Genomic DNA, 69,211 nt, shown 5'->3' on the forward strand with positions numbered 1-69,211 from the left:
CTCAGCATGGTGGTGGCTGGTCCTGGAGGTCTCCGGCTGCCGTAGCCCTGGCCGGGGCGGGGAGGAAAGCTCAACCCGCTCCCCTCCAAGGGACTCCGGGAAGGAACACCGAGGCGCGGGGGCAGAGACTGCACTGCTCTCGTCCGGGATCTGGATTTTATAGTCTCTGAGTCTTGGCCGCTGATGGGATTACACGGCGCCAGGGGGCCAGGTGGTGGGTGTGACCCCCGCCTACTGGAATTTGGAGGATCTGGGTGGAAGATGCTCGACTCCAATTCGAGTAGGCTTGGAGGTCTCGGCCCCGGAACCCGCGTGACTTTGTCCCTCTGCCAGTACCTTCAGGTGTGCGGAGAGTGGTCTCAGCATGGTGGTGGCTGGTCCTGGAGGTCTCCGGCTGCCGTAGCCCTGGCCAGGGCGGGGAGGAAAGCTCAACCCGCTCCCCTCCAAGGGACTCCGGGAAGGAACACTGAGGCGCGGGGGCAGAGACTGCACTGCTCTCGTCCGGGATCTGGATTTTATATTATTAACTATATGTGATTGAATAATGCATACAACCGAGGACATACCACGCTGTTCCAAAGACCCAAAGCACAAACAAAAGGACAATAGAGAATATTTTTCAGGTAAAAAACGAAATATAGCAAAACCCGAGAAGTACAAACCTCACCCTTACAAATGCTCTTAGAGATGCTAAAAACGCATGTCCCCCAAGAGCCCCGGTTGAAAGCTAAAAGCCACTGAAAGAATGAGAAGGAGGAGTGTAGGATGGTTAATCACACACAGAGGATGCTATTGCATTTTGGACTTGAAGGTGTATATGATTTTCACAGGGTGGAAAAAATGGTCCATTTTCAGTTATTGGCTAAAGATGAACAGACCTAGGAAAAATTAGACTTACGCTGAACATAGAACAAATATGTTCCTTTGTTATATTTAAAGAGGAATTTGATGACAAATAAAGCATTTACCTGGTAAACTTTTTTTCTCCTCCAAATTTGTCCAAAATATGTTCTAAAAATATCTTGGTAAGTTTGATTTCAGTTCTCTCTCCCTTTGCTTTCTCCCTTCCTCCCTCCTTTTCTCGTCTATCTCTTTCTTCTTTCTCCCTCCCTTTCCCTTCCTCCTTTCCTTTTCTTTTCTCATTTTCTTCCTTTCCTCTTTTTCACATGCAGTTTATTTTTGAATCTGAATTTAAAAGTAGAACCTTGAGGCTTTATTTTTTTTTTCTTGCATCTAGGCAAGATAAGGTAAAGAGACTGATTTTATCTTCTAGACAAAAAGTTTAAAAAGTTTAAAACACTGTAGCACTGTCCTGCCATTGTTCATCGATTTGCTCGAGCGGGCCCACTAACATCTCCATTGTGAGACTTTGTTGTTACTGTGTTTGGCATATCGAATACGCCATGGGGAGTTTGCCTGGCTCTGCCGTGTGGGCGAGATACTCTCGGTAGCTTGCCGGGCTCTCTGAGAGGGGCTGAGGAATCAAACTCGGGTGGGCCGGGTCGGCTGCGTGCAAGGTAAATGCCCTACGTGATGTGCTATCGCTCCAGCCCGTCGTCTCTAACACGCCTTGCTTATTCTTCCACCTGTTGATTAAAGGTGGCTTCCACCTTTGAGATATTGTGAGCAATGCCACTAAGAACATGAGTAGACCAACCAACTTTTTGAGATCATGTTTTCAATAACCGTAGGTACGTAACCAGCAGCAAAATAGCTGGGTCATACTGTAATTCTATTTTTAAGTGTAAGGAACCACTACACTGTTTTGTATAGCCAGAAGCTACAACCTCTTGGGTCAGAGAGGTAGTACAGTGGGGAGGGCTTGCCTTGCATACAGACAACATGGGTTCAATCCCCAACACCCCACAGGTCCCTTAAACCTACCAGAAGTGATTTCTGAGTGCAGGGTGAGGAGTAACCCCTGAGCATCACTGGGCATGGCCCCTCCCCCCCCCAAAAAAACAAAAAGAAATAGTAAAGAAGTTACACCATTTAAGTCTCCCCAACTCTGCATGAGGCTTATGAAACCCACTTGCTGTCCTCCCTATTTATTTTTGCTGCTGCTGCTGTTTTGTGATGCCTGGAAGTGAACCCAGGTCCTCACATATACAAAATAAGGCACCCCCCACCTTTTGGGGGGAGTTGGGGGGCACTGCAGTCATCCAAATGGGTGTAAAGGTATGATAATTCACTGTAGTGTTTATTTTCATTTCCCTAACAATTGGTAATGCTGAACACTTTTTATGTGCTTATTCTCATTCATATAGTTATTCTGGAGAAATGTCTATTCAAATGTTTCCCCGGTTTTTTTCAGTTGAGTTTTTTTGGTTGCTGTTCATACATTTTAAGAATTTTATACAGCCTGAATACCTGAATATTAATCCCTCATCAGATATGACTTCCAAATATTTTCTCCCACATAAAGGTGATCTTTTTCCTAGGGGTATCCTATGAGGCACAGGTCATTATTATTTTTTGCAGCAGCAAAAATAATTTGATCAAAATCCAATAATTTAGCTGATTTAGATTAAAGCAACAACCAGAAAACAAAACTCAATAAATAAATAAATAAATAAAGCAATGTCTTTCTTTAGCCAACACACACTAATTAAGATGTCCAGATGAACCCAGCAAGCTACTGAGAGTATCCTGCCCACATGGCAGAGCCTGGCTAAGACAAAAGTCGAGGAATGTCAGGGTTTTTTTTTTTTATTTCAATTTGCCATTATCTCAAGAGCTCTCTCACAATAGATACTCCTGATTCCCAGAGCCACTGAGCAAGGGCTGCCTGCTGGTGTGAGCAAACCCCTCACTGGGCCCGGCTAACCAGTGGGACAAGCTGAGCTCATCTATGCTGGGTATGGGCCAGATCAATAAGAACATGTTCAGCAAAAAGTTTAAAAAACAAACAAAATGTACGAGACAAAATTTTTGAGGCACAGGCCATTAGGCATTAGTATAATTGATCCCTACGTGATGGGAAAACCTGGCAAGCTCCCCGTGACATATTCGATATGCCAAACACAGTCACAAGTCTCACAATGGAGACGTTACTGGGCCTGCTCGAGCAAATCGATGAACAACGGGAGGACAGTGCTACAGTGCTATGTGATGGGAAACAAATGAGGTGGGACCTGTGAATATTCCAGTTTACTGCCTGGAGAAAGTTCCAGGCCGTGGATTAGGGAGACGCTGATTTAGAGGGCTGGAGCAATAGCACAGTGGTAGGGCGTTTGCGTTGCAGGTGGCCTGCCCGGCCGACCCGGGTTTGATTCCTCTGCCCCTCTCAGAGAGCCCGGCAAGCTACCGAGAGTATCTCACCCTCACGGCAACGTCTGTCAAGCTCCCTGTGGTGTATTTGGTATGCCAATAACAGTGACAACAAGTCTCACAATGGAGACGTTACTGGTGCCTGCTTGAGCAACTCGATGAGCAACAGGAGGACAGTGCTACAGTGCATATTTGCATAGAGTCTCCTGCCCACACACCAGGCTGTCTTCACCAGGGCCTCTTGGAGGTGGACGGGTTAAGTTTCCCTCCCCACCCTGAACAAAGCCCCGGCAGCTGAAGACCTCTGGTACCCAGCCACAGTGACGAGCCCCATGCATGAAGGAACCAGAAGAGGAACCCAGGTGCGTGGGTCCTGGGGCTGAGTTCTCCAAGCCTGCTCGGATCGGGACTGGGCCTCCTCCACCCAGATGCCCCATTTTCCAGTAGCTAGGCAGTTACACCCACAAATTGGCCCCGGCGCCATGAAATCCCATAAACGGCCAAGATCCAGAGACTGTGAAACAAAGCTCCCAGAAGTGTGCAGCCTCATACGCAGCCACGTAACCTCTTATAGTCTAGTTATCCTTCTCGGAGAGCCCAGCAAGCTACCGAGAGTATCCTGCCCACACGGCAGAGCCTGGCAAGCTCCCATGGCGTATTCGATATGCCAAATACAGTAACAATGATGTGTCTCATTACCCTGACCCTGAAAGAGCATCTAATGCGGCACCGTTGGGAAGGATGAGTAAAGAGAGGCTGCTAAAGTTTCAGGGGTAAAATGAATGCAGACCTTACTGGTGCCCACTCAAGCAAATCGACGAATAAGGGGATGACAGTGATACAGTGGGTATGCATACATATATTTTCAGATATATATATATACACATATATATACATATATATATATATTTTGGTCACAGTCCTCCCGTTGTTCATCGATTTGCTCGAGTGGGCCCAGTAACATCTCCATCGTGAGACTTGTTGTTACTGTTTTTGGCATATCAAATACGCCACAGGGAGCTTGCCAGGCTTTGCGGTGTGGGCGAGATACTGTCGGTAGTTTGCCGGGCTCTCCGAGAGGGGCAGAGGAATCGAACTCGGGTCAGCCACATTGGCTGTGTGCAAGGCAAATACCCTACCCGCTGTGCTATCACTCCAGCCCATATATACATATGAAAGTTCACATCACTCAACCTTTTAACAACATGTTAGTCATACTCTAAAGAAGGTCTTAATGGCCTCTGCCAAAATAGAACAATCTTCACACTGTTTCCTTTATGGATACTTTTTTATAGCATTTTTCAGCTGTTTTTCATAACAAACAATACAAAATATATTATTTCGGTTGTGCTTTGGGACAGGGAGCAGGGCTTGGGATGGAAACGTCTCAAATATGGTGGTGGGAAGGTGTCATAGTGGTGGGATGGGTGTTTGAATATTAAATGTAATCAAATATTGTGAACTACCTTATAAAATAAAATATTTGAAAAAATAAAAAAGTGATAGCTTTTCACAAAAGGAAGTGCCTAGGTGTTTTTCAGAAAATGTCTGGATACATCCTAAATACCCATGCGTGGATTTTCTCTCTGTGCTGAGTTTTGCCTTGTCCCTGGGGGGTGGAAGTTCTGCTTTTCCCATGATGAGGGGCCTGATGTGGGAAGGGTCCTTCCTCCTTCCTCCCTGGGCCTGACCCTTGACCTTCCCTTTCACTTCTGTTTTATTTTGTTTTGCTTTTTGGGTCACACCTGGCGATGCACAAGGTTTACTCCTGGCTCTGCACTCAGGAATTACTCCTGGCGGTGCTCGGGGGGACCCTATGGGATCTTGGGAATCGAACCCGGATCAGCCGCGTGCAAGGCAAACACCTTACCCTCTGTGCTATCCCTTCCCTTTCACTTTACATGACACTCAGAGGCACGGGGCTCTGAGAGGCGTTTCCCCAGCGTGAGTGACCTGTGGCTCCTTCCTGTGCCACATATCTAAGTTTCGAAAGACAAGCTGGGCATCGCAAGTGACGGATGATGGGAAGGTTGTATGCTGTGTCAGAAAACAGGAGGCAGAACCAAGGCCGACACCTGCTGCGGACGGCAAGCAGATGAACGCTGAGTGTGCCCATGAATCTCCCATTTACCCTCCTCAGGGTTCTACAAAGGTGCTTCCTGCTCAAAAGGTGCTTCCTGCTTCAGAGAGGTGGACTTACCTGCCTCAGGGCACACAGCTCCAAAGTGATGGAGCTAGGATGCCTTTCAATCTATTCTTTAGGGCCAACAGGGCTCAAGTATGACTCTATGGGGCTGGAGAAATGGTCCAGCGTGCCTTGCACACAGCAGACCCGGGTTTGATCATCCCACAAGGTCGCCCGAGTGCTGCCAGGAGTGGTAGAAGCAGGAGTCAGCCCTGAGCATCGCTGGGTGTGACCCCAAGACAAAACAACAATGACGACAAAAGAACAACTCTATTTGGCGACTGGAGTGAGTGTGCAAGGTGTTCACCTGGCAAGTGGTCAGCCCAGGCTCGGTTCTCTGAGCATTGCTGGGTGCAGCAGCCCTGGGGGTCCCTGAATACCACTGGGGTGGCTCAGGTGGTCCCCAGCACTGCAGAGCCCAAGCAACATCTATCCTTGGGCCTGAGCATTCAGGTCTGCCTGGCTAGTAAGGATGGCTGGACTGGGTCCTCAGTGAGGGCAGCCTCCTCCAGGAGAGCCTCCCCCCTTCAAAGAAAAGGAATAACCATTTAATTCAGCGTCACTCGGGGTGAAAAATATGATCGGAAGTGTTGGCTGGCTCCATGCCCCAACAGATTTGCATTTCATTACAAAACAAAAAACAAAAAACCGACCACCATAGCGAGAGGAAAGAATATACAATGAAGTATGTGCTAGCTGAGTGACTCAAGAAGTGGGGTGGGCGCAAGGCAGAGTTCAAGGCCTGCGTGTCCAGGTCCTCGCTCTCCACCTTCCCGCTTAGGTTTTCCTTCCAGCCTTGTTTGCTCCCACCGGAAAGGGGATTAACCCAAACAGGAGGGACTTGGCAGCTCCAAAATCCCAATCTGAGTGGTTCATTTCCTTCCTTCCTTCCTTCCTTCCTTCCTTCCTTCCTTCCTTCCGTCCTCTTTTTCCCTCCTTTCTTCCCTCCTTTCTTCCCTCATTCCCTCCCTCCTTCCCTCCCTCCCTCAGTCCCTCCCTCCCTCCCTCCCTCCCTCCCTCTCTCCCTTCCTCCCTCCCTTCCTTCCTTCCTTTGAATCACTGTGAGATATAGTTACAAGCTTTCATGTTTGAGTTTCAGTCATACAATGATCGAATACCCACCCCTCCACCAGTGCACATTCCCCACCACCAATGTCCCTAGTATCCCTCCCTTCCCAATCCTCCCCCATACTCTCTCTCTCTCTCCTTTTGGGCCTTATGGTTTGCAATACAGATACTGAGACGCTATCACGTTTGGTCTTTTGTCTACTTTCAGCACACATCCCCCATCCCGAGAGATCCCTCCAATCATCATTTACTTTGTGATCCCTTCTCTATCCCAGCTGCCTTCTCCCCCAGCTCATGAGGCAGGCTGCCAATCACGGAGCAATCTTCCTGGCCCTTCTGTCTACTCTCCTTGGGTGTCAGTCTCATATTATGTCATTTTATATTGAGGGGCTCATTTTCTAGGAATGTGCAAAGCTGTCCCACAGGGTCAAGAGCAGGTCCCCAGGGCAGACTCTGCCACTGTCCAGGGTCCTGCGTGACTGCCCACACCTGAACCAAGGAACTGCCAAAAATTCCCAGGGCAGCAGGTGGGGCCGTCACAGGTGGGGCCGTCACAGGTTTAGAGGGGACCCCAATGAGGTGGGGACAGGGGGAGTCATAAAAGCAAAGACTGTCCAGAAAGGAGTGGGTACCCTGTGGCCAGCAGGGATACAAATGCCACGTGATCTGCTCATCCTCCTTCCTTCATAGTGTGGCCTCAAGGACACCTTGAGCAGCCTGCCAGGCCTCATGGCTCAGGGCTCAGGTGCCAGGGGCACCAAGACCCACCATGCCACTTCTTTCCAGTCTGTGGGAGGATGCCCTTCAAACCTGCTACCGAGTGTCACGGAGAGAAACGGCCAGATCCAGTGTGGAAGAGACTTGCTCGTCTGAGGTTGTCATCGGATCACTTATGACCTCTGCCTCCAGTTCTATGATGCAGGCGTGTGATGGAAAGCTATAGAATTTTGTCCCTTTGTTCAAGGGCCACACCCGGCGATGCTCGGGGCTGAGTCCTGGCTCTGTACTCACGGATCACTCCTGTCAGTGCTCGGGGACCTTATGAGTTGCTGGGGATCGAACCCAGCTTGGCTACGTGTAAGGCAAGTGCTCTCCCAGCTGTGCTATCACTCCGTCCCAGCCTGTTTCTGATGGGAGTCGCTGTAAAAGCAGTTTCGCCCCTCATGGCTGCCCCCGCCCCCCGCCCCGGGGTCTGTCAGTAAATGGGACAGCTGGTCCCTCTCCACCCTGCTGTTGCTCAGGGGCCCCTGGCAATGGGCATGGAGACAGAGATGGACAGTTTCCCGAGGGCTTCCCCGTCTGTGTCACCTCCAGGGCACACTCAAAAGCTCCCTAGTGTGAGATCTACCTTTGAAAAAGCTGATTCGTGTGCAGTGTCACGTGCTATCCATTGGGGGGGGGGGAATGTTGAGAGGGAGTCAGAGATGTTAAAGGTAAAGCAAACGGCCCCCATCTTCCTCAGTCGGCTGCAAACAGCCCCCCTGATGGATCCAAGTGATAGGACAGCGGGGAGGGAGTTTGCCTTGCACGCGCCAACCTGGGTTCAATCCCCAGCATCCCAAAGGGTCCCCCGAGCACCGCCAGGAGGGATTCCTGAGTGCAGAGCCAGGAGAAACCCTTGAGCATCTCCAGATGTGACCCAAAACAAATAAAACAAAACAAAACACCAAAAAAAAAAAAAACCATTACTCCCTACCCGTGATGTATTCCATATGCCAGACACAGTAACAACAAGTTTCATGATGGAGACGTTACTGGGCCCGCTTGAACAAATTGATGAACAACGGGAAGACCCGTGACTGTGACTCCCCTGGTAAAAATGTTCTTGAAGACTCATGTGTCAGTCAGCCCAAGGGAGGTGGGGAAAAAGGGACCAGGCGGTTAGAATGCAGATGGTAGAGATAAAGGGTAATTCAGATGAGAGGATATGGGATTTGTCATGAGGTGGAGTTCGGTAGAAAGATCTTCCTCCTACACGTGGTGGGTGAGGCTTTTTGGAATTTTCGGATTCTTGAGCGCTCCAACGTTTATTTAATGCAGAATGCTAAAAGAGGACTTGCCTTAGCAGATTCCCTTCCCACCAGGATGGCAGATTCTTCAGAATTACACAAGCCAAGGAAGCAACTTTCAAATATCACAAGAAGTTCACAGCCGACCCAAAATTTCAGGTGAAAAATCAGTCCCAACAGCTCCTTTCCAAAATAGACTTTGACCTTCCAGTCTACTTTTAGACTGAAAGGATAATCAAATTATTATTATTATTATTATTATCCAGGAATAATCCTCCTGACAACCAGGTTTTACCCAATGAAAAATACTTGTTAGCACACTTGCTCACAATGGAATTATATTTTATTTTAGGTTTTGGGGCCACACCTGGGTAGTGCACAGGTCTTATTTCTGGTGAACTTGGGGGACCATATGGGGTGCTGAAGACCAAATCCGGGTCGGCCATGTGCCAGCAAGCACCCTACCCACTGTACTCTCTCTCCAGCCCCACACTGGAATTCTTGAATACAAGATCAACTTCCACTTAAAAATATTTAAGGGGCAAGAGAGATAGAACAGGAGATAGCAACCTTCAACCTCAACAATCTCAACAATAACAACCTTAACAATCTCAGTTCAAATAAATCCTGACACCACCCATGGCCCCAACTGCTGATCACAGGGTCAGGAGTAACCTCCTGCACATTGCTGGGTCTGACCCCCAAACCAATAAATAAATAAATAACACTATCAATGCAGAAAATTGTATTCAGCTGACGAATGAAAACAAAACAAAACAAAGCCAGTTATAACCGGGTCAGCATTTTCCAAAACGTTTTCTCTAAAAGGTTCGTAGATATTAGGTTAAAAATTTAAAAGCAGTGTGGCTGGAGCGATAGCACAGTGGGTAGGGCATTTGTCTTGCACGTGGCCGACCTGGGTTCGATCCCCAGCATCTCATATGGTCCCCCGAGCACGGCCAGGAGTGATTTCTGAGTGCATGAGACAGGAGTAACCTCTGTGCATCGCCAGGTGTGACCCAAAAAGAAAAAAAAAAGAAGAAAAAGAAATTAAAAGCGGGGTCTAAATGAGCTTGGGTGGTCCTGAGACAAACATGGCTCTTCATTGCTTTGCAGGACACGAAGGAGGGCCAGGGTACAACATGTGTTCCCCAAACTTGCCTGAGCAAATATCATCGGAGTATCTAAAACACATACACAGCTGTGGGTCCCATACACAGCTGTGCGACACCTCCTAATTTCTCCAAACTGAATTTCCAGTCAGAGCACACCAGACGGAAAAGTAACAGATGCCAACTAAACTCAACAAAAACAATACCACAGAAGACACAACTAGAAACAGCTTAGAAGATTCTTAAGACAAGGACTCAACCACCCTGTGATCAGATGTAACAATTTTCACACACACGCACAAAAAAGATTTTTTATTTCTTATACTTAATGATTTTAAGGTTGCTGGAGCTTTTCTAGCTAATCAAGTTCAATTCTAGAATTGTATCAAAGTTGTGGCTTTTGTCCACATTAAAATTTTTAAAAGAGACTGGAGCAATAGTCCAGCAGGGAGGGCATTTGTCTTGTAAGTGGCTAACCTGGGTTCGATCCTCAGCACCCCATGGGGGCCTCTGAGCCCCACCAGGAATCATTCCTGAGTGCAGAGTATCCCCTGAACATTGCTGGGTATGACTCCAAAATGGTAAAAAAAGTAAAATTAAAAAATTTTAAAGTGAAAAAGAAAAAAAGGTCTGGGTCCCAAAAAAACACGCTTAAAAAAAATATTCCCAGGGACAAAATGTAATTTCAGTCTATTTGCAGGGGTGGCATTTTCTGTTTGCAAATAACCAGAACTGCTTTGTCCAAAGCACAGAACCGCCTGAGTGACATTCTCAATATGCTGACATTTCAACGTGCTCCAAAATGAGGCCACGCTCTGGGCAAATATCAACCCTCCCCCCACCCCACTCCCCATTTTATAACAAGGGCAATCAAGGCAACGAGACCAGCTAGAAAGTGCTTGTGGTTTCGGGGTTAAGAATTACCCCGTGAGGACTTGGGAGAGGCAGGTGAGGTTGTGCCAAAGAGGCAGGACTTGGCTTCTCTCCCACCCCGGGTCAGAGTAGGCAGAGATTCTAAGGTGGCACTTTGGCAGACACACACAGAGCTGGGCACGCCAGGCGTTTCTCTGCGGCTCGCCCCTTGGGCTGCCTGGATGGTACTGAGGATGCTCTAAGGCTCTGGAGAGAGGGGAAATCATCTGTGGTTCAGGGGCCATCGAAGAGATGGTTAAGGGAGTGCACTGCAGGGCTGACCTGAAGATCAGAAGGGAGCACTGACTCAGGGAGACACAGTTCCCCCACTTCCTGACAGCACATGCTTAGGAGAATGAGGCCTGTGACCCCGCCCCAGGCTGTGTCCAGGGGGGAAGGCGGGGAGACAAGGGCAACACACACACACACACACACACACACACACACACACACACACACACAGACCCTTCATGGTACACAGATACCAAACGTGCTAACAGATGGTCAAATGCTGCTCCAGTTCCCATGGGTAGTGATCTCCTTGCTTTCTGTCCGTTAAGAAATTCGGAATATTTTCCCCTTGAACCCATGCCTAGAGTCCTAAAGGATAGAAAATAGGAAAAAAATAAATAAGATATTTATCATTAAGTATGGGTTTGATGACATGTTCCATGAAGCACCTTGGCTTAAGGAACCAAGAGGATGAATTTGGTAAAGGAAGAAATTAGCAGCTCAGAAGAGGTTTCCACACAGTTTGCAAGCAATGTCAAGTAGCAAGTGCTCAAGTAGCAGAAGGACACAGATCACTGAGGGGAATGTGGATTTGTTGGTGAGTTTTCTGATCATGGGTTCCCTCTGTGCCTTGTGGAGGTACAGTGGCAACTTCAATGGACCCAATTCTGTTCTAAAAGGAGTTCTCAGGGTCAGAGCAATAGTCCGGCAGGTAAGGTGTTTGCCTTGCACATGGCCGATCCAGGTTCAATCTCCGGCACCCCATAGGGTCCCCCAAGCACCACCAGGAGTAATTCCTGAGTGCAGAATCAGGAGTAACCCCTGAGTATCGCCGGGTGTGACCCTGAAAGCCCCCAAAAAGGGGGGGTTCTCTCCAGTCCTGAGTGGGTATACTTACCAAAAGGTCACAAAGGCACAAGCCAACTTTCAGGGCTCATTCTGAATGAAACGTCATGTGCTCAGGGCCAGAGAATGCTGGTAGAGTTGTTGGAGCACTTCGCTTGCAAGCAGCCGTCCAGGGTTCAATCCCCAACGTCCCGTAGGGTCCCACGAGCCCACCAGAAGTGATTCCTGACTCCTGAACACAGAGCCAGGAGCAAACCCTGAGAACTCCAGGTATGGCCCCAAACCATGCTATTTAATTATCTAAAACCCAGGTGCTCCTCAATGAACTTTGTTGGTTGGGAACACGTCTGCTTCCTGAAACAAATCTGGAAAACTTTTTCCATTTTGGGAGAAGTGCCCAAGCCACATGTATGTGGTTTGGAAATGACATCCAAACATGCACACAACCTCTCTCTGCTGCTATTTTGTCTGTCTTTGGGCCACACCTGGCAGTGCTCAGGGTTTATTACTCCTGACTCTGCACTCAGGAATCACTCCTGGCTGGGCTTGGGCAACCACAGGGAATGCCGGGTCAGTGGTGTGCAAGGTAGGCGCCCTCCCCACTGTCCTATGGCTCTGACCCCTCTCTGCAGATTTCTAGATCTTGTGTCAACACAGTTCTGAAGACTCTGCAGCAGAAATCACTGTCTGTGTGTGGTAGGATATCATGCTGACTTGAGCAACACCTGTATTGCCTCTTTCTGTCACCCAATAGAAAACACCCAACAAGAACACTTTCATCTATATTTATTTAAGTATAACAAAAGTAGAACAAGGCATGCCAAATGGAAAAAGTTATGCAAAAAAAGGGTGATAAAAATATTTAGAACAGAATAATTGAGCTGAGGGAATCAGCCAGGTGCCATTAAAACATTTGCGATATAATTGGTCATGAGTGTAAATTAAATTTAGTCACAATCCCAATCTCGCTACTAAAAATTTATCAAAATATTTTCAAAATGTTACATAGAAACTGACAATATCCACAGTATTACATAAACACACACAAAAAAATGCATCCTGAGATAAAATACAAATCAGACTTGTCATGCCAGATCCATATTCCCCTGGCTCCACACATGCAGTTGTGAGGATTCAGTACTTCGCACGCTCCAAGATAAAAGTAATGATAAGTAAGGTCGATGCAAATTTCAGCCATAAAAATAAACTATTTCATATCTTAAATCATATCCTACGATGACACATCTGGACTCCAGTTTCACTAAGCAAAACTTTATGAAGACAGGAATTGGGTTTGGCGTTTGGCTTTGAACTCCTCAAACTGGCTGAAAACTCCCAGAAAAAGCATTCAGAGCCTTTTTTTTTTCTTTTTCTCTCACACCAACTGACCCAGCCGATATTTTAAGAAATGTTTATTTTCTGTGCATATTTTGTTTTTTTTTTAAATTATAAATTCCTGAGTACTTTTTCTTCTTCCTCCTCATCACTGTCAGTGACGTTGACTTTCTGGATGCTGGAAGGAGCCGCCGTCGGGGCCGTGAAGACGTTATCCAGGGCGCCCATGTCCAGCTGTGGCATGGGGCCCAGGTACTCTTCCCCGCTGTGGCTGTTACTGTTATAGTAAGGGGTCCCGTCCAGGCTCTCACAACTTCGAGAATCTTCGCTGTGCGTGCGTTCCTCAGTGTAGTCTCTAAAAGGATAGTCTCTGTTTAAAGCTGAAAATATAGCCTCGTGCTTTTGGTATCTGTCTTCATAATAACCGAGGCATTCTGGCATGGAGCTGGGGAAATTGCCATAGCCAAAGGGAGGCCGACTATAAGGGCAGGTGCTGCAGCGGAAAGATAAAACAGGCGTTAGATCACCCCCTGCCCACACGTGGGCTGCCAAACGGGCTTCGTGAGCGCCGTGCACTGCATCCTAGCTGGGGCCTGGCGAGCTCCCGGGATTCTCTCCACGCCTGTGTTCCTCTGCTCACTCTCCCACCCTGGGCCGACTCCCAACCACGGCCAAGTGAGCCTGCCCGGAGATACGCAGTGGCACTGTGAACTATTTATCAGCCTCAGGACTCTTACCTCTTGGCAGCCTTTGGGAAGGGGAGGAAAAAAATAGCTTATCTGAGCCTCTCTCTCGAGATGTCCTACATACAGCCTGTAAGGTTCTGGAAATGCAAGGCATGAGACGGGATGCTAAAAATGGGCACTTAGTAATCAGTTAGCAATTGCTCCTACTGGTGTTTCAAAATGGGGCTCAAAGATATGCATATTAGGGTGGAAATCAAGAGCTGAGGGAAGTCTGAAGGGGCCCTGGAAGAGGGGGATAAAAAAAATCTTGGGATGCTGTTTTGTTTTGTTGAGTTTGGGGGCCACACCCAGCGATGCTCAGGGCTCACTCCTGGATTTGCATGCAGGGTTCACTCCCGGTCTCCTGGTGGTGCTCAGGGGACCCTATGGGACACCGGGATCGAACCCAGGTCAGCCGTGTCCAAGGCAAGCACCCGACCTCTGTACTCTCTCCCCAGCCCCCAAAACTTAATTTTTAAAATGACATTCAAAAACAAAGTCATTTCAAACTGATTCCAACACCATGGTTGAAGTGATGCTTCCAAAACAAAGTTTTGAAGGCAGGAATGTTCAGTACTGAAAAGAATCTTTTGGGAAAGGAGAAGCCCTTCTCTTCCCTGCCATGTGGATTTCCCTGCAGTAGGGGTGCTCCCATCAGAATCTAAAGGTGGAGAAACACCCATGGTTGCCCCAACTCCTGCATCCCGCCCAGAGACAGCCCGGAATAGCCACGCTTGTGAGCTGGACCCACTGCAAGTTGGCCCTGTCCTTTCATGCTCTCAGAGTGGGGAAAAAAAAAAGGACCAGCAACTTCATTTATTCACCTGGAAAACAAGTGTGGCTAGGGGCCGGAGAGATAGGAGAGTGGAGAGGGTGCTTGCCTTGCACACAGCTGACCCAGGTTCGATTCCCAACACCCTCTGTGGTCCCTGGAGCCCTTCAGGAGAGATACCTGAGCACAGAAGCCAGGAGTCAGCCCTGAGCACTGTCAGGTGTGCCTGGCCATCTCCCAACCCCCACAAAAAAATAAAAAAATAAACTAATGTGACTGGAATCCTAGACTTTCTGGACTACTCTCTCAGATTCTCTGAAAGTGTGCAGCTGGGTTTCATGTTCTGGTCGCCCAAACCATGGGATGAGGCAGAGTTCGTCACATGTGGTCCAATGCCTCCTCATGGGACCACACCAACACACACAGGAGCATTCCCGCTCCTCCACCTTCTCCTCTTTCCACCCTCTGAGACCCTGTACACTTCACGGGGCGCGCCAAGCTACCCCAAGACCTCACTGCAGCTGGAAATAAGCCACCCATGACCCTTTACGGGATCCCACATGGCAGCGAAACTAAGGCGGGCTAGAGAATTTCTTAAAAATACCGAAACTTAGGGGCTGGGGCAATAGCACAGCGGGTAGGGTGTTTGCCTTGCACGCGGCCGACCCAGGTTCGATTCCCAGCATCCCATAGGGTCCCCTGAGCACCGCCAGGAGTAATTCCTGAGTGCAGAGCCAGGAGTAACCCCTGAGCATAGCTGGGTGCAACCCAAAAAGAAAAAAAATGTATATATGTCGAAACTTAGCGCATTCTAGATACGTCCCGATGGCCAGCAGTGCAGAACATCTTCCCTCAAGCTTACCGTTTCTAAGCGTCACTTCTCTAGAGAAACACTCATTCAGAATTTCTGTCCCTTACTGGGCATATTGGTGGAGGGAAGGTCACACTGATGGTTGCTGGAACCCTAAATGCTTGAAACAACTGTATAATGAACAACTTTGTAAAACACGGTGTTTTTAATAAAAACTAATTTAAAATAAATTTCTGTCCCTATTTTAACTGGGGTACTTGTCTTTATATTGTTGAGTTGTTTACATATTCTATATATAAGGCCCTTACCAGATATATGATCCAGAAATATTTCTTTCCTATTCAATGGATTACTTTGCATTTCCTTGACTACATACATCCCTTTACACACAAAGGCTTTTAATTTTGATGAAAAGTTTTTCATTTTAATTATGTTTTGTGTGTGTGTGTGTGTGTATGTTCCTTTTTACCTACACTGTAACATCTAAGAAACCACCATCAAATGCTGGGTTAGCAGGATTTTTCTATTAGGCTTTGAAGAGCTTTAGTAGTTAGCAGATCTTTTGATCCATCCTGAATTCCTTCACTGCTCAATGCAAGAGTCCAACTTCATCTCAACATGCAAACTTGTGGCTGTCTCAGTACTCTTTGTTGAGGAGACTAACCTTTCCTTCACGAAATGGTCTCATCGTTCTTGTCAAAACCCACAGATCATATATGATCATTATTTCTCAGACTTTAAACTTTCAGTTGGGCTGGAGTGATAGCACAGTGGGTAGGGTGTTTGCCTTGCACGCAGCCGACCCAGGTTCGATTCCTCTGTCCCTCTCTGCGAGCCTGGCAAGCTACCAAGAGTATCCCGCCCACACGGCAGAGCCAGGAGTAACCCCTGAGCATATTCTATATGCTCGTGGCATATTCTATATGCCAAAAACAGTAACAACAAGACTCACAATGAAGACATTACTGGTGCCCGCTCGAGCAAATCAATGAACAACAGGAGGACAGTGCTATGGTGCTAAACTTTCAGTAGGAGTTGGAATATGTGTGTGATTACATACATATGTCTTTTCATGGTGTGATAAGTCCCTTTTTCTTCCTTCCTTCCTTCCTTCCTTCCTTCCTTCCTTCCTTCCTTCCCTCCCTCCCTCCCTCCCTCCCACCCATCAGGTGATGCACTCCTGGCAGACTCGGGGGGACCATATGGGGTGCTGAGGATTGAAACCAGGTCGGCCAGGCCCCAGTAGGTCTCTTCTTTCTAATGCTGAGGGATGTGCCACTATCCAAAGGCACCACAATTTACCGTTGTCCTCACGGAGAGTCATCCTGATTGTGAAATTTTGTGAGATTTTGGGAACTGTGATCAATCCAGGTACGCACAGGTTTCTGTGCAAACACCAGCTTCTCATTCATTGGGCAAACGCCAAGGAGAAAGGCTGCTGCCCACAGAGCAAGGGTATCTTCAGCCTTCTGAGAAAGCATCTGGCTGTGTCCAAAATGGTCCCTACCCTTGTGTCCGTACCCCCAACAGTGAGCACGAGCTCCTTTGTTCCAGCCCCTTGCCAGTTCTGGGTGGGCACTTCTCATGGGGGTGAGCCCACGTCTCATGGTTTCCACCTGCAATTCCTTTAGGATGCCTGATGAGGAGGATCTTTTCCTAGGCTTGATGGTTGAGTGTCTTCTTTGGAGAGCTGTCGGGCCTTTTGTCCCTTGTGACTAGGATCGGTAATTTCCTTCTGGTTGAGTTTTAACAGGTAATGGTCCTTTTGTAAATATTCTCTCATAATCGTGTCTTTTCGTTCTCTTACGATCACACGGATATTACAGTCACGTAGAAAGTTTGAAGTCTTGATGTGTGTCTCCTCCAACGTCATTCTCCTTTTTCCGAGGTTGCTTTAGCTATTCCAATAACTAGTCCCATTGGTTTTTTAGGATTAGTGATTCCATTTTTGTAAGGAGGACACTGGGATTTGAGAGGGGCTGTATTCACCCTCTAATTACTCATGGTAGTAGTACTGTGTTAACAGTCTTCAAAGGTGCAAACGCAGATTCTATTTACTGGGGACTTTAAAAAATTTCTCTTCAGGAAAAAGCTTATAGTCTTCCATTTATAAGTATCTCCTTAGTTGATTCCTGACTATTTCGCTCCTTTTGTTTCTATTGAAAACAAATGTTTTTCACAATTCCCTTCTTGCATTTCTCCTCGCTACTGCATAGAAACATGAGTTCTATTTGTGTGTTGATCTTTCAGTCTGCAACTGTGCTGAATCTATTCATTACTTTGAATTATTTTTGTAGATTCCTTAGATTTTTCTCTAATATTTTCCCTATGTAGAGGTTTCCCTTTACAGGATCAGGAGTAAACAGAAGTAATTTTACTTCTTTTTCCTTTCCTAGATGCTCCAACTATAAGCAGGGGCAAAGGCAGTCATTCTTGTTCCCAATTTTAAGAAGTTTTAAGAAACTTCAATGAGTGAATGCTGGGTTTTTGACGAATGTCCTTCATAAATTTGAGGAAATTACCTTCTACTCCTGTATTTCTGAATTTAGAAATAAGTTTTATTTTTATCATGAAAAAGTATTTGATTTTAGGGGCTGATGAGACAGTACAGTGGGCAGGGTGCTTGCCTTGCATGCATGCATGTCCATCCCGGGTTCAATTCCTAGTACCCTACAGGATTCTCCTCTCCCCAGCCCTTCCAGGAATGATCCCTGAACAACAGGGCCAGGAGTAACCCCTGAGTCAGCACTGCTGAGTGAGGTCCAAAAACCAAATAAAGAAGACGAAAAGTACTGGATTTTACTAAACCTTTCCTCTCCATGAATCGAGAGGACCGCGTAGTTTTGTCCCTTTGTCTTTTTAATGAGATGTCCTATCAACTGGTTTTCAGTATTTCCATAAGGTGAAAAGGAAGGTGGATGGTTTGAGATGTTTCCTTCTTAGGCCACTACAGTTGCAAATAGCCATGTCAGGGCTGCTTTTATGATTGATTCCTGGAGTCTGAATCTGCTGTGGCTGCATTTTCATTCATCTCAAGATAGTTTGTGATTTCCTTTGTCATGTCTTACTGGCCCATTGTTCAAAGGTGTGATGTTTAGTTTTCATATTATTTGGAAGTTGATTTTCTAATGTTCTAGTTTTCTTTGCTATTAACTACTAGTTTTCAGTAACACTATGGGGAAGAAATGCTACTAATTTCAAACTTTAAAAAAAAACAAACCTGAGACCTATCTTGTAGTCTAACATATGGTTTATTCTATAGAATGTAATGTGCGCACTTAAAAAAAATCTATGTTCTGTTGTTTGGAGAAGTATTGTGTGGTTGCGTTTTGTGCATGCGCGCGTGCGTGCGTGTGTGTATGTGTGCGTGCACATTTATCACATGAGTAGTATACAGTGTATGTATTAAACCTAACTTATTCAAACAGTATTATACAGTCTCCTTCAAATATTCATCACTGGATATTTTTGCACGAACTATCAGTTATTTAAAGTCAAATACTTAGAGTAATGAACTTAACTGAATTCTGGTTTTCTTTTCTTTTGGGGGGTGGTTTGGGCCACACTGAATTGTATTCAGAAGCTATTCCTGGCGGAATGCTCAAAGATGACCCCTGGTGGTGCGTGGGGGAACCTATGTGGGATTGGGGGCAGGTCGCTACCTGCAAAGCAAGTAAGTACCATTCCTCCTGTACTATCATCTCTCAGGCCTTGCACATGCTTGGGGGGGCTGGAGAGATAGCACAGCGGGTAGGGCATTTGCCTTGCACGCGGCCGACCCAGGTTCGATTCCCAGCATCCCATAGGGTCCCCCGAGCACCGCCAGGAGTGACTCCTGAGTGCAGAGCCAGGAGTGACCCCTGTGCATTGCCGGGTGTGACCCAAGAAAGCAAAAAATAAATAAATAAATAAAAAATAAAGCGGAAAGGAAGAGGCGGCGAAATTGTTTCTATAAACATTTAAAATGATCACATATACACAGATGTAAACATAAAACCTTAAACACTCCACCAAAAATAGCCAGAACTAATAAATCCATAAAGCTGCAATCAATAGATAAAAGTTAATATACAAAAATAAATTCTATCTTTCCTTTTTTTTTTGGTTTTTGGGCCACATCTGGCAATGCTCAGGAGTTACTCCTGGCTTTGTACTCAGATGTACTCCTGATGGTGCTCAGGGAGCCAAATGGGATGCTGGGGATTGAACCCAGTCGGCTGCATGCAAAGAAATTATCCTACCTGTTGTACTATTACTCCAGCTCCAAGTTTTATTGTTACACTAACTAACTATAAAAAGGAGAGAGCAACTGCATAAAAGGAAAACGTCTATGAACAAAATGAACCATGGAGATGAAAGACCTTTACACTTAACACTGAGACGAGGAGCTTGAGAGAATGGGTAAGGCGCTTGGTGTGGCCCCCAAACAAACACACACACTGTGATAAAAGAAAATTGGAGAGAAACAAATCAAAATACCGTGTTTACGGGGCTGGAGTGATAGCACAGCGGGTAGGGTGTTTGCTTTGCATGCAGATGATCTGGGTTCGATTCCCAGCATCCCATATGGTCCCCCGAGCACCGCCAGGAGTAATTCCTGAGTGCAGAGCCAGGAGTAACCCCTGTGCATTGCCGGGTGTGACCCAAGAAAGCAAAAAATAAATAAATAAATAAATAAATATACTGTGTTCACGAAGTAGAAGAGTTGGATTAATATTATTACAATGTCCCTACAACTCCAGTCAATCTAAAGATTCAGTGAAATCCTTTTAAGATTCCAATGCCTTTTTATTCTCCCCCCCACTCCCCTGCCCACAGAAATAGGATACACAATCCCCAATTTTGTATGAAATCACAAAAGAACCTAAATGGGAAAAACTAACAACAAAACAAAACAAACAAAGTTGGAGGTCTTAAGCTCCCTGATTTCAAACTATATTCCAAACTGACAATAATCAAAACAGTAACATATTGCATAAAAACAGAAGCAATAATGATGGAAAAGAGAGAGCCCGCCCATAAATAAACCCTTACTTGTATGATTAACTAATGAACCACAAAGAAGCCAATGATATACAACAGGGAAAGGAAAGGATTCTGTAAATGCTGTTGGGAAAATTGTACAGGCACATGTGTAAAAGACAACAACGATGTTTTCCTTACACCATTCGCAGAAATCTATTCAAAATCGGTTAAAGACAAATGTACAGTCTTGGTGATTACGATTTGGAGCTGGGAATAAAAACAACAGTAGCAAGCGCAACAGAAGCAAAACCAACCAAACCAGAAAACCAAAGCAAGCAGAGAACACGTCAAACTCAAACGCTTTATACGGTAAAGGGATTCATCCACAAAATACAAAGTCTGGGGGGGAAATACCTGCAAGTGGTTGATATTCAAAACATATATAGAACTATTACAACAATCCCCGAGTAACAACAGTAACAACCCCCTCACCCCCCCCATCAAAGTCTCAAACCTAATGAGAAAGTGGCGAAGCATCTGAATAGACATCTTTCCAGAGATAACATAAAGATGCTAAACATGTACATAAAAAGGGATTCGGCGGCTCTGGGAAGGGCAAATCCAAACCACGCTAATGCCTCCGTGATGTGTGTTTAAAATGGCTACTACCAAGAAGGCAAGGCAGAGCAAGCATTGGCGAGGATGGGAAGAATAGGGAACCCTCTGTGTGCTGTTGGTGGACACGTACACTGGGGTAGCCATGATGAGGAACAGTAGGGAAGGGTCCTCAAAAGCTTAGAACTAGGGGCTGGAGTGATAGCACAGCGGGGAGGGCATTTGCCTTGCACGAGGCCAGCCCAGGTTCGATTGCCAGCCTCCCATATGATCCCCTGAGCACCGCCAGGAGGTAACTCCTGAGTGCAGAGCCAGGAGTAACCTCTGTGCATCGCCAGGTGTGACCCAAAAAGCAAAAAAAATACCCCAACCCCCTCCCCAAAACCCTCAGAACTAGTATGCGGTCCAGTAAGGGCACTTCTGGATATTTAGCTGAAGGAAGGAAAACACTTAACTCAAAACGGTTTCTGCAACCCATATTCCCTACAGCATTATTAACAATGACCAAGACATGATAGTCACTCACACACACACCAGAGATAGGCTCCGAGGGTCTGATGCTAAGTAAGATTAGTCAGACAAAAATAAAAAAAGACAAAAATCTTTGGTGATTTATATGTGGAATCTAAAAATCATATACCCCAAACATACACATCTTAAATTAAAAACTCATAATTTTTTTCTTCTTCTCACAAGAAAGAGTATTGTTTATTCCTGAAACTAATATGGCTTATTTATCATGTTAAAAAGTGTAAATTAAAAAAACATATTTGAAAGCTTTCAACTATTATTCCAGAGGGCTGGAGCGATAGCACAGCGGTAGGGCGTTCGCCTTACAAGCGGCCAACATGGCCGACCTGAGTTCGATTCCTCCGCCCCTCTCGGAGAGCCCGGCAAGCTACTGAGAGTATTCGATATGCCAAACACAGTAACAACAAAGTCTCCAATGGAGACGTTACTGGGCCCGCTCGAGCAAATTATTCTAGAACTGTCCACGCTCCCCTTCGAATCTTTGATCTTGCCCAATATGTTTTTCCGACCCTATGGCCGACCCGAGTTCGATTCCTCCGCCCCTCTCGGAGAGCCCAGCAAGCCACTGAGAGTATCACGCCGGCACGGCAGAGCCTGGCAAGCTCCCCGTGGCGTATTTGATATGCCAAACACAGTAAAAACAAGTCTCAAGATGGAGACGTTACTGGGCCCACTCAAGCAAATTGATGAACAACGGGAGGACCATGACCGTGACCGTGTTTGCGAATGTGTGTGTATCTAGGTATGCTTCTAATTGCTGTATCTTTTTCATGTATCATCTCTTATTAGTATGCAATACCCTTCTTCGGTGTCTGGCAACAATCTTTCAGTCAAGTCCTTTTCTAACAGGATTGTGGCAAACTCAAGTCTTTGGTTACTATTTGCATAAATTATCTTTCTAGTTTTCCTTTCTGTTTTGGCAGGAAGGCCCTGGGGGCGGTGGCTCTCAGTCAACTGGGCCCAGGGTTTGAGGATGTGCTGCTGTCCAGGCCCTATGGTGCCCAGGAGATCCAGGCCAGTGTGGCAGCACAGGGGCCCCCGGGGCTGCCTCAGTCATGCTCAGGGAGTCGCATGGTGCCAGAGATCCAACCTGGGTCAGGACATCCTGGCTGGGCACCTTGAGAATGCTGACGCTCTCCCCTGGCCTCTTGGCATCTTTGTCCCTTAAAATAGGTCTCTTGGAGGCAGGAAATGCTTTGATGTTCTTTATGCATTCTGCCCATGTAACTGCAGATTTCCGTCCATTTCCACATAAAGTCAGCCTGGAAGAAGGACTCACTCCACCCATCATGCTGGCTTTGGTCTGTCTTCCACTTGCAGCGCCTCAAATCCTCTGGGTACTTCCTTTCTTGGGGTTTCCCATTTTTCCAGTATACATTTTTTTTATAATTTTTTCTTTTTTAACTCTCTCACATTCCTTTCAGATACTTTTGAGTTTTCTTAAATGATTATACCATTCGAATTACAAGTAACAGCCTCAGTTGATAACGATCTGGTTTGTCCTGATGCAACTTTGCCTTCTCTTACGTAAAAGTATGTTATTTTACTTTCACGAATATAAAAACTCTACTTTAGTGCTGTTCTCTTCTCTTCGTCATAGCGTATAAGGAGAAACAGATGAACATTTATACATTTTGTATCTTGTAAGAGATTTCTAATGCATTTTCCCTTTAAATTAGAAAAAATAAGAGATGTTGCAATCCTAAGATGCAATAAAACTGGCTTTCACAGTAGCAGCCTTTACTAGTATGATTTCTTCGTGTAGCTTTTTTTTTTGTTTTTTTTTGGTTTTTTTTGCTCTTTGGGTCACACCTGGCGATGCTCAGAGGCTATTCCTGGCTCTGCACTCAGGAATTACTCCTGGCGGTGCTCGGGGGACCATATGGGATACTGGAAATTGAACTTGGGTTGGCCGCGGGCAAGGCAAATGCCCTACCAGCTTTGCTACTGTTCCAGCCAGTGTTGCTTTGAGTTGCTGTTTATCCTCCTTTTATTTCCGTTGCAAGGACTTCCTTTAGCGTGTGAAATAAGACTATGTGTGATGAACATTCTCAATTCTTTTTTTGATGGGCACTGCACATCAGGCAGTGCTCAGTGTGGGCTCCTGGCTCTGTGCTCAGGAGTCACCCCTGGAGGTACTTGGGGGACACGATGTGGTGGCAGCAATTCGAGTCAGGGTCAGTCCCCTGCAAGGCCAGCAGCTTACCCCTGGGACTATTCTCTGTGGCCTAATGCTTAAATCTAGGACTCGCTAAGATTGCTGAAATCACAAGCATATCATATCACATGATGCATGTGAAACACATTTATGCCATATGCATGATGCATGGTGTGTGTGTGTGTGTGTGTGTGTGTGTGTGTGTGTGTGTGTCTCTGTCTGTATCTGTGCACTTGGCCTTACATACGCAAAGCAAATACTCTGCCACTAAGTCATATCCCTGGCACTGCTTTTTACTTTTGCTGGAGCTCTTTGCTCTTTGCTTCTGAGTTTGGATTCCAATTATCATTAGCCTAAAAACATCCTCTATTATTTCTCACAATGCCAATGTGCTAACAAGCTCAGTTTTGGATCAGCTGAGAATGTGCTTTTTTTTTTTTTCAAAAATAGGTTCACTAGATATACGATTCTTATTTGATAGACTTTATTCAACTATTATCTTTGATGCAAATCAGTTAATTTTAGTGAGGTTCCTTTGCATATTAGGATGCCTTGTTGTTTGTTATTTTGACCACAACTGGCTCTACTCAGGGCTTACTTCTGGTTCTGTGCTCAAGGGTTACTCGTGGTGGGGCTCAAGAGAACACATGAGGAGCTGAGGATTGAACCCAGGTCGACTGCACATAAATCAATTACCCTACCCACTATACTATCTCTCTGGCCGCCTGATTAGTCTTCAAAAAATTTATTTATTACTGTGAGGATTTTCTCTCTAGCTTACCCTTTTGGTATTTACTACAGTGTATTTGGTTCTGGATTTCTTTCTGCTTTTCCTACTCAAAATTAATTTGATTTCTTAGGCAAGCAATGTCTTTCCCAACACTAGTGAAATTTTCTGCTATTTCTTCGAATATTATTTCCTGCAACTTTCTACCTCCTTCTCTCCTGAGATCCTACTATGTGTACACTTTTAATGGGGGCTCTGTATTGATCTCTGCTCATTTTTCTACATTCTTTTCCCCCCCTGTTATTTGGTTTATAAACATTAATAAGGGTTAAGGATACCTGATTTCAACCCTTGATCTGTTTCTCTAAATGTTTACAAGTAAGATGTTAGATATTCCTCTGGATCAAGAATTCTGTGAATTTACTTTTCCCTCTCACCTATAATTAGATAACTGACTATATATTTCTATGTATCTCAACCTATTAAATCCCCAGTTGTCTTTCATATCTGTTCTATATACCTCATTAAAATAACTTTTAAACCATTTTTATTTAATCCATGGTCAACAGAATGCGATTCCTTTGCATGTGAAAATATAATACTACAAGAAGGAAATATCTCATTTACCTGAATTTTAAAATAATTCTATCCATATAATTATTGATTAGGTAAGAAATATTCATTATAGAAGAGTCTATCATCATTCGGGAAAAGAGATAGTGGGAATATTGAAAGGAAAAATATTTTGTCTTTAGCCATGCTGGATTTTACTGCAATAGTATATGTAAGATGATACATTTCATTAGGAAAATCATCTTCAGATGTAAATAAGAAGTCAGAAGAGCAACTGGACAATACAATAAATAATAAATTTAGCCAGTTTCACAGACTACATATAGGCAATTTAATGTTTAAAGATGACATATTGCTTGATTTTCTTACTTTTTTTTTGGCGTCACACCCGGTGATGCACAGGGGTTACTCCTGGCTTTTGCAGTCAGGAATTACTCCTGGTGGTGCTCAGGGGACCATCTGGGATGTTGGGAATCCAACCCAGGTTGGCCGTGTGCACGGCAAACACTGTACCCGCTGTGCTATCGCTCCAACCCCTGATTTTCTTCAGTCTTAATATTTCTATATAATACTATAAATTCACTTTCTACCTCAACTAACATTCCTATTGTGTTATTAAAGAAATAGGTATAAATTCCATTTTTTAAGGACTTATTTTCCGGAGTTTTCTTTTAAAATGTTCTCTAAAGGAGCAGATGATTTGTATATTAGCAATCCTATAAGCTGCCTTGTATTGACAAAGTACAAGTGTATCGATGTATTTCAGAAGGAAACATTACCTATTCAAAGAGTCCACTTAACTACCCAAGTTTTCCATTCAAATGTTTTCCATTTGAGTCTCTGTTAACAACTAATATTTGCCAGTCATCAGAAGTCATAATATAGGGAAGGCTTATATAATGAAAAAAAAAAAGACTTCAAAATCAGAGAGGAATACCTGCATTTACTAACCGAAAACCACTGGCTCCACCTTTTCCTGGTTGTGATGCCATAACAAATCTAACCCAGGCCATCCTCTGAAAAAGCAGCTGACTTTTATACCTAGCACAGCAATCCTGAGATTTGCATGTGAAAATGCCCCGCTCTCAAAGCACTAAAGAGAAGAATAGTGGCACACAGCCTACATGCCTCTTTCTCCTTGCCTATGAGTAAACACAGCCGGAGTCCTCCCTGGGTTATAGAACGCATTATGTAGTACAGCATTATGTAGTACAGCATTATGTAGTACAGCATTATGTAGTACATGTCGTAGCTATCACCATTCCAGTTACAGACCTCAACGTTGTAAATAATGCTGATTTTTCTCAAACCTGCATGTATATATTAAATTACAACTATGTCCTTAGCAACCCTTCTTAGAGCTTGGAGAAACATCATCAGCCTCTCCAACATCCCCATAAAAACCCAGATCCTGGAAGACAGCGATGAGATTATCCATTCTATTTCCCACTGAAGAGTTTCAGGAGATAGCGAAAGCTCCTTCTTTTCCTGATCTGACTCTCTTCCTGTCCTGTGCAACACCATACTGAACTGAAACCCCAGATACTTTGTTTCTCTGAGGGGCTGGCAGGCCTAGGTAGGAGGACTTTTACTAAGTAACACCAAGAGCCCCTATTGACACAGTCGCTCTCCAGTCTCCACAGAAATGCTCAGTCTGTACAGTAACAGTGTGAAAGCAACAACGTTGATGCCTCCCCCACCCCACCCCCTATCGGCATACCTGCAAGAGATTCAAATTTTGGCACTCTAAGGAGTGGCAAATCTGTCTCCCATGGAAACCTGCCTGTGAAAACCCACCCTTCACTATTCATTTCTTCAGGAAAGTGGTCCATTTGTTAAGAAGAGTGCGGAGAGGGAGCATAACGAGTCCTTCCCCTCTGACCAATGCTGTTCTCCACCCAGGCTCTTCAAATTTGTGGCCTCTCAGACCGGCCTTGACCCTGCCTGGTGGCCGTCAGCCAAAAATTGCCCCCAAGCAAAGCAGCAACAGGTGCGCCCGCTGAGTCCTCTAGCCCCTTACTCCATATATAAAACACTCTCCACAGGGGTTTTGATTTCGGTCTCAGCCACCCAGTCTACAGAACATGTCGCGTGGGGCTGGAGGGATAGTACAGCTGGTAGGGCATTGGTTTGCCTTTCACAGCCCACCCGAGTTCTATTCCCAGCATCCCATATTGGTCCCCCTGAGCACTGCCAGGCAAAATTCCTGAGCGCAAAGCCAGGAGTAACCCTTGTGCATCACTGGATGTGATGCAAGGAAAAGTGGGGGGGAACCCCAAAGTACAAGATAATCACCACCCCCACCACATGGGAGCGCGCGCGCGCGCGCACACACACACACACACACACACACACACACACACACCACCACTAACTTTCCCAAGCTGTGTGTGTCTACGGGCAAAGGAGAAAAACGAGTCCTCTTACCTTGATGGGAAGTAGTGAGGTCCAGGGAGGAAGTAGGGGTGATGGAAAGAGAACCGCGGTGGTGTCCCAAACAGCGTGGCCGGGTGGCCCAGGGGAGGGGGCTGGTAGACGTGCGAGTGCGGCAGGGGAGGGGCCTGGGGCACGGGTGCGCTCCGGGGACACGTGGAAACGCTGGGGTACTCCTTGGGAGGCTGGACGGTGGAGGCGGCGAATCTGGCGTGGCCGGCGCTGGCGCTGGCGCTGACCGGGATCCTGCTGCTGCTGCTGCTGTCCAGGGAGATGGGGGTGGGTCGCTTCACCGGGCGGCTGGCCCCGGAGTGCGGCCGGTGAGGGTCCGTCGGGGAGGGCCCCGCCAAGCGCTGGGGCTGGGGTGCCGGGCGCAGGGGCAGGCTGGACGGCTGGACGGCCACCGGGGCGGCGCTGGAGACGCTGGGCTGGAAGAGCGTGATGGGGCTGGGACGCTGGACCGTGGGGGTGGGCAGCTGGATGGTCGGGGGTGCGTCACCTTCGGAGAGAGAACGGCACAGGTCAGGCGCCCAGGCACTCCCTGGGCAGCGCTTCCAAAAGGCACCTCAGGAGGCCTCTGCTCGCCCTCACACCCCCCCTCTCTTCCCCACCGCGGCCTCTCTCCACTCCCCTGAGGATTTCTGGACACTCAAGTCACTCCCTCGCTCCACACGACTCCGGAAACCTTCCCACCTGGACGCAAGTAACCTTTCCATTTGGTTCACTGCAAAACTCAGACACAAAACTCTGCCCGGCGCAGAACAGGCCCTCAGTATTGGAGGGGCAGGGACCGTGCACCAGAAATAACCCCTGAATACTTGGGTCACACCCGGTGATGCTCAGGGTTTACTCCTGGCTGACACTCAAGAATCACGCCTGGTTGGGGCTGGAGTGACAGCACAGCGGGAAGGGCGTTTGCCTTGCACGCGGCTGACGTGGGTTCGATTCCCAGCATCCCATATGATGCCCCCGAGCACCAGCCAGGAGTAACTCCTGAGTGCAGAGCTAGGAGTATAATCCCTGAGCATTGCTGGGTATGACCCAAAAGCAAGGGGAAAAAAAAGAATCACACCTAGTAATGCTCATGCAACCATATAGAATGCTGGGGATCAAAGCCGGGCAAGCTGCTCGCAAAGCAAGCGCCCTACCCTTTGCCCTAGTGCTCTGACTCCTCAATAAATATTTTTTTGATGAATAAATGAACTAAATTAAAAAGCTATTGGGGCAGACTGGAGCAACAGTACAGCAGGCATGGTGCTTGCCTTAAAATCGGCTGACCTGGGTTCAATGCCTGGAATCCCCTGTGGTCCCCAGAACACCACCAGGACTAATCTGAGTGCAGAGCCAGGAGGAAGTCCTGAGCATCACCAGATGTGGTCCCAAAACCAAAGATTAAAGTTAGAGGGATTCTATGGCCATACCACCCCTGACTGCACGGAATTCATCTGCTCTTGTACATGTATGAATTCAGAAATTCAAGATGGTTATAGAGTAAAGATATGTAACAATGTAATTTCAAGCTTGAGAAATAAACCAGAAAGAAAGGGGCTGGAGCGCTAGCACAGCGGGCAGGGCATTTGCCTTGCACAAGGCCGATCCTGGTTTGATTCCCAGCATCCCATATGGTCCCCTGAGCACCGCCAGTAGTAACTCCTGAGCATCGGTGGGGTGTGACCCAAAAAGCAGAAAAAAAAAAACTGGAAAGAAAAAAAACTATCTTACCAGGAAATTAATTTCTATAATGGGACACTGAAAAGCCAGCTAAGAGGCCAGAGCAATAATACAGTGGTAGGGCATTTGCCTTGCACTCGGCTGATTCAGGTTCAATCCCTGGTATCCCATTGGGTCCCCCAAGCACCGCCAGGAGTAATTCCTGAGTGCAGAGCCAGGAGTAACCCCTGAGCATCTCTGGGTGTGACCCAAAAAGAGTAAGAAAAAAAAAAGAAAGAAAAGCCAGCTAAAGCCTGGGGGAGCTTGCTCAAAAGGCTAATGCGAGAGCTCAAGCTCGGCTGGGTCCCAGGCACAACACAGGCCCCCACTCCCCGCCCAGTGCCACAGGGTGAGACTCTGAGCACCAAGTTGGGAACAGCCCTCAGCATATCCGGGTGTGGCTCCCCAGACAAAACATTTGTAAAAGCCTGGTCAAATGAAAACTGACCTGGAGATTCTGCTACCCAGGCAGTCTGCTCAAACTAGGGGCGGGGCAAAGTGACCTGGGGAAGGATCACAGCATCCCGGTGCCCCTCACAGGAATGTTAACTCTCATGTGAAATGTGACACCACAAAACAGATCACCATTACGGTGACAAAAACAAAACAAAACAAGACAAACAAAAAACAAAAAACAAAAAACAGTTCAAGTAAATAAAAGTCAGGCTAAAATAAAGATGGCTTCTACCAGAATTCTAGAACTTAAATGATGAGAGAGAGAGAGAGAGAGAGAGAGAGAGAGAGAGAGAGAGAGTATATATAGCAGGTAGGGCATAGGCCTTGTACGCAAACCACCAGGGTTTGATCCCCAGCACCCCAAATGCTCCCTGGAGACCTACCAGGAGTGATCCCTGAATGCAGAGTCAGGAGGAAGCCCTGAACACAGCCTGGTGTGGCCCCAATACAAAATTAACAAAAAGCAAACAAAAAAATCGGAATACTAACTCTGAAACGAAAATGCAGGCAGAATTGGCATCAAAGACAGTATGGATATCTGGTGTGTGTGTGTGTGTGTGTGTGTGGTATTTACAGAGAAATCGAGGCTGTCAGCTATCAGCATTTTCAGAAACAAGAGGAGCAGAACTCAGAAGCCGACAGGCAAGGGTCAGACAAGAAAGGATTACTGAGTCTATCAAGGAAGATGAACGATCAATGGTATGGCATCAATCCTTTCTACAAGGGCCTTAGGAACTCTGACAACTGTGGGAAAATACAGATATTAGCCAGGGAGATGGGGGGAAGGCTGGTGGTTGTCATTAAAATTTTGTGAAAAAAATAGATTTTTTTTTACATGATAAAATGAAACCCCTGGAAAAATATGCCTTAAAAATCAGAGAGTTGGAGCCAGAGAGACAGGACAGCAGGTTGGGGCATTTGCTCTGCATGTGGCGATCCCTGGTATCCTGGGTCCCCTGAGCACTACCAGGAGTTAATTTCCGAGTGCACAGCCAGGAGTAACCCTGAACCTTGGTTAAATAAAAAACCAAAAGCCAAACCAAAACAATAATCATAAAGTTGAGTTTGGGGAGATGGGTCAGAGATGTGGGAGTGCATGTTTGCATGCATGAGCCCTGGTTTCCTTGACAACACTCGGTCCCCTGAGCACCACTTTGCCAGGGCGTGTGTCTCGCCATCCCTGGCAAGCACGAGGGTCAGGTGTGACCCGGTTTACCCCCCACTCCACCCAATCCCCCCCACCAGAAGGACACCAGATGGGATAGGTGGGTTCTGACATAAAAAGTGTGGGTCCCCAGGAAGGTTCCATGGCTAGGAGTGAGGCCATGAGTGTGATCCCTGAAGGGCGCCGACACGCATCAAGGGTAGCCCCAGGGCTTCAGTGCCTCAATGGACCCCAAGAGCTGCAGCAAAGAGCTGAGTCTGTATGAGCGCCGTGGGTAAGCTCCGAGAGGTTTGCAGGCAGGAATGCGGGCCCCAGTGAGGGCACTTGTGAGCACTGCAGTGGCCACTGGCCAGCACCACAACAAGAGCCTGTGTGGGTGAGACCACCCCTGGCAAGCACCAGGTGAATCAACAAAGGGAAGAGGATGAGCCCGGATGCAAATAAAAGGGTAGACAATCCACAGGAAACAGGAAGAATCCCATCCCAGTCACCTCCCATCCCAGTCAACACCCTTTGAAATATTTTCACAAAAGGATGAGAATTGGTGGCAGAAACAATCAAAGACTCTAGGAGAAGGGGGAACAAGGACTCAGTAACTTCGCCCCTCTGCCACACACACACACACACACACACACACACACACACACACACATGAACCCTCAGCTCTCTGCTGGCAGCTCTCAACTGGACCACAGAGATAACCTGGGGTACAGTGGCGCTCAGAGATGCTTTAATCCACATTTACAAGCTATAAATCTGGTCTGAGGGCGCATTCGCCTGAGAACTGCATTAAGAACAAAATAAAGATAAATATAGGTCCCAGGGAACCTTCTTCACCTGAGGGCTGAAGAGACCCTCAAAGTTAGAACTGAGAAAATGCCCCCGATGGAGGAAGCAAACGTTGTCTTTGCCTGAGCGGTGCTGGCCAATCAACAGGAACTCGCAGTTCCTGGAAGGGGAGCCCTCGGGAAGGCAGCAAGGTGAGTCTATTTTCCATCCTGTGAGGCTGAGGGTGTCTATGCCTCATGCAGCTCACAAAGCTGGTGAGAAACCAGAGAGCAGATGGTTTCCCTGAGAGATAATAAATCAAAACCCCCTAGCCTGGCATCATCCTCGCTTTGGGGGAAATCAAAGAAGTCTGAAGAACAAAACTTCTAGAACATAGAGGGAGCACTGCACTGTCGCACTGTCCTCCCGTTGTTCATCGATTTGCTCGAGCGGGCACCAGTGACGTCTCACAACAAATTGTGAGACTTGTTGTTACTGTTTTTGGCAGATCAGATACGTCACGGGGAGCTTGCCAGGCTTTCACAGCTGCAGCTACATAAGAGATTTAAAGTGAGTTTCCTAGGGATGTCGGCTAGAACTGCTTCCTAACAGTTCTCTATATGATGAAGACTACGAAATCATGAAGAGTTCCGTAAGGAACATAATGCCACTCTGGCAAGAACAAATGTAAAGTATTGGGTGGCTAGAGAGATAGCTCAATGGGCTGAGCTCGGTCTTTGCATTTAGAAACCCCGGGTTTGATTCCTGGCACCAGACTGACTCCCAGGCAACCTGAGGAACAAGTTCCAAGCACAGCATCTAGAGTAAGCCCAGAGCTAAGTGTGGTCCGAAAACCAACAAGAAGGGGAGGGAGGGAGTAAAACAGGGAGGAAAGGAAGAAAGGAAGGAAGGGAGGGAGGTATGGATGGAGGGAGGGAGGGAGGGAGGGAGGGCAGAAAGGAAGGAAGGAAGGAAGGAAGGGAGGGAGGGAGGGAGGGAGAAAGGGAGGGAGAAAGGGAGGGAGGGAGGAAGAAAAGGAGGAAGGGAAGGTTGGTTCCAAAACTGTAGGACCAGACAGTTTAACAGCAGATTAATCATCTCATCATTAACAAGATACATCTAGAAAAACAATTCCCAAGCAATGTAAGATAAGGATCTCTGTGATCTGAGATCCAAGGAAAGAATTTTTAATGACACAATATATAATGAGAAATGAGATACTTTTTTTTCTTTGAAAAGCTTTCTGCTTTCAATTTAATTACAGTTGTATATGGCTCTGAAATGGTTCCTGTCATGCTGACAGGCCCGTAGATCATATCTTGCCCCATGGAGGCAGAAACTAGACCAATACTAGAGGGGAAAAAAATTCACTTTCTACTTCTCCCATAAATGCAATCAGATTTTCACAAAATACGTGGTACGAAATGCCAGTCGACTCAAAGAGAACCACTCAGAGCCCGAGTCCTGAGGAACGAAAACATACTCCATCTCCCAGTGGGGAGAGGCAGGAGGAGGAGGGATTGGGAAACAAACGGGGTCACGAGAAGCAGCAACGTTGAACCTCGAGTAACACAGCAGACAAAAAACAACAAAGAACAAGCACGTCGACAGCAGCTGCGTTCAGCCAAGGTTGGAGGCCCAGAGCAGAGGGGACACAGGCAAATGGCCAAGGGGAGCGCTGGCTGAGCTGGGAAAGGAGCTTCTGCAACTTTGTCCTGGGCCCACACATCCCAGCCGGGGGTCGGGTCGCATGGGGGTAGGGAGATGGAGGTTGTTGGGGGGAGGGGATGGCGGTGGAGGCTTTTAAAAAAAAAGAGTGAGACTGGAGCGATAGCGCAGTGGGCAGGGCATTGGCCCTGCACGTGGCCAACCCGGGTTTGACTCCCAGCATCCCATAGGGTCCCCCAGCACTGCCAGGAGTAATTCCTGAGTGCATGAGCCAGGAGTAAACCCCTGTGAATAGTTGGGTGTGACCCAAAAAGAAAAAAAAAAAGAAAAAGAAAAAGGGCTGGACCGATAGCACAGCGGGTAGGGCGTTTGCCTTGCACGTGGCCAACCCACTGGAGTGGCCCCTGTGTGTAGCTATGTGTGACCCAAAAAGGAAAAAAAAAAAGCATCAGTTTGGGGTCCTGTGATAGCTAGACAGCTAATGGCAAATGAATAAACTATTCCTGAGAGATGCCTCTTATTTTTTGCTTTCTGGGTCACAGCTGGCAATGCACAGGGGTTACTCCTGGCTCTGTGCTCAGGAGTTACTCCTGGCGGTGCTCAGGGGACCATATGGGATGCTGGGAATCGAACCCGGGTCGGCCGCGTGCAAGGCAAATGCCCTACCCGCCGTGCTATTGCTCCAGCCCCAGAGATGCTTTTCTAAAAAAAAACAAAACAAACAAACAAACAAAAAAACCCATAGAATGTGTTCTGGGAGAATTAACCAACGACAGTCCTGAAGTAAAGTTATGAGGATAGGAGATTCTCTGTTTGGGGTTCTTTGAGGCAACAGACACGAATAAGCATCATGAAGGGAAAAGTTAGGGCTCTCTGATCCAATCAACCAGTATTTGGCAGGAAAGAAAGGACAGCATCGCCCTCCTCCAGCAGACAGAGATTGGTTTTCCTTCACAGATCAGTCTTCCTCACTACATTCCAGGACATGATGCCTTCCCCCCCATTAGCAAGACATTATTTTCTGCTGACACTAAGAAAGCAGCACTCCGAGTTCCTATTGAATTATCTCAGCCGTTTCCTGCCATTAGCTCCCTCCTGTCATGGGCTCATCCTGACCCACTGCAAAGAGCTGGGGTTTGATGCATGGAAGCTTTGCTGCCTGGACATGCACCATCCAATTTCCATCTCCAGTGCAATGTCTTCTGGTTATTCTTCTTGATTATTATTATTGTTATGATTATGAAAACTCCTTAAGCTAAGAAACACAATCGACTGAAAAGGAGGTGCACGTTTTCAAACAGATCATCATCATCATCATCATCATCATCATCAAAAAAAAAAAAAGTCATCGACGCTACAATGAACTCACCAACAGGATGAGTGATGGTGTTCTGTAGGCTGGGAATTACCACAGAGTAGGTGGGTGAGCGGTAAGGGTAGACTGTTGTAGGATTTGTAGAGATGATATTCTGTGTGGTACCAGAAAACACATTGGAAACACTTAGAGGGAAGCGTTTTCGCTTCCCTGGGCGAGGCTGGTAAACCCATCCTATAGAAGAAGATACGCTATTTTAAATTGGCACATACAGACCCCTAGGTAGTCTTTAGTTCTTATTGCCTTAACATCCTGCATGATTGTAAGTTGAAAAAAAAGTGAGGTCTAGAGAAAGTACAGTAAATAGGCCACTTGCCTTGGGCGTGGCCAAGCTAGGTTTGAGTCCCCAGAACCCTGTAGGTTCCCTTGAACCCTGCTAGGAGTTATCCCTGAGGGCAGAGCCAGGAGCATAGTCGGGTGTGGTCCCTCTCCCCACATCCCCCCCGCAAAAAATAGAGACTGGTTAAAGCAGTGTATCTCAATCTGGGGCCAAATGGTTTTCTGTACACCCCAAAGGATAGTGGGGGGGGAGGGAAGGTGCAAATCCCTAAATGGGGGTGAGGCCAAACCAGTAGGACAAGGGAGGGTCACAGGAAGGAAACAAGATCAGAAGTGTGTAAAAAAGGGAGGAAGACTGAAGTTTCTTTCCCGACTCTCTACCAATTTCTGTATGCTAGCTATACATCCACAGTGTTCCTTAGCTCCTCCCCGGGTTGTAATTCGTAATTCAGAGGAATCATAGGTGAGGTATCTTACATCCAGAGAGACCCACTGAATCTCCCAGAGAATCAACATTGGGGCATTCCATTGGAAGTTCCCAACTTTTTCCTTTGGATACAAATCAGTGGCCCAACAAGCAATAATCTAGTTCTCCCTCTTACAACACTATATTTTACAGTGAAATGGTCAAGGATGATCAGACACTATTTTAATGCCTAAATTGGGGCTACAGACTCCACGTCCACCAATCAATCCCATTTCCGCCCAAACCCGGGAGAGTGGAGTGATGGCAGGTGTGCAGAGCACTCAGAAGAGTGGCTCCCTCTAATCTCTGCCTTTGATCACCCCAGTCCCAGTACCTATCCACTCACACAGCAGAGAAGAATGGGGGGGAGGGGAACATCTCTTCCCATTCTGCACAGTCAAGCTGGTCATTGGCTGCACATTTACCCAAAGTTCATCTCTAGTCTCATTTCTGGGGAAGGCTTGGATTCTCCCCAATTAAATCATGAGGAGAACTGATTGGCCAGCTGCAAGACTGTGTCCTGACATCCACGAGCAATTAAGAAGTGAGAGTGGTGCTAATTCCAGAACTCTCACTGACCTGACATGTGCAAGTATGTACTTTTTTGTGTTTTTTTGTTTTGTTTTGTTTTTTGGCTGCTGCTATGATTTTAAACACTTCAGTGGCAAGTTTATTGGCAAAATTATAGCCTACAATTCTGGATTTTTACTTTTTTTTTAAAAATCTACACATTCAATCACAACCACATTAAAAATTTTCGAGGCCCTAATCTCTGTTAGTTGGTCTGAGACCAGAGAGCTCTCTGCTTAGTTCTACTTAAGGGAACAAATGTCCAGTATCAAATCATTCCTCTATATTAGTCATTATTCTCTTTGTTGTTCACATCGGATGGGGTGGGGTGGGGTGGGAGGGGTGGGGTTGGGGAAATCAATGTTTTTTCTGTCTCTCAATCTCAGCCTAACTTAAACTTTATCTTAGAAAACTTAAATTAGGAAGAGGCTTTGTCCATTTCATTTGATTACCAGGAAACTCCTCTCTGTGCTTTTCTTTAATCTTTTGTGCTTCATCATAATAGGGTTTCTTTTGCTCTTCGCTAAGTTTGTTCCACTCTAGCCCGAGCTGGACACTGATTTCTGCATTGTTGGCGGCTGGGTTAGCTTTGGCTAGTGCTGGCCGGTGGATCCTTGCCCAAACCATAAACGCGTTCATGGGTCGCTTCACGTGACCATTTCTGTCCTTACTGAAGGGAGTATCTGGTATTCCTATGTAGCAAAAATGAAGAAACTAAATTAACGTGTCACATACACAACCACACACACACACAGAGGCACACACACATAACACTTGGATAACGAAGTGCATCTCCATGTCTATTTATTTTTAAAATATCTGGAGAAAATACACACTTCAAAGAACTGCCAGTATCCCAGAACTCCTTGTAAACCTTGACCTTGATATTTTAACCTTAACTTAGAATGACCCTTTTTAACCCCCCCAAAAAAATAGTACTGCAGAAAATGCTAAATTGGTGATAATGTTGAAATCCAGCAAATTGCTGGCTTACTACAACTTTGAGCACTCAGTAATATTTTAATGGCTTATTTTCCATTAAAATTATTTCATTACTAGGGGACAGGAATGATGACTTAATGCTCTGATCCTAACGCCGGGCAGGTGTTTCATAATGTTTAAAGGAACTCATTTACAGACCTCTGTAGCGTCTATTCAAGTACAGATATTCGTATTTTAATACTTCTTCAGCTCCGTATCATTATGAAAGCAGACAGAACTGCAAACTCTAGATCATCAACACGAGTCCCTGATCCTGGGGTAAAAACAATACAAGCGATGCTTCTGAGAGTCACAATGCCAACTAAAATTATAAAAAGGAAATGGGCTACACTCCCATAATTCATCAAAAACAATGCTCTTATACTGATACTATGTCTTGTTTTAGGGTTACTAGACCTAAAAAAATTTTTTTACATGAAAGGATGAAGTCGGTTGAATAAAGCTTTCCTTCCTTAAAAAATAAAGTGGGGGAGAGGGGAGAAGGAAAGAAAAGCAAGCTTCAAAGTTACCAAAAGCAAAAGCAAATGGTGAGGTGGAGACAGGAGACAGAGAATTGATAAAAACACTAAAAAAAAAAAAGCATAAACAGTAAATTGATTTTAAAAAATGTATAAACAGACGTTTACATGGCATTCATTTGTGTACGGTGCTATCTGGATTAAATCTTAAATCTCTGGGGCTGGAGTGATAGAGTTGGGTAGGGCGTTTGCCTTGCACGTGGCCGACCGGGTTCGATTCCCGGCATCCCATATGGTCCCCCCCGAACACCGCCAGGAGTCATTTCTGAGCGCAGAGCCAGGAATGCTCAGAGCCCTGTGCATCGCCGGGTATGACTCAAAAAAGTACTCTTAAATCTCTTTTGGTGGTCTTGGGCGGGGGGGGGGGGGGGGGGGGGGGGGGATAAGTGTTTGTGGTTACAATAAAAATGTTTGTGGTTACTTTTGCTGTAAACTAAAGAGTTATTTGGAAATGCCTTTTCTCACTGGCAGTATTCCTACAAGTTCTTAACGGGTGGAAAGATGTTAACACTCAGGGGGCCCGGCGGCGCGATGGCCCAGCGGATGGGTGTCTGCCGGGCCCCCATCCCGGAGCCGGCCAGTGGGGTCCGGGGTCGGGCGCGGCGGGCTCCGGGGGCAGACCGCGGGCCGGTCCCCCGCCGTCCGTGCCGGGGATACCTGCGTCGGAGGGCAGCACGGTGAGCGGCACGTCTTTGGTCTCGATCTTGACCGACGGCTCCAGCAAGGACTGCATCTTGATGGGCACCGGGGTCAGGGGGACCTTGGTCAGCCGGATCAGCTCGGGGGGCGGCGGCCCCTGGAACTGGATGCGGGCCCCGGGCGGGACGGGATGGAGCGTGAGCGGGAGCCGCAGGTCCGGCGGCTGCGGCGGCGGCGGGGGCGGGGGGGCCGAAGGCGCCGGGCGGCGCGGCCAGCAGCAGCTCCTTGGCGCCGGGCACCAGCCCATTGGCCGCGGGGGGCTCGGCGGGGCCCGGGCGCCCGTCCTCGCGGCCCCGCTCGGGCTCCTCCGTCTTGATGCCGCCGCCTCCGCCTTCCGCCGCGTCGCTCGGGCCGTCGGCCGCCTCCCAGCGGCCCGGCTTCTCGTCCCCGCCGCGGCGGCCGTCGGGGGTCGCCCTGCAGGCCCGCGCCGGCCCCGGCTCGGGATGCTCAGCCTTGACGTGCGGCGCCCGGGCCGCGGCCGGGTGGGCATCGGGCCTGCAGGGGGCGCCGTCGGGCGGCGGCGGCAGCAGCAGCAGCTCGGGTCTCAGCGGCAGCAGCCGCGCCTGCGCGGGGGGTCCCGGCGGGCCCGTCGTCCCGGGCCGACGGCGGCAGCAGCAGCACCTGCTCCGTCTTCAGCTGCAGCAGGCGCCGAGCCGCGGGCTGCACGCCCGGCGCCGCGGCGTCCCCGCACGGCGAGGCCACGGCCGCAAGGGCGGCGGCGGCGCACGGCGCGGGCGGCGACCGGGGGGGCTCGGCCGCGGTCCCCCGAAAGGCGGCGGCGGCGGCGCCGTCGAGCAGCGGCGGGGGCGGCGGAGCTGGGCGCAGCGGGCGCGGCGGGACTGCCCGCGGCAGTTGGCGCGGCGGCTCCGGCCGGGCTCTCTCCATCGGGGGGCGCGGGGGGGGGAGGGGGCTCCGCGGCCCGGTCGAGGCCCGGATTGTGAGCTCAGCCGTTTGTTGGCCACCGTCCCCCCTCCCCCCTTTCGGTTAAGCCCCCTTCCCGGGCTGCGCTTCCCAGAACCCTACGCGGGGCCCCAGCGCGGCGCTTCCCGGCGCGGCCCCGTCCAATCACCGGCGCCGCGGCCTCGCCGGCCCGCCAATCACAGGCGCGTCCGCCTGCCCCGCCCGCCCTCCTCGCCCCGCTCGAGCCCGCGCCCTCGAATCGCCGGCCAAGGCGGGGCGGCGGCCCGTGTAGCCCATGTTCCCCCGCACGCACTCGGCCCTCTCTTCCGGAATTCTCTTCCAGCCGTTGCCCCAGCACCCGACAATGGCATTGCCTAGGAGACGCCGTGGTTCCACGCCCTCCGCCCTCCTGGAGATGGAGCGGTAGGTCGCCTCATCCCTACCTGGGGGGACCCCCAGAAGTCAATTACGTGCGATTTGCTGCACCCGCGGGCAAGATCGACCGGAGTGTTGAAGGTGGAGGACAAAGGGGAAAAGGAGAAAATTCTGCCACTTCATAATCCCTCTAAAGTCGATCTGGTTGGAAAGGGGAAATTAAAATTTTGATCAAACACCGATCCTGTTGCCCTCTCCCCCCCCTTTGCAAACAGCCCTAATCCTTTTCGGGTTCCCCCACGTTCCGAGTGTCCATCTTTCACTTGGATCCTACCATCATTAATAAGTCTCTTGTCTTTTTCACTCCGATTTTGTTTCTTTTGAGGTCACACCGGCGGTGCTCAGGGCTTACTCCTGGCTCTGTGTTCAGGGATCAGCCCTGGAGGTGCTCAAAGGATCCTGAGGGGATGCCAGGGTTTGAACTCAGGTTGACCACGTGCAAGGCAAACCCCCCACGCCTTGTACTATTGCTCCGGCTCTTAAGACATTCAAATCGAGGACTCAAATATTTGCTTGGTAGTCACTGAAGTTACAGTCCCTTGACGTAATGTGGAAGGAAGGATCTATGAACTCAGGGAGATAGGAATGTTAAAACGGATCTCTTATGTTCACATTTAATTATCTCTTTCCTTTTTTTTTTTTTTTTTTTGGATTCTATGGAACATTTTCTTGAAGACATTGCTAAATGCCTGAATGAGGCAGCATGCACATACTTCACAAGCTCTATGATAGCTGTCTCCTCTGGGTCTGAGATGCCAGTGGAAGGGGACACAACGATATTAGGTCCCCTTGAGTTCACCCCAGAGTGGTAATCCAAGGGTTAGGAATAATATCAGGAGATAAGGCTAAAACCATAGTACTGAGCAGCAAACACTTATAATATTGGGTCACTAGGATCGTTTCTTTATTTCCTTTATTTGCGGTGGGGGGGTTCACACCTGGTGATGCTCAGGGATTACTCCTGGGTTTGCACTCAGGAATTACTCCTGGTGGTGTTCAGGGTACCATATGGGATGCCGGGAATCAAACCTGGGTCTGCAGCGTGCAAGGCAAACGCCCTACCCGCTGTACTATAGCTTCAGCCCCGGATTGTTACTATGTTTAATAGTCATGCTTTTAGAAACAAAAACTGATGGGAAGTTTATTAATGTACTAGACTAACCAAAAGTCAAAGAGAAAACTCTTGGCCTGGTAAGCAGAAATCTGCCTTTAGATCTTCTTGAAAAGTCACACTCTTGTACCCAGTTCATACATCTAAGTCAGTCTGTGGTCTGAAGCCCCAGACCTCTGACTGACAGGCAATGATCCCTGGAGGAAGGAACCTTCCAGCCTGGCCACAAAGAAGTGCAGTGCCAGAAGGACAGTGAAGAAAGCCCTGTGCACATTTACTTGCATGAATGGATTCTAATCCCAAAGGTATGAAATGTCACCATGGTCTTGTGATCAGAAGAGGGAAGGGGTTCTTGAATGAAGTCAGGTGATGAATTTTGGTCTGAGTCTCTCTCACCTGGAGTCCAGGGATCAGAAGACCAAATCTATTGACTACTTCCCCCCAGCTCTTGAACTTGAACACTTAGGCCAAAACAGACATATTCAGGGAAGGGCAGAACTGCCTCACTGACAAATTGATACATGAGATGCAGCAAAAGCCTATGGGACCTCTAAGAACCTCTAATATGGGCTCCCCCAAATCATCAACCAGAGGGGCATCACCTCCCCAAAGACTAACGCCTCCACTGAAGACTTGAACTGTCACCACAGTAACTACTAAATGGGCTCCATTGCACACACCTTTTAGCACAGAAACTGGATCTCAAGAGGATAACGGAATGACTCAGCTATTAAGTGATGACTCCAAATGCAGCCATTATATGGGATGGGGCCAGGGTACTGTTCTAGAGTAAGTCAGAGTAGCAGCTGGCATCTTTTACACTATTTCTGATCTCATCCATCTTTGTCCCCGTTCACCATCAACCATGACCATCAAAAGCTGTTTGCTTTTGTCTGGGAGAGAAAGGAAAACATCTTCAGCTTTCCTTTAGGGTTCCACTACTCTCCTGTTCTCTGTCACAATACAGCCTGCAAAGAATTTTTGCATGTGGACATTCCACCTAATAACATGCCAGTTCATGGCCCTGACCGGACCTGGTCGAAGAGGAAGCAGCAAGTGTCCTAATGCTGTAACAAAATGCATGTGTGTGTGTGTGTGGGGGGGGGGTGGCTCACCCGTGGAAACAAACCCATGAAATCTTGAGGATTCATAAACTCAGGGGAAAAGGGCATCTCCCCCACCCCATGGCATAAACCATCCAACGGTCCACTGGTAGAGCACTGTCAGGGAGTGCCCAGGCGGGCTAGCCAGGGTATGGTCCAGTAAGAGACACCGCCCCTGGTCCCCAAAACTAGCCATCACTCTGCGGCTGTCCCCGCTCTTCACAGTGATTTGTGAGCTGGATTCCCTGCACTCCAGAAGCTCTGCAGGTTGCCCAGGGGTGGTTTGGGCTGCCAACGCCCGCTGAGGGGTGAAAGGAGAACTAGTTCTGGGGGGTTCGCAGCTCGGAGCTGGGCCAGAGTCGGAGAAACCTGGACAGAGGTGCTTTCTCTGCGCAGACGAGGCCACCCCATCCGCCGGCCCTAACCCCACCGAGCGACGGGGTCCCCTGAAGGCGGCGCTGCAAGGGGCTCACCTGCTCACTGAAGTCCGGGCTGCCAAGGCCTCCTCCACGCAGCCCAGCGGGGATGATGAACCTCGAGGGCCCCACGGCCCAGGAGCGATGCAAGCTGCTCCGTTGTCTCCATGCAATGGAAGTCCCAGGCCCCTCAAAGTCGAATCATCCCGGGTCTTCGAGAGCCGGAAGTCCGAGGTCGCCGGAAGTCCCAGCCCCCGGAAGCGGAAGTCCCAAGTCCCTGAACCTGACCATGGCGCATGCGCACACGGGTGTAGTCTTGAGGCCAGGAATCTGGGGGTGCCCCCAGGGGTTTGCAGCCCATCTTGTGGCCTCGGGGTCAGACACCTGTGAAAGTGAGGCCTCTTTAACAGGCGTAACCTCTGCAGAGGCCCGTACCTTTCCCCAGGCGGCACGGGAGGGAGCCTCATGGCCATCCTGGGCGCCATGTCCAGGTCCAGAGACGACGAAAGGGGCAGCCCAAGGCGCTCTAAGAGGCACCCAGGGCCCCACCGAGTCCAGTAAGAAGGGCATCGCCCCCCTGGTGCCGCCTCATGAGAGGGTCCTGCTGGAGATGCACGCTCACATGCCAGAGTGGGCCGATGGCGTTGGATGGCATCGACGGGACGCTCGGGCCTGGCTTCGGGCCCTGGGTGCTGCCCGGCAGGGAGGATTCACTGCGCATGCGCAGCACCTCCGCCCAGTGCCGCAGAGGGTGAGAAACGCCACTGACACCCCCCATCCCCCCCAAGGTGAGAAGACAAACTGGCCAGGTACCCTGGGGAGTCCTCTGGAAACACCACTGCTCCCAAGACAGATGTCCAGGTTGGCCAGCTGCACCGCCCCCCCCACCCCAGGCTTCCAGGCACCTGGCCAGCCAGAGAAACCCCATCCCGAAAGCCAACAGGGACGGTGTGTCATATGCCCTTCTACTTGCCACGAAGGTGACCAGCTTGGCAGGGAACACGGGCTGGGAGAGATCCCAGACCAGCTGCTTGTCAGGTCCAGAAGCAAAAATACTTTGTCTTGGGATGTCTGAATTGATTCTTTGCCCTCCCTCCTTTTTTTTTTTTCATTGCACATGCCCTGCTAGCTTTTTGTATATTGCTTATTGGTTTGAGTTTTTTTTTTAATTTATTTGGTTTGGGGTCTACGTCAGGTAATGCACAGGGGCTCTAAACTAAGGAATTACTCTCAGTGGTGTTTGGCAGACCATATGGGATGCTGAAAGTTGAACCCAGATTGGCAGCATGCAAGGCAAACACCTTACCCACTGCAGTATTGCTCTGACCCTCTGTTTTGAAATCTTTTTAGCATTTCAAGACTCCAGAAGTGTGTGTGTGTGTGTGTGTGTGTGTGTGTGTGTTTCCTATACATATATTGATTTGATGAGTATTCAGACTTTCCAAAACCTTGTTTTGTAGGGTCAGCTCCAGAGTTCTTACTGCTTGTTGGAGGGGGTGGTCAGGAGACCATATGAGGTGCAGGCCTTCTAGAGCCAGAAGTCCCAGGGCCCCTCAAAAGCATAAGTTCCAGTCCCCCCCCCCCCCGAATGAAGTCTCAGGGCCCCCATGGAACCAGACAACACGGGAATGTTTCTAGATGACCTCCTTGTCAGGTCTGGAAGCAAATACACTTTGTCTCAGGCGTCTAAATTTAGGCAAGTATCTTTTTTGTTTTTCGTTTTTTTTTTTCTTCTTAGTACATGCCCTTCTAGCTTTTGTGTATAGTGGTGTGTAGGATAACACTGTTTTGTCCTTCCTCAGGTAGCTTAGGTTTATTGGGTCACTCCCATTCTTGCCCAAACAGGTAATCACTTTTGCTCCCTAATCAGATTCTGTTAGCTTGTAAGATCAGATCCTTCTAAGGACACTGAACTTGTATTATAAGCATTGTCCTTTCTGTATGGACACAGGAAGACAGTTAATATTATGCTTTGTAACTTGGGAGTTGATTGACTTCAAATAATATTTACTCCTGGGCATCTGCTTTCTTGGCTCAGTTGCCCTTAGTTCCTAGCAACCCCAAAACAGGGTCACAACGAGGGACTGAATGGACCCAGGGCAAGCTGTGAGCTACTCTGGCATCGAAATGGGCCAGGCCAAAGCACCACGATACTCAACTATAAGTTGAGGACATACTCATGGACAAACGCTGTCATGATCCACAAGTAACGATGAGACTAGGACCCTGCTGGGTCTAGGAAGACTAACCTGACCTGAAGGACTGCAGAATGTATAGTGAGATGTTCTCAGGAAGAACCAAACTGCAAGTTTATATCTCTTACTGTGCTCATACAGAATGACATTGCTAGAAATATTAGAAGTAGATTTATTACAACTATTTAAGTAGATTACTAGCTGAGGGAAGAACACACCCTCGTTGGGATCCCACCCTTGAGTGGATCTCCTAGTAATCTGGAGTGATCTCTTTAGATGAGATTTTTATCCTTGAGTTAATCTCCTGGAGGAGTGGTCTTACCTCTCTTTTTTGATTTGTTAATGTTCAACCCACCTTTGTGTCACTGCTTTATGTGATTGCTATATAAACTAAGACTGTAAGCTTGGAGAGGAGGAAAGTCAGAATTGAGAGAGCTCGGGCTCCAGAGATCCAGAGTCAGAGCCAGAAGGAGAAAGGGTTCCAGATTTTGGCCCAGGAGAGAAGGAGGCAGAGGAGAGACAGGAGTGAAGAAGACTGGAATAAACTACAATTGATACCGACCAGCCTGGCCCTCATTTCTTCCATTGCCTGCCCTTGGCCAACAGCCGTCCCGATCCAGGCCACACACAGCGGCTCAAGAGCACCGAATGCGGGCGGTGAGATAGAGCCGTCCAGAAAGCCTGCAAACACACAACCTTCGGTGTGTTAAGATTTTACAGTGGTGCTTATTATTTCTAAATCTTTTTTGGGGCGGCGGGGGAAGGGCACACCAAGCAATGCTCAGGGTTTTTTCCTGGCTCTGGGCTTCTGGTGGTTCTCAGGTGACCATATGGGATGCCAGAGATTGATCCTAGGTTAGCAGCGAGCAAAGCAAGCACCTTACCCAAGATACTTTCACTTTGCCACCCTGTTTCAGCATCTCAAGCATCAAGACACCAGTTTGTATTTTTTTTCCTCATATTGACTTAATGAGACTAAGACTTTCCAAAATCCTTGTTTTGGAGGATCAGGTCCCGAGCTGCTATTATTATTATTATTATTATTATTATTATTATTAGACTGGAGCGATAGCACAGCAGTAGGGCGTTTGCCTTGCACGCGGCTGACTCGAGGGACCCAGGTTCAATTCCTCTGCTCCTCTTGGAGAGACTGGCAAGCTACTGAGAGTATCTCGCCCGCACTGCAAAGCCTGGCAAGCTCCCCATGATATATTCAATATGCCAAACATAGTAAGAACAAGTCTCACAATAGAGACGTTACTGGGCCTGCTCGAGCAAAACGATGAACAATGGGAGGACAGTGCTACAGTGCTAAGGCCTGAAACTAAGTGATGAGTCTTTCTCCTCCCTGCCCCCCACCCCTGCCTCTTTCTCTTCCTTTGTTTTGGGGCCACATGCATCAGAGCTCCGGACCAGATGATGCCAGGAATCCAGGGAGGATTCCTCCCCCATGCAGCAAAGCTCGTGGAGTTCCTTTGACCTCTACTGTCTTTCTTTTCTCTCCTGCCTCTTCCCTTTCCTCTCTCCTCTCTCGGCCTTCCTCCCTTCACAGCCTCACCTCTCCCCCTCCCCCTCTCTCTTCCCCTCTGAGCTGTGTGCCCTGCCCCCACCTCTCTCTCCCTGCTGGGTGACTATGGAGCTACATTGCTGGGAAAGGCTCTAATCCCTTAGTGCATCTGTGGGCAGGAGATACGCCCCAGTGCTAAAGTGCAGGCCTTGCACGCAAGACATCTGCGTTCCAGCTCCTGCTGCTAAAACAAAAGTACCTTTGATGGATAGAAGAACATTGCACTGATGGGTGAGGGAAGGGCAGTGGAAGGGCAGCTGAGCAGTTCTGTATGGATTTAGTCTCTAACTGGTCACGTGACCTCGGGCAAGATAACTTCCACTACTTGGTTTCTTTATCTGTCAAATGATGGTGGTGTGAGGTATTTCTCAGATTATGAGAGTATAATAAAAATAGAGTGAAACTATTTTTATTGATTTTGGGGTTTGGGGGACCATGCTTGGTGGTGCGCAGGGCCTGCTCCTGGCTCTGTGCTGAGGGATCACTCCTGATGAGGCTCCAGGGATGACATGGGATGCTGGGGATCGAACCCTGCTTGGTGCACTTGCAAGGCAAGCACCCTACCCTCGGTACTACCCCACTTATGATACACAGCCTCTGCATATAGCAGTATAAACCTCTACTCTATTCCAAGGATCGCTTTTCTACATTTGTCTTTCAGATGACCTTATCTTAGCAAGCGCTCAGTGAGACTTGATCCCTTGCCTGTCTTTGTCACTCTGATGATCTGGAGCCATGTGCTTTCCCTGGAGCATAGATGAGTTGGGTCATTGCAACCCAAACCTTGTGATCTGGATCTGGGAAAGGGAGCTGAGACAGGCAAAAGGCCTCACTTGTCTGCTTGAACACTGGAAAGCAAGGCCATGATGAGAGAGAGAGAGGGCTCTGCACTTGGCAGCAAAGCATGGGGATTGGCCCGAAGAAATAGTGTCTGGAATAGCTTCAAGTTTGATCCCTGGAACTGCACTGAGGCCCCTCCGAACGCTGCCAGGAGTGATCCTGAGTACCGAGCCAGGAGTCAGCCCTGCGCACTGCTGAGTGTGGGCCCCAGAGAGAAAAGGGTGGGGACTGATCTTATACCTGATGAAGCAGGCCACAAGCTTTAAGCCAGTGTTCATTCAAACTGAAAGTCAGTGATTTCAGACCTGTTGTAGCAAAGCTATCTTCTTCTGATCTTTTCATCTGGGTTGGAGTTTATTTTATTTTATTTTTTGCTTTTTGGGTCACACCTGATGTTGCACAGGGGTTACCCCTGGCTCATGCATTCAGGAATTACTCCTGGCGATGCTCGGGGGACCCTATGGGATGCTGGGAATTGAACCTGGGTCAGCCGTGTGCAAGGCAAATGCCCTCCCTGCTGTGCTATCGCTCCAGCCTGGGTTGGAGTTTAAACACTGCTTCCCTGCAGGAAAAATGAGAGGGACCATTCCTAATGTATCCCCAACCAGGATGGGTCTCCCGGCTTTCCAACATGTGCTGAGGCACTGCCAACTGTGGGCCAACATGTGTTTAGAATATATCCTCCTCATGGACTGCAGGCACCCAGATGGCTTTTGGCTACTGGATCTTACCATGCAGGGTGCTCAGAGCAAATGAATAAATACATTTTCAGTGAAAGAGCCCATCACGGGCTCCAGCGCAACAAGGGGCTAGGAAACACGTAGTTCATTTCCCCTTTCCGTTCTCCTGCAGTCTTGTCCATGACCCTTAGTGACCACATCCTCCTGCCTTCCGGAACCTCTGCTCAGTCCAGAATGAATCACAAGCTGGCCCTTGTTTCGAGACACACAGTGATCATTTAGAAATAAAATCCGTTCACTCTGACCTCCGCATGCATCATCGCAAAGCTGCAGAATAAATACAATTAGAAATTCCAAGGCCCCTTAGCCATTTATTGGGTCTAGATTAATAGCCTTCCATTTTCTACACAGGCACATCCTGGGCTTTCTGAATGCTTCTGTGCCTCGGAGCCATGAGAGAACCAGACAGGCTTCTTTCCTGGAAGCCTACCCATCCTTGCCAGCCAGAAATTTGATTAGAGAGGCTCCCAGGGAGACTTGAGACACAAATTATTCCTCTTCCTTCCCCGCCTCATTCTGAATTGCATCTACATAATGCAGCTCTGAGTGCAAATGTGAGTCAGCATCGGGGAAGCCAGACACAAACCAGACCCCGAGGTCATTCGACTTCCCTTCCCGTCAGCCCCACTAGGTAAGGGAGCTTCTAATAGAAGCTGATCTTAAGAGAGAGGAAAAATAAAATAAAATGAGGTCACTCTTCAGTCAGGTCACTAATTGCTGTGTGTGGCACATTTGTAAATTTTTAAATTTATGGTAGAATTCACAAGAAATAAAAAGTTTTCATTTGGCCCATTTCTGAGTGTGTGGAGTGGTGAGTCCCTTCATGTTGCTGTGCAACCAATCTTCAGAATGCTTTTCATCCTGAAGAAAATTCATCTCAAACTGAATTTTTTCAAACAATTTGACAGTCTGGGCCGGAGCAGGTAAGGCATTTGCCTTGCACGTGGCTGCCCTGGGTTCAATCCCCGGCATCCCATATGGTCCCCCAAGCACTTCTAGGAATAATTGCTGAGCACAGAGCCAGGAGTAATACCTGAGCATTGCTGGGTGTGCCCCAAAAAGCAAAAAAAAAAAAAAATTAAAAATCAAGACACTCTGATGAAGGGTCTGGTGTTGGAACAAATGCACGAAACCCATGTCATTTACAGTTTTGTAAATCATGGTGCCAAAAATTAAAAAATATATAAAATTAAAAAATGTGGGGCTGGAGCACAGCAGGTAAGGCTATTTACCTTGTACGCGGCCAATCCGGGTTCGATTCCCAGCATCCTATATGGTCCCCTGAGCAAAGCACCAGGATTAATTCCTGAGTGCATGAGCCAGGAGTAAACCCTGTGCATCACCGGGTGTGACCAAAAAAGCGAAAAACAACAAACAAACAAACAAAAATGCCCTGAAAGTCATGCAAAACCTCTGAATCAAAACCTGAGTCCCTAGCGACAGTCATTGTGCCCTGTCTCTTTGAATCTGACTGCTCCAGCCTTATTTGTTGAGTTTCCAGAATCACGCAGTGTTTGTGTCTCCTGACATGAATATGCCCCCATCCCTGACCAATCCCTTCTTAGGCTGTTCTATAAGACTTGGGGTTTGGGGGCTGGTTCTGCACCTTGTGCTGTGCTCACCCAGTAACCTGAAATGGACATGGGAACTTGCTTCTGAGAGATGCATCATTTTACTTGCAGAGCAAAAGCTGAATACATCCCCTCCTTGCACATAAAATGTCCTCTCCTTTGCCTTACAGCTAACCCTAGTTCTGTCCCAACTTACTTTGTAATTATCAGCCATGTGAGTTCTCCAGATACATGTTATTAAGTGCTGGATTTTTTTTTCTCCTGCTATTTTGACTGATGTTCACTTTTATTTGTCCAGACTCAGAAAAATTCAAACTTCCTTCTGTACCCTAAAAATGTACACAAAGTGGTAACAGTGATTATATGAAGTACACTGGAGTCAACCAGAGATGTACTTTTCACTCCATATTGTTTTACTGTCTCAAATTTTCTCAAAAAGAAATAGGTAAGTATGTAATGAAGTCATACTTATATACTTTTTATGTAAAAAAAAGCACTTGAAGCACTGCACAAACATCAAGGTTTTGTTGCTACTACTATCTACTAGCAATAAAAAATAAAATTTTTGTTTAGTGGTGAAAAAGTTGAACATATTCATTTTGTGTGATAACATGTCGGAGTAAAATGATGCATTTTTTAAAAAAAATTATGTTCTGCATGATTGCCATTCAGTGCCTCTTTTGCAAACCTCAGCACCCAAAAGGGGAGAGAGAGAACAAAAGGGAATGTCCTGCCACAGAGGCAGGATGTGATGGGGGGGATGGGGGAGTGGAAGGGATCCTGGGATCATTGGTGGTGGAGAATGGGCACTGGTGGAGGGATGGGTACTCGATCATTGTATAACTGAAACCCAAGCACAAAAACTTGTAAGTCTACAACTGTACCTCATGGTGTTTCACTAATAAAAATTTTTAAAGAATTAAAAAAAAATCATGTTCTGGATAATGATTTTGGAAAATACTCCAGGTTGAGTGGGAAAAAATATCAAAATTGTAGAGGTATAATTCCAGTTTTGTGCGTTCCTGGTAGAAAAAAATATACTGGAAGAAAAAAATATACTGGAAGAAACCATCCATGATGATTTGTAGGAGGAATAATAAAGATAAATCTTTTGTTTTGTTTTGCTTTTTTTTGGCTACACCCATTGGTGCTCCAGGGTTACGTTACTCCTGGCTCTGCGCTTAGGAATTATTCTTGGCGGTGTTTGGGGGATCATATGGGATGCCGAGGGTGGAACCCAGATCGGCCATACACAAGGTAAATGCCCTACCCACTGTGCTATCATAGGCTCTAGCCCCAAAGTTAGTTAAAAAAAAAAATTCTACCCAATAGTTTCTGCACACTTAACATTTTTTCCCTTTCTTTTCTTCCCTTGGGCCACACCTGGTGGTGGTCAGGGACTAATCCGAGCGGGTTTAGGAGACACTATGGGATGCCGAGATTCGAACCGCTCCCTGCAAGCGCCCAACCCGCCGTCCTATCGCACTCAAGCCCCTATCTTTAAGGTTTTCTATAACAAACCCATAGACGTTATTTGGAAAGGGGGGTAAAACACCACCACTCAGCTTTCAACCTTGGTCGGAAAAGGATCTGTGAAGCGTCGTGGGAACGACCTGCAGCAAGAAGGAAGCAGCTGCAAAGGAAACATCCCCACCTCCTTCCAGGTCTGGACGTGGACCAGAGAGGACAGCCGGGGCAGGCGACCGAGACGTCGGCCTCCATGGCGGCTAGAGCGGCCGGCTCTCGACAGGGGACAGGAACTTCCGGGGCGGCGCTCCTTCCGTCTTTTCTCTTCCGCGGGGAGGGAGGGCATGTGGATCGTTGGCAGCGTGAGGATTCGCGATTGCCTGGCGGCCACTTCCGCTACCCTGCACCGGTGCCTGAAGCTAGGGGCGACCATGGCCAAGAGTAAGTTCGAGTACGTGCGGGACTTCGAGGCCGACGACACCTGCTTGGCCCACTGCTGGGTGGTGGTGCGGCTGGACGGCAGGAACTTCCATAGGTGAGAGCAGTGCGCGCGCTTCCGGGGTAGCACCCCCCCCCCCGACCGTCGTCCCGGTTACCGGGGCAACACGGCAGCCAATGAGCGCGCAGCACTGCGCATCCCTCTTGCTGGATGCGCTGAGCACGAAGTCAATAGGGGGCTGGTGAGCTGGCCGCGGGAGCCTATAGGCACGCACTTCTTGGCACGGACCCGGTGGGAAAAACGTTGCAACCCCTCCGTCAGGTCCCAATTGCCCGGCTTTTTGTTAGCGATCCTCCAGGGCTCTTCAGAGACCCTCTCACACCTTGGGGTGAACAGCATTTAGTAATACGTTCTTGTATTTATTTATCAGTACCGGACAGGTGGATTGGGGTACAGGAGAGAAAGAGGGAGGGGAAAGTGTTACAGAAATTCGGGAATTTACAAAAACTGGGTACCTAATGATAGTGATTATCGTAACTTGCAAAGAGCCAGGCAGAGTGGCTATTTGCTATATTCTAATTGTCCAGTCCTGTGGAGTAAATCACTTGATCCCACAGAAAAGGGAAAGGGGAAACGTGCCTTGTTATGCTTCCTCGATTGGCCCCAGGCAAGAAAATGATTAGAGTCCTAAAGAAACTAGGTGTGGCGGCTGGAGGAGTTTTGGGTTCTTGGCTCTGTACCAGAGTCTTCCTCTCTGAATATCCCCCACCAATCGTGGTGTTAATGAGGGCATTTGGACATCCCAGTTCTTTTCCACTGAAGGTTTGCGGAGAAGCACAATTTTGCGAAACCTAATGACAGCCGTGCTCTCCACCTGATGACCAAGTGTGCCCAAACTGTCATGGAAGAACTGGAGGATATTGTGATTGCCTACGGACAGAGCGACGAGTACAGCTTTGTGTTCAAGCGTAAGAGCAATTGGTTTAAAAGAAGAGCAAGGTAATTCCCTGGCCTTGTTCCTTGAGAGTATTTCTAGTCACCTCCTGGCTTCTGCTTTTTCTTTCTTTCTTTTTTTGCATCTCACCCGGTGATACGCAGAAGTTACTCCTGGCTCATGCACTCAGGAATTACACCTGGTGGTGCTCTGGGGAACATATGGGATGCTGAGAATCGAACCCGGGTCAGCTGTGTGCAAGGCAAACGCCCTGCCCACTGTGCTATCACTCCAGCTCCTCTTCTTTTTCTTAATGGCAGACTTTGCAATTGGTGGTGGTCTGTATGGAATTTATGATGGCAAGTTTCCGTTCAGATTGTTTTACTGCCATTTGGATCCTGAGCATTATGTGAGTTTCTTCTTATTTCCCTCCAGTCCCTTTCACCTGGCATTGCACTAGAAACAGAAATCTAAGAATATGGGCCAGAGAGATAGTACAGCGGGTTAGGTGCTTACCTTGCTCATAACTGACTCTGGTTCAATCCCCAGCACCCCTTAGGATTCTCGAAGCTCCGCAAGAATGATCCCTGAGTGCAGAGCCAAAATTAAGCTCTGAGCATTGCCAGGTGTGATCCAAAGATAAAATAGAAAAAATAAATCTAAGAATATGACTCATGGGTTGGCTTTGGCCACTGACAGTCTATATATTGCAACATTGCTAAACTTTTTAATTAAGGGGAAATCTCATTCAAAACACACATTTGATTTGGCAGTATTTTGAAACGCCTACGGAACAGATCTCTTATTGGGTTGGCATATTTTAAAAATAATCATCCCCAAGATTTAAAACCAAAAGCAAAAATAAATAAATAAATAAAGCCCTCTCTTGAACCATAGATTTACATCATATCCTAGAGTGTCAACTTTGGTGCTAGTGAATTGCTGGTCGGAAGAAGAGGCAGGCTGTATAGTCTATCACATCCAAACACATGTTATCTCTTGGCTTCCTGGGTGGTTTGTGTAATCTCTCTGTTGCACCTATAGTCATGGTCCTGAACTAATGTCATGTGTTTTCTTTTCTCTTGCTCCACCCAATGTACCTTATCTTTGCTAGTAAGTTCATGACTCACGTGGCCTCCCAGTTTGCCTCCAGCTATGTGTTTTATTGGCGGGATTTCTTTGAGGACCAGCCTCTTCTGTATCCCCCAGGCTTTGATGGAAGAGTTGTGGTGTATCCTAGCAACCAGACTTTAAAGGACTACCTCAGCTGGCGGCAAGCAGATTGTAAGTAAAGCCCAATAAACCACCGATTTTGTTCTTAGAGGTCTTTGCCTTATATGTATTTTGTTTGGAATGCAATATCCCAGAGGTGGTTTTTATTTATTTATTTACTTTTATCGTTTTGGTTTGTTTTGGAGTTATCCAGTGTTGCTCAGGGCTTACTCCTGGCTCTGCGCTCAGGAATCTCTCCTTCCTGTGCTTAGAGGACTATATCAGGTGCCGGGGATAGAACCCAGGTCTCACTTGTGCAAGGCAAGTGCTCTTCCTGTACTATCGCTCTGACTCTTCTGAGATTATTTTTTTTCCCTTTTTGGGCCACACCCAGCTATGCTTGGGGGTTATTCCTAGCTCTGCACTCAGGAATCACACCTGTTGGTGCTTGCGGGACCATATCGGATGCCAGGATTGAACCCAGGTTGGCCGCATATGCAAGGCGAACGCCCTACCCTCTGTAGGGTACTATCTGTACTATTGCTCCAGCCAGATATTTTTTATTAATTGGGAGAAAGGTCATTGAAAATTAAAATACCATATATAAATACTCTCTGATTCTAGCTCTAAAAAAACCCCAAAATTGTGGTCTACATATGTACTAAGTGTTGAACAGAGTTCGTGTAGCTGGTGCTACCTTTATCTCACATGTGTGCACCTATGCTCTTGCACGCAAAGACACTTGTGCACATGCATGCAAATACAAACATATATGCTCCCGCCTGCATATACATACAAACAAGTACACATGCTTCTGATGCACTTACATAGCTGCACAAGTACACGCAAATACACATGCTCCTGCATCATGTACCTAGACAAATAATATGCTCCTGCATGCACGTGCACATACAAAGACACGTGCTCCTGTGTGCATGTACATCAACACATGAATACACATGCTCTTTCATGTATTTATACAGAAACATACAAATAGGCTTCTTATCACGTACATGGACACATACAAATACACATGCTTCTGCATGCACAAAGGCACACACAAATACATATGCTCCTTTCATGCATTTACACAGAAGTACACAAATACATGTGCTCCTGCATCACCTATATAGACACATACAGATACACATCTCCTGCATACATGCAAATACTTATGCTACTGCATGCATGCATGTACACAGACACACAAATATATATGCTCCAGCTTCACGTACATGGACACATACAAATACACATGCTCCTGCTCTCATACAGCACACAAATACACATGCTTCTGCATGCACGTACACAGACACGCAATTCCACATATTCCTGCATCACGTACATACGATCACGACCATCCTGTTATTCGTTGATTGCCTCGAGCAGGCCCCAGTAACGTCTCCTTTGTCCTAGCCCTGAGATTTTTTTTAAAAAGTGCCATATTCAAAGCTCTTTCAGGGTTAGGAGAATGAGACCCATCATTGTTACTGGTATTTGGCATATTGGGTACACCACGGGGAGTTTGCCAGACTCTGCCTTGTGGGCAGGTTACATTCGGTAGCCTGCCAGTTTGTCCAAAGTAGGAATGAGATAATAAAATGTCACTTGGCCGCGAATGCGCACAGACACATACAAATACACATGCTCTTGCATGCGCAACATTGACATGCGCGTATACACACACACATAAATACACATGCTCCTGCATGCACGTACACAGACGTGTACACACGTGCACGTACACATGCTCACAGGAGCCCGTACACATTTTTCCTGTACCCCCTTTCTCCCCCGGGCACAGCTCCTCTGTGTCTGTAGTTTCTGTTCTTGTTGGCCTTGGTGGGTATTGGAGTTGTGCCTCCTGCCTTGCAGGACTGTGAAATAAACAGGACATTCTCTCATGTGCTGCTTCTTGATTTTTCCAGACGAATTTGAGGAAAGGGCTGGCCTGCTATAAAGCAGGTCACTTTGAAAGTACCCTTGGGGCTGGAGCGATAGCACAGCGGGTAGGGCGTTTGCCTTGCACGCCGCTGACCTGGGTTCAATTCCCAGCATCCCGTATGGTCCCCTGAGCACCGCCAGGAGTAATTCCTAAGTGCATGAGCCAGAGTAACCCCCGAGCATCGCCGACTGTGACCCAAAAAGCAAAAAAAAAAAAAAAAAGAAAAGAAAAAAGAAAGAAAGTACCCTTAAGCTTAATGGGTATACAGGAACAGATGTGGGAACATGTGATGAGTCAGCAGGAAAAGTCCTCAGGAAGTGGCTTGTTCTTTTGCCTTTCTTCATGCCCGTGTGTCCCCTGCGGGGGACGGGGCCAGTTACCCCAGGCCTCTCTGAAGAGGAGAGCGGTGGGACTCCAGTGTTCTCGGCAGCACCGGTGTCGGGGGAAGGCTGGGACTCAACAGTGCTGCTCTGAGGCCGGAGCCATAGCACAGCTGGCACGTGACTGACCGGGGTTCGTTCCCCGGCATCCCCATAGGGTCTCCCAAGCACCGCCAGGAGGAATTCCTGAATGCAGAGGCAGGAGTAGCCCCTGAGCAGGCTGGGTGTGATCCAGAAAGAAAAATAAAAACGAAAAACTAGTGCTGCTCTGCTCTCCCCACAGGCCACATCAATAACCTGTACAACACGGTGTTCTGGGCACTCGTACAACAGTCTGGACTCACGCCCGTGCAAGCCCAAGGAAGACTGCAGGTACAGAGCTCTGCCTGGGACATTTGTCTGTCCGGTCCCCTCTGGGTGCTATGCTGTCTCGGGTCTTCTCCTGCTTTCTGCTTCTGTAGCACTGTCGCAGTGTCCTCCCGTTGTTCATCAGTTTGCTCGAGCGTGCCCAGTAACGCCTCCATTGTGAGACTTGTTACTGTGTTTGGCATATCGAATATGTCACAGTAGCTTGCCAGGCTTTGCCGTGAGGGCGAGATACTCTTGGTAGCTTGCCAGGCTCTCCGAGAGGGGCAGAGGAATTGAACCCGGGTCGGCCATGTGCAAGGCAAACGCCCTACCCACTGTGCTATCGCTCCAGCCCAGAAGTCTCACTCATAGCAGCCCTGCAGCCCATTTCCTTTGGCCTCAAGGAACTTTCCTGTCTTCTCCCCCCACCCCCGTCTCACTGGGTCTGCATTCCCACATGATATTGTTGGGCCGGAGCACAGTCCCCTTGGCCCTTGAGCTCTTTCGTTTGGTCAGGCTCGCTTGGCCAGGCCTAGCCAGGCGTCCGCTGCCCTGGCCTCATCCCGCGGTGCCTGAAGTGTACTCGGGGCTCCTCTAGCTTCTCGTATTTATGGCCTTGGCACACATCAGGCTTGAATGCTCACCTCTCGATCCTGCTTCTGTCTAATTCTGTCTTTCCTACCTTAGTTCCCTGTAGGTACAGTGGGGGATTCTTAGTTCCTCATAGTTTTTTTTTTTTTTTGTCTTTTTGGGTCACACCTGGCGATGCACAGGGGTTACTCCTGGCTTTGCACTCAGGAATTACCCCTGGCGGTGCTTAGGGGAGACCATATGGGATGCTGGGAATTGAACCCGGGTTGGCCGTGTGCAAAGCCCTACCCGCTGTGCTATTGCTCCAGCCCCAGTTCCTCATAGATTTATGGTGAGAATTAAATGGCATGTTCGGTAGGAACTGTGGTCTAGTTAAAAAAAAACAACACACACACACACAAAAAAACCACGTTGTAAGTACTTGGTGAACACTGGCTTTTATTTATTTATTTTTGCTTTGCTTTTTGGGTCACACCCAGCAATGCTCAGGAGTTACTCCTGGCTCTGTACTCGGGAATTATTCCTGGCGGTGCTGGGGGGACCATATGGGATGCCGGGGATCGGGGATCGAACCCAGGTTGGCCACACGCAAGGCACATGCCCTACATGCTGTATGATTGCTCCATCCCAACACTGGCTTTTATTATTAGAGCGACAGGCCAGCCTGGGATGCCATGTGTGGCCGATAGCCCCTCATCTATCACCAGAGACATGTAACAGCACTCACCAGGAGACGGGTAGCTTTATCCAGATTTGGAAGATATGAATTGAGGTTTTTGTTTTAGTTTTCATTTGGTTTTGCGCCACAGTCAGTGATGCTCAGGGCTTAACTCCTGTGCTCGGGGATCATTGGGGGACCGGATAGGCTGCTGGGGATCGAACCTGCGTTGGCTGTGTGCCAGGTACTAACTGTCTGCTACTATCGCACCGGCCCCTGTGCAATTCATGTCATCTTCCTAAGCATCAGAGTTCTCCTTTCTGGTGTAGAAGTGGGTACCAGGGAGAAGATCCACCCATAGTGTGTGGCGAGCACCAGGCCCTTCATTCCTGGCCTCTCGCCCCATTACAGTCGAGACTTGTGTTTTGTTTTGTTTTAAGATCCGACCTGTACACCCGGTCCCCTCCCATGAGTGCTTCTCCGATGGGGGCCATCTGCCATCTCTGCTTCTTGATTTGTTGGGTGTTGAGGTGGAGGAGGGAGCAGAGAGAGCCGGGGCAGGGGGCAGACGAAACCTTCTCAACCACTGATGCCTGCTTTCACTTTCTTAGGGGACTCTTGCTGCAGACAAGAATGAGATTTTGTTTTCTGAGTTTAACATCAACTACAACAACGAACCACTGATGTACAGGAAAGGGACGGTGTTGATATGGCAGAAGGTAATGGATGCTCTTGCACCCCCCCCCCCCACCCCCCAAGGCTTATACCCCACCTGGTACACCCCTGGCTGCAGCTGCCAGCTTATATGAGTACCTTGGACAGTGAGATTCTGCCTGTTTTTTATTTTTTTCGTTTTGGAGCATACCCGCCAGTGCGCAGGGGTTACTCCTGGCGGTGCTCAGGGGACCATATGGGATGCTGGGAATCGAACCCAGGTTGACCACATGCAAGTCAAATGCCCTACCCGCTGTGCTATTGCTTCAGTGACATTGCCTATCATTTTGGATGCTCCTGATACCTCTTTGTCAGTGACCATTATGATCGTAACTCTTCCCACTTCCATAATAAGAATCACAGAAGGTGCAATGGTATGGTAGAGTCAGTAGGACACTCACCCTGCACGTAACTGACCCAAGTTCGAGCCCTGGCACCCGAAAGGGTCTCCCAAGTACTGCCAGGAGTGATTACTGAGTGCAGAGCCAGGAGTAAGCCCCTAGCACTGCTGAATGTGGCCCAAAAAACTAGGGGGAAAATGTATTACAGAATCTTAGAAGCAGTACATATAAGTTTCCTTTCCCCAACTCAGAACCAAACCACTTTAAGCTGTTGGAGAGAGAATACTTCGAGCTGACCTGAATTCAATCCCCAGTGCTGCATATGGTCCCTGACCACAAGCCATGAGTATACGCCCTGAGCAACGCCAGGTGTGACCCAAAAACCAAATAAACAAATGGCCTATGAATGCAGAAATCTCCCTGTGTACGCTGTCCCCTTTTCAAAGTTTCTTTTTGATTGTTTTGATTTATGGGTCCTACCCACCTAATGCACAGGGCTTCCTCCTGGCTCTGTGCTCGGGGATCCCTCCTGGCAGGCTCCAGGGAACCCAGTCAGCCAGATGCAACCCAAGTTGTCTCTCCATCCCCTTAAATGGACCATTTAAAAGACACTCTCAGGGGCTGGAGCAATAGCACAGCAGGTAGGGCCTTTGCCTCACGCGCAGCAGACCTGGGTTGGATTCCCAGCATCCCCTAGGGTCCCCCGAGCACCAACAGGAGTAATTCCTGAGTGCAGAGCCAGGAATAACCCCTGAACATCGCCGGGTATGACCCAAAAAGCATAAAATAATAAATAAATAAAGGGCACTTTTGTTCTCGTCGCATCACTGTTGAATCCGGACACATGCGCTTGTACACACACACACACACACACACACACACACACACACACACACACCCCTCTCTCGGCAGTGCTAGATGCTGGAGATGAGGGTTCCATCATTCAGGACGTTGGGGAAATTCTCCAGCCGTACACGCTAATGACTGAAGTGTGCTGTGAGGAGTCTCTGCACGTACCTACATCCTTCATCCTACCAATATTTCCTCGGCATCAGCTCCTGGGCATAACATTCTCCCCGCATTCATTTCCTCCGTGTAAAGTTTCTTCCTGTTGTTAAGTATTAAAGTGGTACTTGGAGAGCGATTTGTTCTTCTAGCAACTTCAGCTCTTTGTTGGGGATTTTTTTTTTTTAATGGGGAAGGTTTGGGCTATGTCCTGTGGGGCTTGAGGCTTATTCCTGGCTCTGAGTGACCTCCTGGTGGGGCTCAGGGGACCATACGCACTGCCAAGTGATTCCATTTGGGGTCGGCCGTGTGCAAGGCAAGCGCTTTACCTCCTGTCTTATCTCTCCGTCTCCTTTTACGGGCATTTTAAAAGCATTTATTGCCTCAGCTACTCCCTACTGTGTGCACTGTGTGGGTGGAAGGGCAGACGTGCTCTTCATTCTGTTGTTATTGCTAATATGCAGCAATTGCTCCTTTGCTCCTAAGCTTCCCTCTCAGAGATTTGCATCATGAGGTGATTTTTTTTTCGTTTGATTTTTTTTTTTAAGTTATAAAGAAATTTGCTCAAGCGGGCCCAGTAACGTCTCCATTGGAGACTTTGTTGTTACTGTGTCTGGCATATCGAATACTCTCGGTAGCTTGCCGGGCTCTCCGAGAGGGGCGGAGGAATCGAACTCGGGTCGGCCATGTTGGCCGCTTGTAAGGCGAACGCCCTACCTGCTGTGCTATTGGCTGGAGAGAAAGTGCCGTGGGAAAGGCCTTGCAGCAGACCCGGCTTTTATCTTTGCCATTCCATACGGTACCCTGAGCACCACCAGGAGTCATTCCTGAGTGCAGATCCAGGAGTAAGCCGTCAGCATCGCTGGGTGTGACCCAAAGACAAAAACAAAAACAACAAATAGAAAAGAGGGGCTGGAGCTATAATCCAGTGGGTAGGGCATTTGCCTTGCATGCAGCCGACCTGGGTTCGATCCCCAGCATCCCATATGGTCCCCCAAGTATCACCAGGAGTAATTCCTGAGTGCAGAGCCAGGAGTAACCCCTGTGCATTGCTGGGTGTGACTCAAAAAAAACAAAACAAAACAAAGAAAAAAGAAATTCATGCATATATATCAGGCAGTAGGGGATTAAAAAGTAAAAAATGTAGAATGTATATTTCTCCCTCATCTCCTCCTCCTTCTCTTCCTCCTCTCTTCCTCCCTTCCCCCTCCTCCCTCTCCTCCCCTTCCCTCTGCTCCCTAATTGACATTGTCAATGTTTGGCCCGTAGGTGGATGAAGTCACGACAAAAGAAATCAAGCTGCCAGCAGAAATGGAAGGGACCAAGATGTCAGTCACCCGGACACGGTCGAAACCGGTGGCCTTGCACTGTGACATCATCGGGGATGCTTTCTGGAAAGAACACCCAGAGATCCTGGATGATGACAGCTGACCCCGTGCCCCCTGACTCCGGCGCGTGAAACATACGAGCCCCCCACACCCCCACCTCCAGCCTTGGACAGGGCTCCTGGGCCTCTGCCAGCCAGGACTGTGTTGGGCAGCGGCACGGCCATTGGCATCGGGAGAGGGGACAGCAAGGACGGGGGCTTGCTCAGGGCAAGTGTGTCTGGCCACAGAGTGTGGAGGCCGCCTTTCTTGCCCTGTTCGAACATGGTCCCTGCCGTGGAAGTGCATTTTAAAGAATCCATGCTACTCTTTTTATAAAGCAAGAAACTATATTATGCCTTGCGAAATGAGTCATTTTTAGATTGTGGCATAAAATCTTATTTAAAAAATTAGAAAAAAAAGTGACAAGTTCTTTTTCACTTGGAATAGAAGATGAATCAAGACTTGCATTGTCCCCTTTTGGGGTTTTGGTTTTGGGGGCCACACCCAGTAATGCTCAGGGCTTACTCCTGGCTCTGTGCTCAGGGATCACCCTAGTGTGCATCCTAGTAGGGTGCTAGGGATTGAACGCGGGCTGGCTGCTTAAAAGGCATGTGTCCTACCTGCTGTCGTATCACTCTGGTCCCCTTGCCCAGTTCTTTAATTTCTTACATTTTTTTAATTAAATCACCACGCGATAAACAGTTACAAAGTTGTCCATGATTGGGCTTCAGCAATACAGTGTTCCAACACCCATCCATTCACCAGTGTACATTTCCTGCCACCAGTGTCCCCCATTTCCCTCTTTCCATCCCATCCCCCCCACCCCCGTCTGCCTCTTCAGCAGACACTTTTCTTCTCTTTCTCTTTCCTTTTGGTCATTATTTGGAGTATACCTTCTAGTTCTTAACTAGAGAATCCCGTGACCTTGAGAATGCCCTTTCTTGCCCTTCATGCACTCTCGTCTTTGGCAGACCTGTAAGTAAATGGCAAAGTGCCTGCCCAAAGCCTCTGAACTCAGGCTCTGCGGGGAGCTCTCGGGGCCTCGTGCCAGTCTCCAGTCTGCCATCTCAAGCGGAACACGGGTCTTCATTTGGATGCCCACGTGTAAACATTCCACTGGTAGGTTTTGTGATTTGTCAGCATCAGTACCATTATCATCATCATCTTCCCACCAGGGGTATCGTTTCTAGGCTCATCTCTTAAGGAGGAAGAGAATTAGGTATTCAAATAAGAGGAAAAAAAACAAGTCAGGTTGAATGGGGAGGGAGAGGCATTTACTCCGTGGCCTCCTAATACCCATTTTCAAGCCCCCTTTATCAGGACATCCCGGGGATGCTAAAACTGCTCTCAAACAGAATGAGAGCACTTGAATAGGAGAGCAGAGGAGTCTCAGGTGACAGTTGTCAAAGGAGTCTTGTCCCCCCACTGCTGGTGCGTGAGTGGGTTAGGTGAGTGGCCCTGCAGCTGGCCTTGGGGAAAGCGAGAGCAGAGAGGGGATGGGAATTAAAGGTTGCTGCCAAGAGCTTACAACTCCAGGCCGGAGTGATACACAGCAGGTAGGGTGTTTGCCTTGCATGTGGCTGCTCGGGTTCAATGCCCCAGCAACGCCAGAAGTGATGCCTGAGTGCAGAACCAGGAATAACCCCTGAGCATCACTGGGTGTGACCCCCCAAAAAAGCACAAAAAAAACCCCAAAAACCATAATGCCTCTCATTCTTATTTCATGTTTCAGTGGGAAAAAAAGAACAGTTTGGCTTTATTAAGAATTAATTAAGAGGCAGCCCACATTCCAGTGCCCAGCCTCACACTGCAGAATTCACAGCCAAGGAGAAAATGTATTTTTGCAAGGGTGACGGCTGGTCTCCTCCCTCGCTAGCTGACACCCCATCTGTTGCTGCCTGTCCCCCGCCTTCCTGTCCATGGGAATAGGAAATAGGATTCAGGTTCTGTAATTGATAAAATCTCTTTGTTGGAGTGATAGCGCAGTGGGTAGGGCGTTTGCCTTGCACGCAGCTGGCCCAGGTTCAATTCCCAGCATCCCACATGGTCCCCTGAGCACCGCCAGGAGTAATTACTGAGTAATCCCTGTGCTTTGCCAGGTGTGATCCAAAAAGCCCCCCCAAAAAAATCTCAGAAAAAAAAAAGGACTCCACTCCCTTGGCCTGCCTTTTCTGTAGGGTGTCATGGAATTCAGTGGAGGCCAACTCCGTGCCCCGAGTGTGAGACACATGTGGCAGCAATAGTGGCTTGAGATGCCAACAGGTGCTGGGGCGCTTGTTTCGGGTACTGACCTCATGTACTCTCCTGTGCCTGTGAAGATGGAGGTGTGCATGGGTGTGATTTTTAGCCTCCTAAAAGTGGTCGTCAGTAATCGCTGCACTCAGAAGAATCCTCAACCATGATAGACTAGGCAAGGCAGGAAGATGTCACTCTTGTGGGTGAATTAACTTGCCAGGCAAATGAATAGCATCAAAACTAGGTGTGGTTTTATTTTTCAATAGTTGAACCATAGCTGGTGGTGCCCAGGAGCTCTTCCTTTTTTTCTTTTTTCTCTTTTTCTTTTATCTTTTGCTTTTTGGGTCACACCCAGCTATGCTCAGGGGTTATTCCTGGCTCTGCACTCAGGAATGACTCCTGGCGGTGCTTGGAGGACCCTATGGGATCAAACCGGGGATCAAACCCGGTGGGCCGCGTGCAAGGCAAATGCCCTCCCCGCTGTGCTATCGTTCCAGCCCTATGAGCTTGGGCCTCTCGCACATGTATCTAGAGCTATAGCTTTGGATTTTTATTTTTTTCTAAGTATGATTTTGGGGACTGGAGGGATAGTACAGATAAGGTGCTTGCCTGGCACATGGTCAATCCCGAACATCCCATATGGTCTGCTGAGCACAACCAGAAGTGAGACCTGAGTGCAGAGCCAGGAGTTACCCCTGAGCATTGTCGATGCCCAAAGCACATTTGGGGGTGGCGCTTCCAAGGATGCTCTGGACCCAGGGCCCCCTTCTGGCAGTGCCCATCGGGCCAGTGATTCAGTGTGAGCGGTCAGCTGTGTTGGGGGCCACCCTGGCAATGTTGGGGGCCTTCAGGACTACTTAGCGATGCTGACGGGGATGTGAACAAAATAATGCAAATTGTAAAGACAAAACTACCCACGGGTATTTTGTGCCTTCTGGGGGTGTTGTGTGATGTACTAAAAATGCTACTGCTTGGGACTGGATAGTACAGTGGGGAGGGCGCTTGCCCAGGATGGATCCATTTCAGTGTGTATTTCACAGCTGTAGAGTAATGTTCATCCCTAGCTCCACTGTAGAGAAAGGTATTCCCAGGCCTTTTTCAAATAATATTTTTGAGGGGGTGTGGGACATTACACTGCAGTATTCTGGGGCTATCTCCAGCTCAGTGCTTGAGGACAGGTTGCTCCAAGAAGGTGCTGGGGGGCAGGGAGGGGAGAGGGAGGGAAAGCCATGCAGTGTCTGGGATCAAACCCAGAACTCTTGCCTCCAAAGCATGTGTTCAGGCCTGTTTAGTGATGTCCTTGGGCCCCCTTCCAAATTTTGCAAAGCTTTAAAGCATTCATAAAAACAGCACATACAGTAGCCAACACTGGGGGACCATGGGCAGTTAGGAATGAGATTTGTGTGGCCTTGTGGGCGATAGGAAATGCATTAATTCTTGTAATGACAGGGCCTTGGGTGAAGCAAGGACTGATCTGAAGGCAGAACATGGTCTGCTGACGTGATAAACCAGGGCTTACTTGGGTAAACCTTTCCCTCCCCTGTCCTTGGAAAGCTGGCTCTTCCTCTGGTTGCTCAGTAATGCTGTGAACTGATAGGATGCATTTTCATTACAGCCACTGGTGTAGAATGCATTTTGCAGCAGGTAAAGGAAGGACCCTCACCATCCTGCATAGCTTCATTGCACTCAACGATCTAACGTTTAGAAAGCATTTGTCAAGTGCTCAATATGTATATTCTAGCTGCATTCTCAGTTGTGCTAAGGCAGTATTTCAGAGGAGCCTGCAAATGACTAGAGCTTAAGCACTGAGCTTAGGTCCTAGAGCAAAAAACCACAGACTGTCTTAGATCCACCTGCCCAAACCTGGAGGATGAGGGCGGTCCAGGGGATCAGAGTGGCTACCCAGGGTTACAAACTCCACTTACCTTTGTGTGTGTTTTTGGACCACGCCTGGCAATCCTCTGCACTCAGGAATCACTCCTGGCGGTGTTCGGGCATCCAATGGGTTGCTGGGAATCGAACCCAAATGGACCAGGTGCGAGACAGGCGCCTTCCCCGCTGTATTATGGGAAACTGTAGCGTTCACACACCCCCTTCCCTGCCCCTCATCGTGTTCCATGCCCAGTAGGGTCAGGCGACACCTTGCAGCTAGCCATGCACCTTGCACCTAAGCACCTAGGAGTGAGCTCTGCACCGGGAGAGCAGAGGCCAAGCCCCCAGCAAGTAAGAGGCGCGCCCCCAGAGAGCAGAGACCACTCTCTGCAAGGGGTCACGCCTCTAGCGAGCAGAGGCCACGCCCCTGAGAAGCAAAGGCCACGCCCGTGAGGAACGGCCACGCCCCTGGGAAGCAGAGGCCACGCCTCTGAGAAACAGAGGCCGCACCCCGGAGATTAGAGGCCACGGTCCTGAGAAACAAAGGCCACGCCCCTGAGAAGCAAATGCCACGCCTACGAGAAGCAGAGGCCGCGCCCCGGCGAGCAGAGGCCACGCCCCTGAGAAACAGAAGCCACGCCTCCGAGAAGCAGAGGCCGCGCGTCCGAGAAGCAGGCCATGCCTGCGAGAAACAGAGGCCGCGCCCCGGAGAGCAGAGGCCACGCCCCGGAGAGCAGAGGCCACGCCCCCCAAAAGCAGAGTCCGTTCCCCAGCGAGCAGAGACCGCGCCCCTGAGAAACAAAGGCCACGCCCCTGAGAAGCAGATGCCACGCCTCCTAGAAGCAGAGGCCGCGCCCCCGAGAAACAGGCCACGCCTCCGAGCAGCAGAGGCCGCGCCCCGGAGAGCAGAGGCCACGCCCCGGAGAGCAAGGGCCACGCCCCTCGAGAAGCAGAGCCCGCTCCCTAGCGAGCAGAAACTGCGCCCCGGCGAGCAGAGACCGCGCCCCGGCGGGCAGAGGCCACGCCCCAGCGAGCAGAGGCCACGCCCCCGGCGGCGCGGCGCACGGGCCGCTGCTGCCCCCCGGCGGCCGCGCCTGCGCGGTGCCGCGTTCCCATCGGCCTCGGCTGCGGGCCTTTCAAACATGGAGGAGCGCGAGCGGGGGGCGAGGCCGGCGCGCGCCGGGAGCCCCGCGCGCCCGCCCAGCCCGCGGCTGGACGTGAGCTCGGACAGCTTCGACCCGCTGCTGGCGCTGTACGCGCCGCGCCTGCCGCCCATCCCGTACCCCAACGCGCCGTGCTTCAACAACCTGGCGGAGTACGAGAACTTCCTCAAGACCGGGGTGCGCGGCGGCGGGCGCGGCCGGGCGCGGGGCGCGGGCTCCCGGGGCGCCCCCGCCGCCGCCGACCCCGCGGGCAGCGCCCCCGCCGGACCCTCGGCTCGGCCCCGGCGCCGCCACGAGCCCCCCGCGCCGGACCCCGAGCGCATCCAGCGCCTCCGCCGCCTCATGGTGACCAAGGAGGAAGGGGACGGCGGGGACGGCGCGCGCCGCGGGGCACCGGCCCGGACCAAGAAGGCGCCGCGCAACGTGCTCACGAGGATGCCCCGTGAGTGCCGGGCCGGGGGGTCTGGGGGTGGGGGCGGGGGTGGAGGGGGGGCAATGCAGGGGCAATGCAGGGCGGGTCTGTCTGCTGAGGGTCCCCGCGGAGCGGGCCGCAGGGGCGTGGTGGGGAGGAGCGCCGGGGATGTCCCGGGGGCCGGTGGGCGCGGAACCTCCGGGTGGCCAGAGGCGGGGGCGGGCGGTTCCGAGCCCGGGGGATTGGGGGTTGCTCAGAAGCCCCCGCGTGTTGCAGTGGCGGCACAGCCGCAGGGAGCCTGCGGCACCCGAGTTCCCACCTGCAGCAGCACAAACGCCCCTGGTCCCCCCCCCCCCAATAAAGACCGCCTTGCAGCCCCCTCTGCACGCCCGGCACCCCGCCGCCCGGGGGTGGGTGGGGGCGCGCAGTCCCCGTGTGCGCAGGCGGGTGTCATCCCTGGTGGTATCCCCAGGAGCTTCCCCCCAATCCTGTAGATGCTTCCAGCAGTCGTGCTGTCCAAAGGCAGAGGGGGAGGTTGCCCGGTGCGGGAGCCAGGGCTTGGGCGGACAAGCGCAGCCCCCCAACCCCGGGGCTGAGAATTGGCACATCTTGCCCCCCGCCAGCAGTGACCTACTTTGCGTCTTGGGCCAAATGGTGACATTCGTCTGTCGCTACCTTTGGCGTGGAGAGGTGGTGCTAGGGACTATTGGGGTGACTATATTGGGGGTTCCCTCCTAGAACCGCGTGTGCTGGAAAGGGACCTTCCCGAAGAAAGCCGGGTGTCAGGCTCGCTTGTGTAAGAGAGAATCTCCCCGCAGATGTCGCCCAGAAATAAACCCGTGTTCCTAAAATGAGAGCAAGTCTGGGGCCCGCATGTGCCCCAGCCCCCCTGTCTGATGGTGTCTAATGGTTGTCGGTTGGCGCTTGTGGCCCTTATCACTTTCAGACTCATTAACAGCCGTAAGTCAGGGCATACATAACTTCCCTCTCTTTGGCCTAGAGCTCAGCAGTTTACTAAATATAGCAAGTTTTTATTTATTTATTTATTTGTATTAAGTGGAGCACATTAAGTAAAAACCCGCCCTAGCTCCAGTTTCCACAAAAATGGGGGATGAAACAGAGGCCAGAGAGATAGTACAGCAGGTAGGGACGCTTTTGCCCTGCATGTGGCAGACCCAGGTTCCATCCCTGGCATCCCATAAGCCCGCCAGGTGTAAGCCCTGAGCACAGCCTTGTGCGGTCTGAAAACCAAACCAACAAACAAAGGGGATGAAACGGACAAACCACTGGCTGCAGCTGAGTGAGGATTATTAAATAAGCACCAGGTGCTCTGGGCTGACGGCAGGGAGGGCTAGAATTGGTGCTGCAGATGGGAGGGGGAGCGGGAGAGGCAGGAGTCTTAGGAGGCTCCTGATTGGCTGGTGGTTGTGGGAAAGGTGGGTCTTAGTCCCTGAGCATCTGATGTTTGTGCTCAGTGGCATGCCCTGGGCAGGGTCCTAGCCAGGGCGCCACGGGGCCCGACTTTGGACAGTTGAGGCACCTAGAGCTGGGTTGAAGGAGAAGGAGGTGTGGAAGATTAGTTTTCTTCGAAGATAAGATCAATTTCTTGTGTCAGAGGAAGTGTTGGACACCTGGATTGTGCCCTTTTTTGTTTGCTGGTTTGTTTTTGGGCCACACCTGGCGGTGCTGGGAAGGGTTACTCCTGGCTCTGCATTCAGGTTGGCCTACTCTGAAGTTCTCATGTTGTGTTTTTGGATGAATGCAGGAGAGGAGTACCTTCTGGAATTATACCTTAGTAAGTCTTTGGGAGGGAAAAAGCCTAAATTTTGGTAGAGAATCAGACGGGAGACAGCACCTGTATTTCTCCTTTGATGTTAAGAGTACATGCTTTTGATTGGATTTGTGGGTGAGGAGGAATAGTGTCCCCATTTAAAAAAAATCTGAGAAAATTTTTTTTTCTACACGTGTGTGTATGTGTGTGTATTGAGAGTCAGTGAAGGTTATGCAAAGAGAGTAACCCAGGTTTTGTGATGAGTAGGGACTTATTCTCAAAATGAGTCCAGACATTATCCACTTCAAAGTTAATTTTAGTTTAGACACTTGGGCTAGAGAAATTGATTCACCACGGCCACGCCGGCAGTTAAAATGGCCTAACTGTTGTTCCCAGCATCGATTTAACCTGCACCCAGCACACACACAGGACTCTCGTGTATCAGAGGCTCAGGCCCAGCCTTTGTCTCGGAGGCTCGGAACTGTAAAACCGTTGCAGGAGGAAGGCTAGATCGTGGTGAGATTGAGGCTCCCCGCTTCCCACCACGACCGCTGTTCCCGTCTGCCTCTGCCGCCCACTGTGTCGTGTGCTTCACCTTCATTCTGCTAGAACGCCTCTTCATCTGCACGGTGCACGCTTCCGAGAGGAGTTTTAAGATTTATCACTGTCAGCAGTTATAAGCCAACACATGAATGAGGTATAATGAGGTCAAGCATAACCAACTTCGTTATCCAGACTTACAGGAACAAAATGGGGCAGAGTGGAGGAAGGTTCGCTTAAACCAGCGTCCTGCGTTTGTTTGGCCTGTTGCTTCCCCTTAGGGAAAGACATTTCTGCTCCCAGCATTCTCAGAAAGCCAGGCTAACCTGAAATAATAAAAGGGGACGAAGCAATAGTCCAGTGGGGAGGGCGTTTTCCTTGCATGTGGCCGACTGGGTTCCATCCCCAGCGTCCTGTAGGGTGCCCTGAAACCCACCAGGAGCGATTTTCTGAGTGCAGCGCCAGGAGTCACCCCTTAGCATCACTAGGTCTGGCCCCCAAACAAAAGAGCAACCCCAAACTTCCCCCTCTTGAGCTTTGAAACAGTCTGGTTAGGCTGACAGGAGTGATGCATGATCGCATCATTCTTCCCAGGAAGTGTCGCATAAATAGTCCCCAGAAACTGCCATGTGCTGTCTGTGGGGGTGTGTGTAGGGGGCTCCCACCTGGCTGGGCTCACTCGTGTTGGTCTTCTGATCATCCCATAAGGTCTTCTGAGCACCTCCAGAGTGATTCCCAAGCACAGAACCAGGAGTCAGCCCTGAGCATCACCAAGTGTGGCCCCCAAACATACCCAGTGGCATGGGGGACCATTTATGGTCTGCCTGCGAGAGTAGAGTTCTCTCTCCCGCCTCCATATTGCCTTTTACCTGACATTTACTAACGGGTGTCATGGGGGCCTGAGGCCCAGCATCCCTTTCTACCTTATGAGGTAGCCAGGTCACTTCCTCTAACCCAGGGAGCTAGTGCGTGGGCTAGCTCAGCC

The 69,211-nt window shown here is 48.9% G+C and overlaps 3 protein-coding genes across 3 annotated transcripts in view; 2 read left to right on the top strand and 1 right to left on the bottom strand.

The window, feature by feature from the left end:
- Nucleotides 1–13,079: 13,079 nt before the first annotated feature.
- Nucleotides 13,080–38,839, bottom strand: SOX30 (SRY-box transcription factor 30). The gene is given in 7 exon segments (XM_056107967.1): nucleotides 13,080–13,461; nucleotides 27,273–27,777; nucleotides 34,415–34,594; nucleotides 36,188–36,427; nucleotides 37,913–38,123; nucleotides 38,125–38,526; nucleotides 38,528–38,839. Coding segments are annotated over 7 exon segments (2,232 nt in total).
- An 11,775-nt stretch (nucleotides 38,840–50,614) lies between these two features.
- On the top strand, nucleotides 50,615–60,583 carry THG1L (tRNA-histidine guanylyltransferase 1 like). The gene is made up of 6 exons (XM_056107969.1): nucleotides 50,615–50,834; nucleotides 51,561–51,737; nucleotides 52,787–52,956; nucleotides 55,493–55,581; nucleotides 57,418–57,525; nucleotides 60,136–60,583. The coding sequence occupies exons 1-6, from the start codon at nucleotides 50,644–50,646 to the stop codon at nucleotides 60,295–60,297; spliced, it is 897 nt and encodes a 298-aa protein (XP_055963944.1). The 5' UTR covers nucleotides 50,615–50,643; the 3' UTR covers nucleotides 60,298–60,583.
- Nucleotides 60,584–65,476: 4,893 nt separating this feature from the next.
- The window catches only part of LSM11 (LSM11, U7 small nuclear RNA associated), a 7,423-nt gene continuing 3,688 nt past the window's right edge, over nucleotides 65,477–69,211 (top strand). Inside the window, exon 1 of the mRNA XM_056107968.1 lies at nucleotides 65,477–65,945. Within this exon, the coding sequence (XP_055963943.1) occupies nucleotides 65,483–65,945 (463 nt within the window). The 5' untranslated portion in view covers nucleotides 65,477–65,482. The remainder of the gene's footprint in view (nucleotides 65,946–69,211) is intronic.

Source organism: Sorex fumeus, unplaced genomic scaffold (assembly GCF_029834395.1).
Source record: "Sorex fumeus unplaced genomic scaffold, SorFum_2.1 ptg000187l, whole genome shotgun sequence".
In the NCBI taxonomy this organism is placed as follows: Eukaryota; Metazoa; Chordata; class Mammalia; order Eulipotyphla; family Soricidae; genus Sorex; species Sorex fumeus.

Bases quoted from the DNA above. Each gene is read 5' to 3' on its own strand.
- THG1L (XM_056107969.1), top strand. From the start codon at position 50,644: ATGTGGATCGTTGGCAGCGTGAGGATTCGCGATTGCCTGGCGGCCACT. The intron at 50,835-51,560 runs GTGAGAGCAGTG...TTTCCACTGAAG, and splicing joins GACGGCAGGAACTTCCATAG to GTTTGCGGAGAAGCACAATT. The intron at 57,526-60,135 runs GTAATGGATGCT...TTTGGCCCGTAG, and splicing joins CGGTGTTGATATGGCAGAAG to GTGGATGAAGTCACGACAAA.